Source organism: Xenopus laevis, chromosome 9_10S, assembly GCF_017654675.1.
Source record: "Xenopus laevis strain J_2021 chromosome 9_10S, Xenopus_laevis_v10.1, whole genome shotgun sequence".
Taxonomy (NCBI): domain Eukaryota; kingdom Metazoa; phylum Chordata; class Amphibia; order Anura; family Pipidae; genus Xenopus; species Xenopus laevis.
In genome coordinates this window covers 109,489,157-109,561,245 of record NC_054388.1, presented here as the reverse complement: position 1 = coordinate 109,561,245, position 72,089 = coordinate 109,489,157, and the positions used below count along the sequence as shown (strand labels likewise).

Below are 72,089 nucleotides of genomic sequence, written 5' to 3'. Positions count from 1 at the left end.
AAGATTGTATGGGACAAATTGACCAGTCTCAGGCAGTAGCAGATGGAGAGACCAGCAGTGAGCCAAAACGATAGAGTAACAGAGAAACAGAGCACAGTTCCAAAGGCAATAGAGACTTTTGGGGCAAATGGTAAGTACAGTCCAAATGGCAGAAATGCCAATCCAAATGTTATGACACTCTGCAAGAATAGGTTGTTGCACCCCATACTGAGACTGATCCAATCACACTCCCCAAGTTTCACTCCCTTCTTCCAGTCGCTGAGATAGACAGCTATAATGGATGCGTTCAGGATGGTCCCACATGGCCATGTTACAATAAGCATCATTATCCTAATAACATGGAATGCTGACAGCATTTTCTTTTCTCTGAAGAACAACGCTAGTCACAGCTGAGCTTTGCAGAAGGAGGAAGCGAAATGATTAAACGTAGATCCCACGAAACTGATATACATGGAGATAAAAATACACCTGAAGATGCAAATTACTTATCTATTTGTCCTGACAAAGGTACTGCTTTAAAGGGTAACGGATAGGGTTGGTGGAAAAGAACTCAACATTTCATTTTCATTTTGAACATAAGGGTTTTTTTATTTGTTTTAAAGAAAATGTTTATTTTATAATATATTGTGTTTTTATAGGTGGTTAAAACCATATTGGTCCACTGGTTGTTATATGGTTGTAACCATATTGGTCATTCATCTCTGAAACCTCTATCTGGGTGTACACAAGCTTAAGTTAGTATAAATGAATTTTGTTAAAACAGTGTCACCTGCTGGTCATTTTCAGACCAGTCTGACCTGATCAAGTAAATTGCAAGAGAAAGAAAGAGGCTGCTCTGATGTTCTTGTCACGATCAGCACCCTAAATTCAGAACCGATCTTTAACAGTCGCCTTTCACCTCGGGAGGAGCCCTCAGCTAATCAGATGCCACCAGTGTAGGACTGGGATGCCAGGGGCCCACCAGAAAACATTAGGCTGAGTGCCCATATTCTAAACTATTGGAACCTCACTCAACCTCTTTATTCTCCTAGTCTCTTTTCTCTGCATACTATACTCTATTCTTCCATTATTAAACTTCTCTGTTCCCATAAAGAAATGAAAGAATGACCATGAAGTAGGCCAAATGGTTAGAAACAAGAGGCCCACTGACACCTGGGCCCACCGGGAATTTTCCTGGTATCCCTGTGGGCCAGTCGACACTGGTAGTGAGAAGTGGTTATTGGCTTTAGCTGTTAAAAAGTCATTAATTAGTCAGGTTAGGGCAGTTTCAACGAAGTGTTGTTGCCAAAAGCCTGGAAGGTTGAACACTGACATACAAATGTTTCTTAATGGTGCATGTTTAGCAGGGAGTATTACGCCAGAGATAGAGGCCCTTTTACTTAAGGAAAATCCAAGGGTACCGATCTTTTATCTTTTCCCCAAAGTACATAATACCCTTACTAACCCCCGGATTCTTTGTTACAACTTCTGGCTATATATGTTGATACTTATCTACAAGAAATAATACCGCAACTGGACACATGCCTCAAAGACACCATGCAGTTTCTTAATTCCCTGAATGAGGTACAAATATTGTCATCATCCCCTATTGTCTGAGCTATTGATGTTAAGGACCTGTAAGGACTCCATAATACATGACGAAGGCATAGAGGGCTGTAGGGAATATTTACTGAGAGAGAAATTACTGCTACATGAAGTGAATTTTTTATTTGACTGCTTGGATTTCATATTAAAGCGGAACTACTTCCGCTTTGATTGTAATTTTTACTTGCAGGTACAGGGCACCAGTATGGGTGCTAATATGGCCCCTGCATATGTGAATATTTATAAGCATCATTTCGAGCACACATATATATTGAATCAGCCAGTTTACACACAACACAACTGTGTGGAGACGATACGTGGACGATATGTCCTCCCGACACATTGTCAGAATTTCATACAAATCATAACACCATACACAACACTATAAAATTTACCATGAGTAAGGGCCCATTGACAGTAAATTATTTTGATGTACAAGTTACAATGGCCAATGGATGTTCCACACTGATCTATATAAGAAGCATATGGACAGAAATAATCTTTTACGCAGGGATAGTTTCCATCCAGCAGGGGTCACAAGAGGACTACCAAAAAGTAAATTAATAAGGACCCTCACCTCATCTGATGACTTGTATGAACATCAAGCAGAGGACTTGGTAAATAAATTCCACGAAAGGGGATATAATAAGCGTGAACTACAAGAGATTAAGGAGGATGTACTGAATATCAGGAAGGGAGATCTTTTAAAAACAAAGGATATAACCCCAAAAAAACAGAATGTGGTGTGTGTAACTGCATATGGTCCACATTCGGCTTTTCTCAAAAAGGTTATAACACAGCATTGGCCGATCTTACAAAAAGATAAAATGTATGGAAAATTATTTACAGAAAAACCCCTATTTAGTTATAGAAGAGAGAGAACGATATCAGATGGCATAGTAAGAACAGATTATAAGGGGAAACCAACTAGAAGAGTAACATACAATAAGGTGGGCACCTATCCATGCCATAATTGTGGACATTGTAACGGCATCATTAAAGGGGATATATGTTAACACCCAAGCCAATGACATGACATTAAAGGGATACTGTCATGGGAAGAAATTTTTTTTTCAAAATGAATCACTTAATAGTGCTGATCCAGCAGAATTCTGCACTGAAATCCATTTCTCAAAAGAGCAAACAGATTTTTTTATATTCATTTTTGAAATCTGACATGGGGCTAGACATATTGCCAATTTCCCAGCTGCCCCAAGTCATGTGAATTGAATATAAAAAAAATCTGTTTGCTCTTTTGAGAAATGGATTTCAGTGCAGAATTCTGCTGGAGTAGCACTATTAACTGATGCGTTTTGAAAAAAAACATGTTTTCCGATGACAGGATCCCTTTAAACTTAAACATTTTGCAACCTGTGATTCTGAGGGTGATATATACTTGTTGAAGTGTCCATGTGGACTTGGTTATGTAGGTCAGACATCCAGGACTGTCAAGATACGATTAAATGAACATAAGAGTTTAATAAGCAACTATAAGCCCAAGACGAGTGTAGTAAGTACTGGCACTGACAGAAATAAAGAAAAAGGAAAGGAGAAATATAAAAAAGAAACTTTACTGGCGAAATACTTCTTTGAAACTAAACACAGTGGGGCTCATTTATCAACTCTGGACAAATTTGCCCATGGGCAGTTACCTATAGCAACCAATCAGTGATTAGCTTTTTAAAGCCAGCTGCAAGTAGAACAATGAATGCAGCCATCTGATTGGTTGCCATGGGTTACTGCCCATGGGCAAATTTGCCCAGTTTTGATAAATGACCCCCAATATCTCACAACTGAGATATTGCACTTATCGATGTGTGTAACACTTGAGAGTTTATCCTGATGAAGACATGTTGAAACCCCCGAAACGTTGCTCTTTGTGGTAAAACATTAATAAAAAGAGGGGCCACGTCCCCGACTGCAGATGTATAGAGTGTGTGCGGACCCGTGAATTTACTGCTGTTACTGAGGGACCTTGCCGGGGTCAACAGAGGACCAGCACCACCATTGCAGGAAAGTGAACATTATTGTGTTGTTGCCTAAAACCAGATTGTAGGGGTCCAGCAGGTTATTTTCGGAGAGGAAAAGAGTTAGTACAGACCATATTAGTCACTGCTCATATATAAATAGTACCTTGTTAGTCAGGCCTCACAGATTATTTCATTTACACTTATTAATGATTGGTCAGTTTGCACAGATGACTGGCACCATATTGGTCAATCCTGTCACAGCAAGCATCTATTATATCATTATTACTGATTTCATGAGCATTTTGAATTTAAATGCTCAAAAAAAAAGTTACTGGAAGCGTATGAAGTAAGCACGTTTGCATTTTATTTTTAAGCTGCTGTTCATTTCAAGGAATGGCTGATGCCGGCTGAAAATTCATTTTATCTGAAAAGGAAAGTCTTGTGATGTTACTCTGCTTAGAACTGATCAGAGGAATGACATCATTTGTGTCTGCTCACCATCTTCATTTTCTATTTGTCTGACACACACATGTAGTATATATGGGACCATTTACACATCTTATGTCACTGTCAATGTTTTACCCTACTATCATCATGGTGCTCTGCTATGACTTCTCCATTCTTCCAGCAGCTCTGACCATCCTTAAAAAACCTTTAGCTCTATTTTAATATTAAATAGAGCCTGTGTTGCATATAGTTACATAGTTACACAGCAGAGATGTCCACCTCTCCACTGGCCTTTACTTTAACCCCAGAAATTACCTAAATCAAAGGACAACATTTTTCTTTGTGCAAACCTCTTTTAGTAACCCTACTAAAGTATTATTCATGTGCAGAACAAGACGGAGCACCAAACATGTTGAGTCATCATTGGCAGGGGCAGGAAGATGTACCATCATGGATAGACTTCCCATCTTTTATGCTAGTGAGTATTGACGGATGATCAGACCATATTATTCAGTCCTCCCCGCTGGATAGAATCTCATTGGCCCTGTCTCACAGATTGTTGGCACCATATAACAGCATTATGTTTTAATCCAGACACTAAGGGGCACATTTACTTAGCTCGAGTGAAGGATTAGAATAAAAAAAAATACGAATTTCGAATGTTTTTTTTGGCTACTTCAACCATCGAATTAGCTACTTCGACTACGACTTCGAATCGAACAATTCGAACTAAAAATCGTTCGACTATTCGACCATTCGATAGTCGAAGTACTGTCTCTTTAAAAAAAAACTTTGACCCCCTACTTCGCCACCTAAAACCTACCGAACATCAATGTTAGCCTATGGGGAAGGTCCCCATAGGCTTTCTAAGCTTTTTTTGGTCGTAGATAAATCGTTCGATTTCAAGGATTTATTCGTTCGATTGAACGATTTTTCATTAGATCGTTCGATCGAACTAATTGCGGTAAATCCTTCGACTTCGATATTCGAAGTCGAAGGATTTAACCTCGACGTTAGAATATCGAGGGTTAATTAACCCTCGATATTCGACCCTATGTAAATCTGCCCCTTAGGTTTAGATGAATCCCAAATAAACTTTGGATAGAGCACATTTTTAAAATGCAAACAATATTCTATATTTGTAAACTATAGTTTCTTAATTGTTTGCAAAGTATTATTAGGGGTATTATTAGGAGTACTGGGAGTTCCCAATACCAAAAACATGGGAAATTTGTCAGCTTCAATATAAAGTGCTTAAAAATGAAATAAGTAAGCAGTGAGAGCCAGCTGTTATTTCTCTGGTCAGAGCAACATAACAAGTTGTTTTATTTTTTGTTATTTTTGCTGACTTTAGCCATTTAGCTGGACTGAACAGTAGTTATTTAGAAACTTATAATATGTGGAAAACTGGAAAAACATGACCATAAAAGGCAAAAGTGCTCAAAAGAGCAATGAGTATATGTTCATTTGTTTTCAGAGTTTCTCTTTCCTTTATGCTGATGATGCAAAAATCAGCTCTTTTGCCATGTCACTCTGCCAATCCCTGCACTGGCTTCCGTTACCTTTCAGAATAAAATTTAAATGAATGACCCTGACATTCAAAGCACTTCATAACTCTGCTCCACCCTACATCTCTGAACTCATCTCTATATAATCACCCAACCGCTTACTACGCTCCTCTACTGACCTGCTACTCAACTCTTCTCTCATTCCCTCCTTACACGCTTGCATTCAAGACTTTGCAAGGGCTGCACCCCTCCTTGGAATTCTCTCCCACCGTCTGTCCGACTTTCTGTGGTAGGACGGAAGATAGGGATTTTTGCCCTACACACTTCCCTGTAACTCAGACGCCAATAGTTCTAAAAACACAAGTTACTAATCATATGGTGGAACTTCACAGCAGGCTCTTATGAGATAGGACACATTCACTTATACATTCATTTCCCTGGGGACGTGGGCAGTGGAAGGATAGTGGTTACATCTAGTAGTAATGTAAGGTTCTGCTGGTGACATATAAATGAAAAGAGAACTGGTGACATATATAGGTTAGACCACCAATGACTTCTCTACATAAAGTTCTTTAACACAATAATTTCCCTTGCAAGGTAGTGCTTTAAAGGTAAATTGATACCTGTGTTCAACAGGAGCCCATGGATAGAACTTACATCTTGGATACAAAGTGCATCACTCCACAACTCCTGACAGTACCTCCTCTAACAGGGGGGTCACTGGACGATTATGACGAGGCTTCTGAGGAAATCATTTGTAGAATTCCCAAACCAACCGTGGAGCATAGGCATTGAAGTGCTTTACCCAGGAACATTCCTCAGGACTAAAGCCTTTCCACTTGATGAGATACTGTAATGGGTCCCTGGAGAAGCTCAGGTCCAGGATCTTTTCAACTTCATATTCCTGTTGGCATTCAACAATAACAGGAGTAGGAGGAGATTGTCAGAAAGAGAAACAATTAGAAGTAGCAGGTTTAACAAGAGATAAATGGAACTCATTGGGAACGCGAATCTCAGAAGGAAGGTGAACAGCCACAGGACTGACAAATTCAAGAATAGGGTAAGGACCCAATTTAGGCCTCAACTTGGGAAAAGGAATCTTGAGGAGAATATTCTTAGTGGAGAACCAAACCTTGTCCCCTTGTATAGAGGAGGGGGTTTAATCTTCCGGTCCGCATAGACCTTATGTGCCAAGGAACTCTTCTCTAATTGTGCTTTGGTGCAACTCCAAATTGCACACATGTGGGCCGCCTGGTCATTAGCTACTGGAGCATTTGACAGAAGAAAGTCTTGGGAAACAGCTTGAGGATGTTGACCATAGACTGTCAAGAAGGGTGACCACCCAGTAGAGATATGGGAAGCATTATTATGCACAAATTCTGAATATAAAAATAAGCAAGCAGAGAAGAACCATCTGATGTTTCTCTGGTTAGAACAGAACAACATCAGAAGTTGTTTCTTTTCTGTTATTTTCCATTGACTGAAGCCAGTTGACTGGCCTGAGCAGTAGTAATTTAGAAACCACTAATATGTTTAAAACTAGAAAAGCATTAATATAAATTGCAAACATGTCAAAAGAGCAATGATATATGTTAATTTGTTTTGACACTTCCTCTTTCCTTTATGCTGATGATGCATTGAAAATCTGCTCTTTTGACAAGGTAACCAAAAAGCAGATCTTTGCCCAAATTGACTAACCACATCTGGAGTCAACATAGTTTGATCCCCTAGTGCCAACTATCAGATCATACTGTAGGCCAACAGGGACCTGTGGTGAGGACCTCTGGTTTATTTATTTGGTAACTTCTCTTCTTCAGGTTTTCTTGGGGCCTTTATGTCCCAGTCCAACAGTACAAGACTATTCATGGGTTTCACTCTCTGTCTATTGTGACTAAAATCAAATCTATCAACAAATCTAATAAACAGTGTAAATAATAGGTATATAGTAAACAACTCCAACAAACATAAAACGTGTCTACATGGAGGTGTGTCCTGATGTGGATAATAATGTGCAATATTGCAATGTGCCACTAGACATTTGCATTTATCCACACATTGCTGTTAATTCTGAATTTTTTACCCACAACTCCCTCCCTGGATCTGTGGTAGGACAGAAGATAGGGATTTTTACCCTTACACATGTAGGGAACCGTAGTGTTAATCCTACGGTCTAAGACCTCATGGTCTGGGAATTCTCCTGTTTGTCTGAGATACAGGGTTTCCTAAGGGGCAGAGCCCTTGTGATTGGTACAGCATGGCTGATTCCAAAGGCAGCCACAAGGTGTCGCTGTGCAACAGTATAAAATGAGATGCCATGTGCTCAGTCAGCCATTACAGTTACAGCTTTACAGATTACAGATTGCTGCTGAATCTTATTCACTGTGTAGATAGGGAATCCTATCCGGCAAAATGTAGCCAAAAGGGAGTTCGATAGGCCTGCCAAGGCTGGGCAGGATCCTCCAGTGCCTGAAAGCTCAACCAAGGAGGGTTTGGAGTTTGGATTGCCGGATTTTCATGTTCACACTATGGAGAGTGTTGAGAGCTGCAGTTCAGCAATTGGTGTCGGGAGAGCTCACGCTATAGACAGTGTTAGGAGCAAATACCTGAAGGATTCAAGTTTATGTGCTTGACTGGGAAAGTCTGGAGCCTATAAAGAGATCATGGCTGTGGATGCCTGTCAGCTCTGTGTGACTCCTTTGGGGTGAGTGTTACCTGAGGGAAGGGGTAGGAAAGGATGAGGATCCAGTGAGATCCTGTTTGGAGAAACAGGCTGTTTGTGTGCCTGCCACGTGGGAGCAAATACTCTCCATCGGGAGAGGTATTTGGGCAGGTAGCGCTACCTAGGACTGGTACTCTTTTGGGGACAAGGGATTGGGACTCTTGGGCTGCCAAAATGGAGTTGTGGGAGTTTTCCTGGCAGGGAATTACCAGGACTGGACTGCTACGGGTTCCTAGGGTAGTGGGTCATGCTTTGAAAGCATTTATGTGTATAATGTTATAGTTCACTTCCTCTTTAAAATTGCACTTCTTTGTATAAAGTTTATATTTTCATATAAAAAAGTGTGTGATATGTTTCCTAATGGGACTATCCTAAGGTGTATACCGGGACCCCATTAGGTGGAGCCACTGCCAGAGTGCAGTTTCCCTAGTACCTTTCACTTAGGAAAAGGAATGCAGGATCTGCATCGGTAAGAATTATGTGATGTACCACCTTGGCACTAGGGGGGTGGGCAAAAATGGGTTACAAACACTTCCCAATAACTCAGATGCCAATAGTTCTAAAAATACAAGTTACTATTCATATGGTGGAACTTCACATCAGGCTCTTATGTGATAGGAGACATTCACTTATACATTCATTTCCCTGGTGATGTGGACAGTGGAAGGATAGTGGTTACATCTAGTAGTAATGTAAGGTTCTGCTAGTGACATATAAATGAAAAGAGAACTGATGACATATATAGGTTAGACCACAAATGACTTTATTACTTCTCTACATAAAGTTCTTTAACACAATAAATGTAGGGTAAGATTATTTTACTTCTAGTACCTTTCCTTGTGGAATATAAATAACATAAAAATAACATAGATTTAGTCTCTTTAATGATGCTGTGACTGAGGAAACACGGTCTTTGTCCAAGCACTGAGTAACTTGGAATTTCCAAAGATCAGAACAATGGCTTGACATGATGGATTTGACAGTTCCCCTAACAAGAAAATCATGTTCCATATAGTTTCCATGCTATTTTGTGTTATTGCTGAACCGGAAATTATCAGGAAGAAAAGAAAATTCAGAGCCATGAGTAGGAACATTGTCCTGCAAGCTTTTATAAGGTTCTTCAGCTGAGGACTCCCGAACTGTGTATTCTGCTTCATTCTCCAGATGTGCCTCAGGAGCGATATCAGAGAAAGTAAAATACAAATAGAGGTAATGAGGGAGGGCAGACAGTTACCAACTGTAACAGCAATGATCCTGCAAGATAAATCAGCAATAGACATATTATTATGATAAATGTCAGTTATATTTTCATGACCTTTGCTGTATGATATCCAATTAGCTGATGAAAGTGTAATGATGAATGAAATTGCCAGTGATCCCAGAAGGAATGGGGTAACAGTATGAGAGAGTCTGCTTTTTAACTGGATGAAGAATTTAAGGGAGATATTGACCAGTCTCAGGCAGTAACAGATGGAGAGACCGGCAGTCAGCCAAAATGAAAGAGAAATAGAAAAAATGAGAGCAGCACTGACAACAAAACAAAGTTTTTCTTCAATCGAAAGGCAATGTCCATATAAATAGAAAGCCTCTAGAATTGTTATGAAGCACTGAAAAAGCAGGTTGTTGCACCCCATAAGGAGACTGAGCTGATCACTCTCCCCAAGTTTCACTCCCTTCTTCCAGTCACTGACATAGACAGCTATAATGGATAAGTTCAGGATGGTCCCACATGGCCATGTTACAATGACCATCACTATCGAAATCACTGTGACTGCTGACAGCATTTTCTGGAAGTTTCTTTGCTTGAAAGTACAATACTGCTCGCAGCCGAGATTTGCAGGATGAGGCAGTTGAATGCTTCAGCACAGATCACCAAAAGTGATATACATGGAGAGAAAAAACATCCTGAAGATGCAAATTTCTTAGTATCTGATTTCCCTTGCAAGGTAGTGCTTTAAAGGTAAATTGATACCAGTGTTCAACAGGAGCCCATGGATAGAACTTACATCTTGGATACAAAGCGGAGCACTCCACAACTCCTGACAATAGGAAATTGTTTGTAGAATTCCCAAACCAACCGTGGAGCATAGGCATTGAAGTGCTTTACCCAGGAACATTCCTCAGGACTAAAGCCTTTCCACTTGATGAGATACTGTTATGAGTCTCTGGAGAAGCTCAGGTCCAGTATCTTTTCACCTTCATATTCCTGTTGGCCTCCAACAATAATAGGAGTAGGAGGAGATTGTCTGTAAGAGAAACAGTTAGAAGTAGCAGGTTTAACAAGAGATAAATGGAACACATTGGGAACACGAATCTCAGAAGGAAGGTGAACAGCCACAGGACTGACAAATTCAAGAATAGGTTAAGGACCCAATTTAGACCTCAACTTGAGAGAATGAATCTTGAGGTGAATATTCTTAGTGGAGAACCAAACCTTGACCTCTTGTATAGAGGAGGGGGTTTACTCTTCCAGTCCGCATAGACCTTATGTGCCAAGGAACTCTTCTCTAATTGTGCTTTGGTGCAACTCCAGGGCCACCTGGTCATTGGCTGCTGGAGCATTTGACAGAAGAAAGTCTTGGGAAACAGCTTGAGGATGTTGACCATAGACTGTCAAGAAGGGTGACCATCCAGTAGAGATATGGGAAGAATTATTATGCACAAATTCTGAATATAAAAATAAGCAAGCAAAGAAGAACCAGATTATTTTCCACTGACTGAAGCCAGTTGACTGGCCTGAGCAGTAGTAATTTAGAAACTACTAATATGTTGAAAACTAGAATAGCATGAATATAAATTGCAAACATGTTCAAAAGAGCAATGAGTATATGTTAATTTGTGTGACAGTTCCTCTTTCCTTTATGCAGATGATGCATTGAAAATCTGCTCTTTTGGCAAGGTTACCAAAAAGTAGATCTTTGCCCAAATTGACTAACCACATCTGGTTAGTTTGATCCCCTAGGGCCAACTATCAGATCATACTGTAGGGCAACAGGGACCTGTGGTGAGGACCTCTGGTTTATTTATTTGTTAACTTCTCTCCTTCAGGTTTTCTGGGGGCCTTTATGTCCCAGTCCTACAGTACAAGACTGTTCATGGGTGATAGTTTCACTCTCTGTCTATTGTGAATACAATCAAATCTATCAACAACTCTAATAAACAGTGTAAATAATAGGTAGATAGTAAACAACTCCAACAAAGGTCCATAAGGCGTGTCTACATTGAGGTGTGTCCTGTCGTGGATAATAATGTGCAATATTGCAATGTGCCACTAGACATTTGCATTTATCAACACATTGCTGTTAATGAGAGCGGCACTGACAACTAAACAAACATTTTCTTCAATCGAAAGGCAAAGTCATATGAATAGATTTCCTCAGTGGCGTAACTACCGGGGGAGCAGGCGGTGCAATTGCACCAGGGTCTGCTCCCCTCAGGGCCCGCCGGGCACCGGAGGCTTCTGTCTTGTTTGTGTATGGAGATAAAGCTGGTAAGCACGAACTAGCAATTATGCAAATAGTCAGCGCTAACGAGAGGACGGCTCAGTAAAAAAGGCTGTCCTCTCACTCCTCTGTCACTGCTTAGGGGCGGGGCTACGCTGCACATTTTCCCTATCTTTGCTTGAAGAACCCAATAGGCAAGCAGGCAGAAGTGTAGAGTTTGCAGGAGCCTTAATATGGAAGAAAGGGCCCGGGGGAGGTCTGGGAGAAGTACAGATCCTGGCTTCCTGGCTCCTGCAGACAGGCACGCCTGGGTCCCAGCGGTGATGTTACAAGCAGTGAATCTGCCTGGTTTCCCTACTCTGCAAACAAGTCGGCCCGTGATAGCGATCTTCTATTACTATTGGATGGGATGCTCCTGCAACTGCATGCATTCCAGTAATAAAACACTTTTACTGCTGCTGGTTGGATAGCACACTTTGCTGAATGCAATACCACACAACTCGACTCTGCATTTAAAAACATGTCTAGCAGGCAGGACAGCATGAGAGAATGCAGCTACAGTAGCACCTAATTGAAACTATCTTCAAAGTAATTCTCATTTATGTGGCAGGAGCAGGCTTATTTATTTAACAGGCTGACTTATGGCCCACAGCTGTTCTGAGCACCAACGCTTCACTAGCTGTACCACAGCTGCTATGTCTGTTTTTAGGGAGCAGGGGTGAAAAAAGCCAACAGAACTCCAGTTAACAGAACGGGCTAGTAAAGGGGTATAGGGAAATGTGAATAAAAGAAAAGAAAAGTGAGGGAATACTGGAATACTAAACTAAAATTTAAAACTGGGGAGTGCTGGCTGTCAATCAATAATCTCCTGTGGGAGAATGAAGAGATCCCCAGTCCTCATTTCAGTCAAGACTGAGGCGTGAGAGGATCTCTCTGCAGCTCTAATTTAATGATGTTTTTTGAAAGTAAAATGCTTTTTTGTACATTGTAATGAAGGGGAAGTATAATACTAAGATATAAGTCTGACACAATATGTCTCCTTGAAGCACACATCCAGGGGCATATCTATTCCCCTCCTCCCCCCTCACTGTCCATGAACAGCCCCCTAAGTTTGCTTATAGCGTATACAGAGAGATATCATAAAACTATGGCAACATAGATATTCCCCTGTACTAAGCACAATGGTCACAGAGCCCCTCAGTGACTTCTAATATCCTTATCATTTACAGTAGGGGGTACATTATCCCTTATAATACATGAGTGATACTCAGAGTTCCCTGTATAACTCAGCCTGCAGCCTTGTGCCTTTATATGATCACAGAACAACCCCTCAGTGACTTCTAATATCCTTATCATTTACAGTAGGGGGTACATTATCCCTTATAATACATGAGTGATACTCAGAGTTCCCTGTATAACTCAGCCTGCAGCCTTGTGCCTTTATATGGTCACAGAACAACCCCTCAGTGACTTCTAATATCCTTATCATTTACAGTAGGGGGTACATTATCCCTTATAATACATGAGTGATACTCAGAGTTCCCTGTATAACTCAGCCTGTAGCCTTGTGCCTTTATATGGTCACAGAACAACCCCTCAGTGACTTCTAATATCCTTATCATTTACAGTAGGGGGTACATTATCCCTTATAATACATGAGTGATATTCAGAGTTCCCTGTATAACTCAGCCTGCAGCCTTGTGCCTTTATATGGTCACAGAACAACCCCTCAGTGACTTCTAATATCCTTATCATTTACAGTAGGGGATACATTATCCCTTATAATACATGAGTGATACTCAGAGTTCCCTGTATAACTCAGCCTGCAGTCTTGTGCCTTTATATGGTCACAGAACCCCTCAGTGACTTCTAATATCCTTATCATTTACAGTAGGGGGTACATTATCCCTTATAATACATGAGTGATACTCAGAGTTCCCTGTATAACTCAGCCTGCAGCCTTGTGCCTTTATATGGTCACAGAACAACCCCTCAGTGACTTCTAATAACCTTATCATTTACAGTAGGGGGTACATTATCCTGTATATCATTATAATACAGTGAAACCTCAATTTTGCATGTCCTTTTTATGTGTAACTTTTACATCAGTGCATGGTTGCTAGGGGAATTTGAACCCTAACAACCAGACTGCTGAAATTGCAAACTGGAGAGCTGCTGAATAAAAAGCTAAATAAATCAAAAACCACAAATAAAATAAAATGAAAACCAATTGCAAATGGTCTCAGAATATCACTCTCTATATCATACTAAAAGTTAACTCCTAGGTGAACAATCCCTTTGGGGGGGGCCCAGTTGTAAATTTCTGTACCGGGGCCCTTAGGGGTCTAGTTACGCCACTGCTGCCTAGTATGTTTTTCCTTGCAACACTTGCTCACAAACCATCCATTCCCATATGTGTCAGAATGTTGTACTAGGGACCCATCAGAAAAATCCAAAAGTTTTTCTCAATTCACATAGTTTTTTTGCCCTCATTTCATCATTATATAATTCTGTTTACGTATTCTCTTCTGTTATTTTTGCCTTCATCATTTATTCTTGGTCCTTTCATCCCTTTTCCCCTATTTTTGTTTTTATGCTCCATTTTATTGCTCTTACTTCAATTTTCTTTTCTCACATTCTTTAGCTTTGCTTTACCTTAATGTCTTCCCTTTTTCATCTTGAGCAGAGAAAAAGTAGAAAAATGATATAGGGTATAGGCTTCGAAATCTAAAAAATGTCCCACTAACTGATGCTGAGGCCCAATAAGATTTTATTTTATGTTATGTTTCCATTATCCAACTTCAGTGAACGTGTTCCTGACAAACTTTTGATGGCGTTCACATAAACATTCAAATCATTCGAATTTGGGGGAAAAACAGTCAAAATCAGACTCTGTAACGAAATTCAAATCCTAATTTGCATAGTCCAACATGAGAAAAAGTTCAAGCAGTTACATCATGTTTGACCAAAAACAAATTTATCACATATAGTTGTCCAGAGCTGTAACGTCAAAAAAATATATGGATTTTCATTTGGTTTAGCCGATTACAAAGAGAAAGATTCACTAATTTTTTTAATCCAAGTTTTTTCCAACATTCGATCTAGCGAAAAAGTTTTAATATCATATATAACATTTTGAGAAATAGTTTTAATAAACTCAAATGATAAAATAGCTTAATTGTTAAAAACAGAACTCCGATGAACAACAGAAGCTAAAAAATTGGAGTTTTGAAACTCAAACTTCAAAATATTCAAATTCATATTTTTTCAGAATATTCTTGAATCACAGCAAGAATTAAAAATCGAATTTTAATATCTCTGCCCTCTTTAATTCAACCAACAAATGCTTCAAAATGGGACAGCATAATTAGGTGAGCAATTTCTTTTAGCGCTCAGATCTGACCAAATTATTTATTTCCTATGGGCATTAGGAAAAATAATTTTTGGCAAAATGATGATAATTTTCAGTTCAATAAAGCTATAAATAAATGCAACTCAGTAATATTTTCCCATTTTGGATAACATTTCTATTAAATTATAGCTAACTTGTTCACTTTCCTGCAAAATATTTTATTGCATTTAATCAGGCAATTCTGTTTTTCCAAAAACAGAGGAAAGTTGTTTTTTTTTACTGCAAGAGCAGGTTATTAAATTTCAAGCAAAAAGTAATTGATTGCTGCCTTTATAATTACACCATATCCATAATTAGTGGGTTTTCAGTTACTGTAAATATACATGGCAGTTTTGACACTAAATGCTAGACAGGTTAAATGAAGGTCACTTTATTTGTGTGTGTGTTTGTGTATATAATTACATAGGAAAAAACAGCCCTGATTAAATTAATGTAAAATCTGTTATGTAAAAAATTTAATTTTAAACCTCTCAGTGGCTAATTGCTTGCAGGAAGGCTGGTATTTTCATCATGTATTGTGCTGTTTTCTTGGCTGTTCTGGAAATGCTCCTGCTTCGGAATGTATTTTATTTGAACACAGTTTTAGGTGTAATAAAGGGTTTCAATAGAATTTGTTTGGGAATAATATTTTCTATTTGAGGTCATCTTTTTATTTTTTATTTGGTTCAGCTTTGGTACAATACCAGAGTTGCATATATTGTAGTCTCTCACAGCGGCGTAAATAAAGCTCATTGTATCCTACTTTACCATTTGCCTCTCCTGGAATTTAGAAAACTGTAGTTGTACAACAGCAGGAGATCCATAGGTTGGACATGTCTGTCCTATAACTATTTTATGTAAGTGAACTGATTGCTTAATTCCTCTTACAGGCTCCTTTTGTCAAGGGGAATTTTCTGCCCAGATAGACATGGAAGGTGTACGGGGCTCCATTTCAATTAATATTTCCTTACAGACGATAACAGCCAATCTCTCGGGAGTCTGTAAGGATGTAAATGATTCCATACATGAATTTCCAGTCTTCTATGGAGCATCTCAGGATTAGGGATGGGCGAATTTTTTCATCTTGTTTCGCCAAAAAAATGTTGCCCATAGATTTGTATGGCAGTGTGCGTCCAAAAAAAAAAAAAGACGCGCATCAAAAAATTTTGCCGCGCGACAAAATTATTTTGACGCCCATAGACTTTAATGGCCGTCTGAGACATTTCGCCAGCGGCAAATTTTTGGTGAAACAAAACAGGTCAAATTCGCCCATCCCTACTCAGGATCTCTGCCACATCCTTAACATTGGTCCTTCTCAATACCAGCTCAGTCTTCTTAAGAATCTTTCAAAATCAAGCAATGGCCCCTTGGACAGTCAGTGGTAGTGGAGGCATGCGGTCATCTTTCATGCACTAATCTTCATGATACCAGTGGCCCACTTCAGCTCTTGCATGCCACATTCTATTCCTTTGTTGTAGGCCATATATACTTCCTTAAAGTAATGGAAAAAGATCCAATTATTGTTCTGACTGATTTGGCACTGTCACAGGGAATCCCTGAATCTCATGTCTCATTATTCTTTGCAAATAGCTGTGAAACGCGTGTCAACCAATCCTTGGGCAACTTCACAGTGGGCAACCGGACAGGGTCTTGGAGGAAACGCAAAGAACTGATGCCTACCACTGTAATGCCTTTTGTACTTCTTGAATTTCAGAGCAAAATAATTTGTGCCAAACTAAAATCTCTGAGATCAAGGAAAGCATTTGCACATTTCAATATGCATGGTGTCAGTGGGCACTTCATCTTCATGCAGAACTCTCCTTTCCACCCTACTGAGCTAGAACTAAAGCTAGGAAATCTAAAAAGTATTTTTGGGCATTACACCATTCACTCTCTTCCTGTTCTCCCTCGCCGAGAGCCTGGAGAAAATCTCTGTAATCACAACGGGACTGGAGAAATCTGGAATCCCTTAAAAGTTGACAGAAACACTTCTTCTTACCCAAAACAACCAGGCAGTGGACAATAGGAGACCTCAGTGGTTGTCATGGCTCCTTTCAGGGATATGAAAAAATTAGCAATAAATGAATAGACTGGAATCTACCACTGTATGACAATAACAGTGTTGTTGGTCGTTCTGTGGTTCTGTCTAAAACAGATGGCATGGAATGGGTTTGTAGTACCATAAGACAAGAGGGATGTATTGTTGTGGCAACTGCATCATTTCGTAAAGGAGTGGTTGGCAGAGTAGTGTTCCGACAACCTCTCGAAGATTCAGACCATGACCTTTACATTTTGATGGAGCTCTCATCTGTGTCTGGACAAATTAGCAATGGCCATAACTGGCATGTTCATGAATTTTCATTACAACTGGAGTCAGATAGTTATGCCAGTGTAGGAGCACATTTCAACCCTCACAATATGTCAACAGGGGGAAACTACAAATATGAATGCAAATATTTGAATCCCCTGCTCTGGGAACTTGGAGATTATGCTGCTAGACACACATCAATCACCCTAACATGCCCTTACGCAACCAGATATTTGTTCACTGACTCCTACTCATCTCTAACAAGTCCAACTTCCATTTTAGGGAAGGCATTAGTTATTCATGGTCCTGATGGAGCTGCATCGCGTTTAGCCTGTGCAAACATAATACTCCAACAGCCCATAGAAGGCAAAACAGGAACTTGGTTTGGGTCTGGTGATGCCCAGGGAATTCTAACTGCTTCACAGATCTCTGACCTGGATCCCACAGCTATAAACATTACTTTTCATGAACTAAAAAACAGAACTGGTGGCTATCATATACATCAGCTGCCAGTTATAAGTTGTTCTATGGGCCCCTGTTCAAATTCCCTCATTAAAGGTCACTTCAATTCCATTGGGGTAAATGTGTCAACATCCCCACCAGCAGGAAATGGGACTGATGATGAGTATGAGATGGGTGATATAAGTGGCCGACATGGGCTATTGGTGGGTAAAGACCATCTGGTCACACAATTCACAGACATGAATTTCCCTCTTTCAGGGACTCATTAGATCCTGGGACGATCACTAGTCATTCACTACACCAATGGCTCCCGGTAAGTCCAAAATTCAGCCCTTAGTAATATGATTACTTTGACTAAGAAAGTCGGTTAAAATCTGAAATACTCCATAACATTATCTAAAGAAGACTATACCACAAGTAGTAGAAAACTGTACTGTCCTTTCCCATCATCTCAGCCTGATGGAATGTTATGTTACATAATGTACAAATTCACAAAGAAGTACACACACTTTCAGCATCTCAATAAGCAAAAATTCACTCTACTTAACAGTAACTTCACTGGCATTTCATGTTCTTAAACTTGATATATTGTATAATACAAAGAGTAGGTGTGGGTATTTTGGTCAAGAACACCTAGTCTGAGCACAAATCAGAACTGAGGCCACGGTTTTGGTCTTGGTCAAGGTGAAGTGGCAGGTTGAAACCAATTTAGAGCCAAAAGTCAACTTTGAGACAGAAACTGTGCTATACAATGGTAGAGCTATAATTAATAAGTACAAATTAATGGTCTTGATTGAGAAATATAGATGCACATATAGCACAAGAATATCAAAGGCAACCAGTTTGGAATTCTGATTAAATATTTTGTGCAAAATACAGATTTAAAGACACATCAATTTTAGAGATGCACTAAATTATTTTAGGATTCGACTGAATCCTTTGTAAAAAATATTACTGAATACCTAATTTGCAATTGTACATTTGGAAAACAAGAGGGAAAGAGAACCACTAGCATAGCATGTTGTTAGAAAAAATTTGACTTCCTTGTTTGTTTGACAAAAGGTCAAGTGATTTTTTTGGATTCTGATTTCGACCAGGCACTTGGATTCCGCCGAATCCAAATCCTGCTGAAAAAAGCTGGATCTTGGACAAATCCCTAACTGAATCCTTGAGTTGGTGCAACCCTAATTTGTTTTAGGGAGGAACCCACACCACAGACTGAACCTTTACCTGTAAATGGGTTAAACCATCTCACATTATAGAGAGAATTTTATTACGGTAACCCTGAGGCATATTTTTGAAACCACTCCTTAATGTATACCAGCTAATTCGGGAAATTAGTCTTCATACCAGTGGGGTTAGGATAGAACTTTCCTACTCTTCAGGAGGTTAGGATAGAATTTTAAGTTATGTTTCCTGTAGGGGTTTCCAGCCTTTGCTATGGATGTTTAGGTGCTGAGTAATACGTTGGTTTTCTAAACTTGATGGGCAGGTCTCCTATTCCAATTCCCTTTACCTATGTTATCATGTAAAATACAGAATAAAGGGGGATTTAATCAGACTAGAGTGCAGAAGACAACACCAAGCTGGTAGGGAAATATATGGGATCGTATTTCTTATGTAATGTAAAGAACTTGATGTCATAGATACATTTCAGGTGTATTTTGACACCGCTAAGTAGAAAATGGTCCCTTAATCAAAGAACAATGTAGAGCAAGAGGTAATATACGAAGGCGGATTGTGCAAAACTCAAAAGAATAATTTAAAAAGATAATTTTCAACTTTCGATCAGAAACCAGACATTAGACAGTGTAAGAACTTTTCCATAGACCTGTATAAACTTTAGGTCTAATTTTTTATAATAATGTTTATATCTGTTGGAATAAAAAGGTGGGACATGGTGAGAAATCTGAGCCAAGTCTAGATGTACACTAATTTGCTCCATCTCTATAAATACATAAATGGCTACTACATCTTTTCCTTGGCCCCTTAACATTAAAATTTCCTCTGTTTACAACTGATCGATGTGGGTTACAATTTTCTGCAGTTGATGATCAAGTTTAAGACAGAGCTAGAAAGTTAAATAAGCGTGAGATACCTATTAGTTGGTGATCGAATCTGTCCCATTTTGCTTCACAAAAAAGTTAGTGAAACGGTGAAAAATTTCGCGTTGAAGTCAATGGGCGACAAAATAATTTTGATGCGTGACAATTTTTTATTTGTGGCGTATTTTTGCCACAGTTTTGCAAATTTATTTGCGGGCTGCAAATATGGAAATATGCCTGGCGAATTTATTTGCCCATCACTACTATTAGCCACATAGTTAGGGGCACATTTACAAAGGGTCAATTTTTGAGGGTTAATTAACCCGTCGAAGTAAAATCCTTCGACTTTGAATATCAAGGGTCGAAGGATTTACTGCATTTCCTACGATCGATCGATCGAAGGAAAAATTGTTCGATTCGAAGGATTTAATCGTTCGATCGAACGTTTTTTTCTTCGATCGAACGATCGTAGGAAATGCAGTAAATCCTTCGACTTCGATATTCAAAGTCGAAGGATTTTACTTCGACGGTTAAATCCATCGATCGAACGATTTTCCTTCGATCAGAAAATTGTGAGGAAGTACTTGGTTGAAGTTTTTTTTAAAGAGACAGTACTTAGACTATCGAATAGTCGAACGATTTTTAGTTCGAATCGTTCGATTCAAAGTCATAGTCGAAGGTCGAAGTAGCCAATTCGATGGTCGAAGTAGCCAAAAATATCATTTGAAATTCAAAGTTTTTTTTCTTCTATTTCTTCACTCGAGCTAAATAAATGTGCCCCTTAGAGTTACTAGCAACCCATCCCATATTTGTTTTTAAACAACAGACCAGAAAGTGGAACCTTGTGATTGGCTGCTATGGGTTATAAGACTTGCAATATTAACAATATCAGTTTCTCAGTAGATATTGCACCATCTGTGGTAATCACAGAATGACAGGGTACTTACTGGTGAATTTGTTTCCTTTAAACTCTGTACAATGTTTTTTTTTAATCTAGAAATTGCCATAGGGCTGTCTACATTTAAATGGAATCTTGTATATGTGCAGGGTGTGGTAAAATGTCATATTTCGTATTTAATATAAAGGACATATAAAAAGTAGAATTTAGAATTATGCACTGGTTATAGTAAATAATACACCACATTAAAGTAGGCTGTGAAACTCCCTACTGACTGCATAAGAGCAGGAGGTACTTGTGGAACATTGATGGTAAAAAAAGAGTCTATGATACAAAACAAGTCATTCTTGTCTGTCGGCAAATTACGATTACTGAGGTTAACCCAGCTCTTACCTGTAAACAAAGACTAGTGAAAATTCTTCTTTTACAAAGTTATTCTTGATTTGGTTTAACCATCATCAACTGCGTCTATGTTTTATCAGTGGAATGACACCAAAGACCATTCTGACAATTCTGACCACCAAGTAGTCACGGAAGAAGCATCTTCTGGTTAAGAAAAAAATTAGAAACCTTTTTCTTCCCTAAGCAGAAGAACATCAGAGCAGCCTCTTTCTTTCTCCTGACAACTTCCTTGACTACTTGGTGGTCAGACTGGTGGGAAACTGACCAGCAGGTGGCGCTGTTGGAACAAAATTCATTCATATTAACAGTACATGTATCCCTTAATATCTTGGAATTAAAACAAAATAAATAATGAATGTGCATTGCAATAGTGCTTAGAATAGTCCCTTCATCAATTTTACATTCACTTATTTTAACAGTTTATCCTTTAAGAACAAGTGCAACAAAACTTTTTCTGTCCGAGTATGACAAGTCATGGAGGGGTTCTGTCCCATATAAAGGCACAAGGCTGCAGGCTGAGTTATACAGGGAACTCTGAGTATCACTCATGTATTATAAGGATAATGTACCCCCTACTGTAAATGATAAGGATATTAGAAGTCACTGAGGGGTTGTTCTGTGACCATATAAAGGCACAAGGCACAAGGCTGAGTTATACAGGGAACTCTGAGTATCACTCATGTATTATAAGGGATAATGTACCCCCTACTGTAAATGATAAGGATATTAGAAGTCACTGAGGGGTTGTTCTGTGACCATATAAAGACACAAGGCTGCAGGCTGAGTTATACAGGGAACTCTGAGCATCACTCATGTATTATAAGGGATAATGTACCCCCTACTGTAAATGATAAGGATATTAGAAGTTACTGAGGGGTTGTTCTGTGACCATATAAAGGCACAAGGCACAAGGCTGAGTTATACAGGGAACTCTGAGTATCACTCATGTATTATAAGGGATAATGTACCCCCTACTGTAAATGATAAGGATATTAGAAGTCACTGAGGGGTTGTTCTGTGACCATATAAAGGCACAAGGCACAAGGCTGAGTTATACAGGGAACTCTGAGTATCACTCATGTATTATAAGGGATAATGTACCCCCTACTGTAAATGATAAGGATATTAGAAGTCACTGAGGGGTTGTTCTGTGACCATATAAAGACACAAGGCTGCAGGCTGAGTTATACAGGGAACTCTGAGCATCACTCATGTATTATAAGGGATAATGTACCCCCTACTGTAAATGATAAGGATATTAGAAGTTACTGAGGGGTTGTTCTGTGACCATATAAAGACACAAGGCACAAGGCTGAGTTATACAGGGAACTCTGAGTATCACTCATGTATTATAAGGGATAATGTACCCCCTACTGTAAATGATAAGGATATTAGAAGTCACTGAGGGGTTGTTCTGTGACCATATAAAGGCACAAGGCACAAGGCTGAGTTATACAGGGAACTCTGAGTATCACTCATGTATTATAAGGAATAGGGATGTAGCGAACTGCCGATTTGGTGTTCGCGAACGCCGTTCGCGAACACCGGCAAAAAATGCGAACGTTCGCGAACAGTTTGCGAACTTCGAACACCCGCTAAAATCGTTCGAATCGAACGATTGAAGGATTTTAATCGTTCGATCAAACGATTTTCATTCGAATCAAACGATCGAAGCATTCGATCGAATGCTTTTCATTCATTCGAATGCTTACAATCGTTCGAACGAATGGAAATCGTTCGATTTTTAGCGGTCGAAGGAATTCGAATGGTCGAATGGTCGAACGATTTGTATTCGAATCGAACGCGAACTCAAAATGCGAACGTCGCTCGACGTTCGCGAACACTCGGCGGACGTGAACGGTCGAAGTTCGCGCGAACAAGTTCGCCGGCGAACAGTTCGCTACATCCCTACTAAGGAATATAACATATGATTGGTGGTCTCATCGATGCATTGCAAATGTACAGATAAGATCTTTCCCAATGGTTTATACCAAGTTTCCTTTAAGGGTTTCTCATAAGGGCAACTGCTGTGAGTTTCAAAGTATAGTAGTTGTATGTAGTGATAGGCCAATCTGACCCGTTTTGTGAAACACTGAAAAATTAGCCAAATGCTTTGAAATGTATGCCAATTTTTTGAGGTACTTTTCTTTCTTTTCTTACATTGAATTTTTTGACATGCAACCAGTTTTTTTCACCCGTTGTAGTCTATGGGTGTCTTTTTCATGCTGAAACCTGGCAAAAAATGTCATGCATCACTAGGTATGGGTGTGTGACACTTATTCAGCTGGATCTACTTAATCTGATGGGGCCCCTTAGAACAGGGGTGCCCAAAAGGTAGATGGGGATCTATCAGTAGACCTTTAGATGGTGATTGGTAAATCTCAAGACACTGTCAAAAAACAGTTTCACTAAATTATCCTCCTGTTTAATGCTTTTCATTCAGATACTTATTACCATATATACTCGAGTATAAGCCGTCCCGAGTATAAGCCGAGGTACCTAATTTTACCTCCAAAAACTGGGAAAGCTTATGGAATCGAGTATAAGCCTAGGGTGAGAAATGCAGCAGCTTCTGGTAAGTTTCAATCAAAAAATTTAGGGTTTCTGCTCCCATTGGAGGTGCCGGCGTCTCGTTTTTGGATGCCGGCGACCATTCTTGGACGCCGGTGAATATTCTTGGAGACTATTCTTGGAATCCAGCGACTATTCTTAGGCGCCGGCGACTATTCTTAGATGCCGGCAAACATTTTTGCGATTGACCCAAGTATAAGCCGAGGTAGAGTTTTTCAGCATATTTTGGTGGCTGAAAAACTCGGCTTATACTCGAGTATATACGGTATGTTAAGGTTATATAAGAAATCGTTGTTTGTTAAATATAGCAATATACATGTTCTCATAAATAAATATAATATTTACTGTAAGTAATATTTTTCCTGGAACAGAATGTTAATGCTTTTATAGATGTAGATCCTAATGGGACAACATCACTAAAAGTAGACCTCGCATTAGTAAAGTATGGGCACTACTGCCTTAGAAGAAGAACTTATTGGGCCCTATGATGGAGCTTAGGGAGACTGTAATATACAGCTCTGTTCACAACAATCTGGAAAAAACAACACAGAAATGAGAATATTTGCTATGCTTTCTGCCAAGACTCCTTGAGATGTGGAACATCTAAAAATCTTAGTATTAGGACAAACCCTAAAAGTAAAGTAAAATGAAAGCTAATAACTAAATTGGGTAAGTTTATGTCATAATAGTAACAAACAAGATGAGCAAAGCCAACAAAATGATAGTACAAGGTTTAATAGATGGTTATAAAGATTTCAGTGACCTTATCTGACATATGAAAGTGCAAAACATAATGAACTGTATAACATTCTCCTGCACAGTGTTGTGTTGTTTTAGATATAGGTCTGTGTCTCAAGTACAAGTATGTTGTTTAGATGGCTAAACCAGGGGAGAACATGAATTATAATGTGTTTTGAATCATATGAAATAATCATTTAAAGTAGAACTAAATTCTAAAAATTAATAGGGCAAGAAATGCCAACAATGATTAAGGCCTTCAAAATTGTCAAAAAAAAATTCCATCTTGAGATTTTGTTAGAAGTGTCTGTGACACTCACATGCTCAGTGAGCTCTGATTGGCTGTTGAGAAGCTAAGTTTAAGGCTCGTCACTAATTATCCAGCAGAAAATGAGCTTCCCTGGCTGTAATATAAGCTGATGCTACAGGTTTGCTGATTATTAAATTCTGATGCTAATTGCACTGGTTTCTGTGCTGCCATGTAGTAATTATGTGTATTAATTACTAATCAGCCTTATATTGTGACATTTCTATTCTATGTGTACTGTATATTGTGAGTGGGTCCCTAAGCTCTGTAAGTGACAGCAGCACAGAGCATGTGCAGTGAATCAGCAGAAAAGAAGATGGGGAGCTACTGGGGCATCTTTGGAGACACAGATCTTTACTGCTAAAGGACTGTGGTTGCCTTTGACTGGTACAGAAGCACAAAACACAATGTACAACATTTCTAGCTACTTCTTTGGTTAAGCTTTCGTTTTCCTTTAAGATATAAATCATCTTCATAACTGTGGGGTAGTACAATTCTTTGATTGTATTACACCATCAGGGGAGGTGGGTAGTTTTTTTGTTTGAGGAGGCTACCAATAGGTAGTTTTTTACTGTATATGTAAATATATATGTGTGTGTGTGTATAGCATGTTTTTAACTCTACATTATTTTCCACCTATGAGCACTGTTATAAATAGCATCTTCAGCCTATCAGAGCCATTCATCAACACCAGCTTGCAGGTTAAATGCACAGCCATGTCATGTTATTCTGAACAGGCAACACAAGCCTAAGCTATTTTTCAGGAGGAGGATGGTAACCATGCCTAATATGTAAAATGAAGGGATCTCTTGCATTCGCACCAGGCAGTGTTGGAATTAGCTGGCAGGCAAAAACCTGATGGCCCTGCCAGACCCAACTGGAAACTGCTGGTGCTGCCCCCAATCCCTCACCATAAAAAAGGTACATGCAGGGGTACTTTTCAGGTATCACATCTAGAGATGCTTATGACTTGGGTGGTGGCCCCTAAGGGTGTGTTTGGGCCCTTGAGGTAGCAGTCCTGACCAATGCTGCCCCCCCAGGAAAAAGAGGTGCATATAGATCCAAGGCTGTAAGGCTCTGGAGGATCCCTCATAATATTAAATTAGCAAATGTAAAGCCTAGACAAGGAGCCCTATTATAAAATAATCTGAACTAGGCTCCATCTTGCTGTATAAAGGGTCCAGGCTGCAATCTTTGCCCTACTTGAATAAACTAAAAGTGACATCTGTAAGCCAAAAAGCTAAAAGGAAAACTACAGATAGTTTATATCAAATTAAGTGGCATATTAAAGAATCTTATCAAGCTGAAATGTATATTTAAGCAAATATTGCCCTTTTACATGCCTTGAACCACCATTTCGTGATGGTCCAGAAATACTGCAGCTCAACAGAACTCAACAGGCAGAACTCTGTCTGTTAATTGGCTCATGTGACCTTACATGTGGTTTGTATGTGTGCACCGTGAATGGTATGATCTGAGGGGACGACCTTTATTTTTTAAAATGGCAATTTTCTATTTATGATTACCCAATGGCACATACTACTAGAAAAGTATATTATTATGAAAATGGTTTATTTACATGAAGCAGGGTTTTATATATGAGCTGTATTATGCAATATCTTTTTATAGAGACCTACATTGTTTGAGGGGTATAGTTTTCCTTTAACACTGGATCCATACAAGTTGTGTAGTCATTAGGTTTTAGAATGAAGACCTATATGAAGGACACTACTTTTGGAATGAAAGGTGCACATACTATAGTTCTCTTCAACCCTCGTAGCATGAGCTGCCCGTCTGTACAATAAATAAATGAAGTAGACTCATAAGGGATAAATACAGCTTGAGACAAGTTGCTGCTGAGAATTATTGGCAAGAAACCAATGAAGAAAAACCGGTTAGAAATTTGCTGAGTAAGGAACGAGCTCATTAGAATTTATTTTATGGGCATGACAATGTACACTGTCTTCAGGTGGAGTGAGAGGCTTCTATTAATAGTACGGCACATTACAAAGAATACATAGGATCTCCATAAGAATGAGGTATACACATGTGAAATTTTGTAGGATTTGGTACGCAAGTTTTTTTTATGGACGTTTATACAGTGGCTTAAAGTGCATTTAAGGAAAGTTAAAGTTCAACAAAAAATAAAAGCTGCTACATATCTATTGAACCTCTGTAACAGCCCAAGGCAACCACAGCCCTGTTGCTCCAAAGATGCCCCAGTAGCTCCCAATCTTCTTTTCTGTTGATTTCCAGTATACGGGCAGCAGTCAGTCATCTGAGCTTAGAGAGCCAATCACAATATACAACATTTTATATACGATATAAGGGCTGACTAGTCAATTAATTTAGAGTCACATCAGGAGAATGTTTCATGTCACCCCTACTAAAGTTTATTAGCAATACATTGCACCCTCAGTCCCAACACTGATCTGCGTCCTCTCCATTTCAGCTCTTTACCATGTCATGTACATATTTCACATTATGTCATCTTTATTCTCTGTCACATCTATTGTTCCCAATAGTGATGGGCGAATTTATTCGCCAGGCGAAACGGCGCAAATTCACCCATCACTTGGGTGAATTTGGGACCTATAGGATATCCTATCCCTATAGAGTTAATCCCCAACCTTTTGTATGTAGTTCTCTTTTCCCTTGTTATTGGGCCAAGCCCTTGTAACTGGTAAAGTGTAACACCCACACCTATTGGGCAAAGAGTGTAATGACACTCCCCTGCCACACTGCTATATAGTGCTGTGCAGGGAGTGTCCTCTTCCTCTTTGGCTCCTGGTGCTGCTGCTAGGTGAATCTCCACTGAGCCTGGGATCACCATAGGCCCCAGTAAGCATTTACCCCAGAGGGACCTGACACCTTTGGTGCTAAGTCGGGGACCAGGTAACCCCGTGAACGAGGACCAGCTAAAATAGTAAGATATTGTTATAGTTCTCTCTAGGAGAGAAAGACAGAGAGGAGTAGCAGAAAGAGCAGCTGTCGCTCCAACGAGGATTGTAGTAGGGAGTAGCTTCCCACAAGGCCTGTTTGCCTTTAGAGCAGGGAACTCAGTTGATAGGCATCTAGGTGAGCAAAGGACTACCTGTACCCTACCTGATAGATCCCGATCCCCTCACTGGCAACGTCGGTTGAACTGGGAATTGATGTACACCTATCTGCAATATCTTTTGGGAGTCGCACCTGTTTGACTGTGAACCTTGTACTGTCCAAAGTGATTCCACCTGCTGTGTCCTCAGTATATTTGTAAGTAAACCTGTGGTCATTTGCCTCTGGCATAATAAATCTGTTGCTCCTGTTGTACCTTTTTAAAGAACCTCCTGACGTCCATTATTCTATTTGCACTTAAATGCCTGTGAGTTGTAGTTCAACTACAGTTTAAAGGGGAAGCTTCCATTTGGCGAAGGCTCTGCCCTGGGTGAAGATTCACATTGTAACCCATGCTCACTACCTAGCTGGTCACCCTTAACTTCTAATTGGCAGATTAGGCCAAGAAAGCGTTACATTTTGGCGCCCAACGTGGGGCTCGACCCTAAATCCAGGCTATTTTTGTATTTTTGTGATTTAGTGTTTTTGTGCACTGTCGCTTTAAATTTTCGTGACAGGCGGCGGACCTGATTGGCAAAAGGCTGCCTGCACGTCTTTTTCTACTAAATTTGCTAGGTTTTTCCCCTAGTATCTCAGGGCCGTGGGTTCGGGCTTGGAGGTTCTATTCCCGATACACGAGCCTGCGCCATAGCTCAAGTCTCGCGAGCGCGAGATTTCGCTGGCGCCAATCTTTTTCCCGCGCAGTAACTGTTGGCGCGCTTTGGGATTAAGGCGGTCCCTGACGTCACGTCCCGCCGCCATTTTGTGAAGAGACTTTGCAGAGAGAGGACGTGTGCATCACTACTCTACCTGTGTGTGCCTGTGGACTTCCGGCGGCTGCTTAGAAAGTGTCACTGCACTACTTACTCTTCACCCCAAGCGGTATCTGCTTGCTACCATTTTCTTTTTCAGCAAAACCGGAGGATTTCTACATCGCTCCTGTTCAAGGTGCTGCACCATCACGGACCACGGCTGTGGCCCATCCTCGTGCGGGCCTTCCGGACTTCACTACTGATTACCCTGCGGCTGCGGGTATAGTGGAGGACTTACTACCTACATTCTTCATACGGTAAAACCTTTTCCCCATTATTATGGCTGACCATTCTTGGGAAGGTTGGGCGGATGCGGAAGAAAACCTAACTGGGGCTCCGCTGTTCTCGGATGAGGACATAGAAGATGTAGACTTTGGCCTTAGATATATTTGGGCCGGGACATATGGAGAAAAACTAAATGTCCACTATAACCGGATAGTTGTTCCCTATTGCGGGCACTGTACCCGTGAACTATCCACAGAGACCTGCAACTTTCACTCAGCGTGTCCCTATTGGTTTCACGAGTGCTGGTTAGGTCCCTATGTACTTTATGCTGATCCTAAAAAGGGCATAAAGACAAAATCCATCGCTACAGACACGGATGGACTGTCTTCAGTGTCAGGAGACTCTGCTCCTGCACCTGTTCCCGCATATCCTCATCACCTCTCCTCAGTGCGGCCACCCACCAGCCAAAGTCTGCCCACTCCTATAAAAGCTTTGTGTATTTCACAGTCACAGGGAGTAGGTGCTAGTGGGGATGCAGCCACAAAGAGTGAGGATCCACGTGTTCCACCCAGAGGGAGGGGGAGTACTATGCGCAGGAACCCTGATGTTGTACCTAGGCCTATCACTCCTAGGCCGGCCACACCCAAGCCTGCCACGCCTAGGCCTGCTACTCCAAAGCCAACCACTGCACCTAAAGATGAGGCTTCATCCACAGTGGTTCCATCAGAGCTTCCAAAATCTCAGCAGCCTGTTGCCTGCTTGTCAAAACCCTTGCTTTCTCCAGAGGCACAAGGTTTCTGGGTCTCTCAGGGAAGGGCCGACCCTAAGAAGGCACGCACAGTGTCTAGGGTGCAACGCATCATCAATGCCCGTGTTCGTGACCGTTGGGGTTATCCAATGCCCTATGCACCTGAGTGGGTTTATGACGAAGTAGAGAAGAATTTGGAAGAATGGCTTTATGGAGAACTTTTAAAGAAAACAGATGTGGGACCCAAGGGATTGTTTCAAAGCGATCCACAGAAGCGGCAGCGTGACATGGTCTTCCTCTGTGACACCCTCAGCGAATGGTGGTATGGGCGTACCATCTTAAAGCACCATGTTAAAAGTTGTGGGAAGTTTCAAGAGGACCGCTTCTTCAGCTTGTCAACCACTCTGCCTAATGGAGGGAAGGTAGAAAAACCTCACCCTTCCTACTATCTATCATACGAACACACCCTGGAGAAGTATGGGGTGAATGTTTGAGCTGTCCACAGTGGTTCCGGCTGGACCCTGTGTGTTGTAAATTTTCAGTATGCCTCTAAGAGTGAGAATTCCTCTTAGAGATGATTTGTTTACACTTGAGGACGTCGTTTGATTGCCCCAAGTTTTGGGCCTTCTTCATTGTTCTTCAAGATTGATGCCCCAAGTTTTGGGCCTTCTTCATTGTTTTGTTCACTCATTGTTCCATTTCTGGACTTCTGAACATTGTCTGGAACTTGTAAATAGTTGGGTTCATGAGACAAAGACTGCTGAGCCCCCACCAAAAACTCTTCTACCTCTAACTACTCGCTGAGTAGCACCTTTATTCTTTCCCTTACTACTCCCCAAGTGGCTCTCAGTGACTTTGTACACTTGGGTAGGGGGGGGTGTGATATGCAATAAAGTTTTGGTTATGGTGGGGTCATGTAACTCAACTACACTGAAAATGAGTGTTCATGTGTGAAAAGAAATCTATGCTATTTTTTCTTTTCAGCCAAGCCTGTGCCTGGACCTCCTGATACACTATGGATGGTTCAAGTGTCGTAAGTTAAGTGCCTGAGTGTTCCTATAAGGACCTCATGAATGTAATAAAGTTATGCAACTGATGTTATTTGCACTGAAACTTATCCAATACAGTATTGGACTTTTGCTCTTTACTGTTCTTTTCTCCACAGTACCCATTGTTACCAGGTATTCCTCAGGAGAGGATACCAGAAGAGTGATGTTCAATGGTATTGTTGGTTTGCACTTATATATTCACTTTGTTACTATTGTGTCTATATCATTTCACCATTGTCGGGACGAAATGGATTTTTCCCCCGGGTGTATGTAGGGACCTATAGGATATCCTATCCCTATAGAGTTAATCCCCTACCTTTTGTATGTAGTTCTCTTTTCCCTTGTTATTGGGCCAAGCCCTTGTAACTGGTAAAGTGTAACACCCACACCTATTGGGCAAAGAGTGTAATGACACTCCCCTGCCACACTGCTATATAGTGCTGTGCAGGGAGTGTCCTCTTCCTCTTTGGCTCCTGGTGCTGCTGCTAGGTGAATCTCCACTGAGCCTGGGATCACCATAGGCCCCAGTAAGCATTTACCCCAGAGGGACCTGACACCTTTGGTGCTAAGTCGGGGACCAGGTAACCCCGTGAACGAGGACCAGCTAAAATAGTAAGATATTGTTATAGTTCTCTCTAGGAGAGAAAGACAGAGAGGAGTAGCAGAAAGAGCAGCTGTCGCTCCAACGAGGATTGTAGTAGGGAGTAGCTTCCCACAAGGCCTGTTTGCCTTTAGAGCAGGGAACTCAGTTGATAGGCATCTAGGTGAGCAAAGGACTACCTGTACCCTACCTGATAGATCCCGATCCCCTCACTGGCAACGTCGGTTGAACTGGGAATTGATGTACACCTATCTGCAATATCTTTTGGGAGTCACACCTGTTTGACTGTGAACCTTGTACTGTCTAAAGTGATTCCACCTGCTGTATCCTCAGTATATTTGTAAGTAAACCTGTGGTCATTTGCCTCTGGCATAATAAATCTGTTGCTCCTGTTGTACCTTTTTAAAGAACCTCCTGGCGTCCATTATTCTATTTGCACTTAAATGCATGTGAGTTGTAGTTCAGCTACAGTTTAAAGGGGAAGCTTCCATTTGGCGAAGGCTCTGCCCTGGGTGAAGATTCGCATTGTAACCCATGCTCACTACCTAGCTGGTCACCCTTAACTTCTAATTGGCAGATTAGGCCAAGAAAGCGTTACACTAGTTTCCAATGGTGTCTGGGAAACTGGGAACATCTGCATCTGTCATCCCAGGCTTCTGTCTTACTGTATAACTGCTCCTTAATTTACAATGTCCTTATTTTTATCATCCATCCATCCATCTATCTGTCTGTCTGCATGTCTGTATATCATCTATCCATCCATCCATCCATCTTTCTATCTATCATCTATCTATCTTTCTGTCAATCTATTTTTTTAGCTTTTTCAGCTTGCTGGGTAATGTTGCAAATGTAGCTTTCTGTACTCCTTGAGCTCAACATTACATGAAATGATGAGGATAAAAAACACTACAGCATATGTATAAATACTACTACATATTTCTTTTGTGAAATTTGTATTATTGTTTTTCCCCCAGAATGCAGTGTGCAAATTTTCTTCCAGACTTAAAATTAGGTGGAGATTACGTTCGTGCTCATGCCAATTTTAATGGCACCATAAGTGGAAGCATCTCCTTGGTAAGTAAACAAACTATTGCATTATCCATGGATCTACTCTTCTACTGATTTTAGTATGAAATCCCTTCATGTGCTACTTCTGAGGTCTAATTCACACTCCAGCAGATTCCCAGACTGTATGGTAGATTTAATCTTGTGTCCAAGATCCAAGATTTTCATATTTTTTGCTTTAGAAAGTCCTTGACCATTAAAGGGTTGACTAAAGTTGACATTTGTTGACTGCTGTCTGCCACTAAACCTGCTATTTATTCTGCTTCTGTCTACTAATATATTCCTATATTCTTCTTAATAGAATATTCTGTACCAGTAATATATTCACACGTTACATCTGCTGCATTTCCCTAGTTCAGATTGTTAGTCCTTTGTTGGAGACTAATGATATTACAAGTATCAAGGAAACAAATATAGATATCTCTGCTTTCAATAAACCAACTAGATATCCAGTGGGCAGATTTGTACTGTGTAAGGAAAAGGAGAATGGCTTGCCATGTCTCACATAGAGTAGATAAATATGTATTTGCTAAATGTACAGCAGCAAAAAAAAAGATATTAAGGAGGTTTATCAGCCTTCTACCCCCTCAACGAGTACGCTGGCAAAGTTTGTTCAGAAATGGTGATGAGAACTATGACAGACAAGGAACTTTAAAGCCATGGTGCACTTAAGTAAACCAAGTTGGCAAAGCAGTGAATGCCCAGGTATAGTTGCTTTAATTGTAGACAGTTATATCAAGAAATGATATACATACAAAGAAACAGCCAATACATGATCACTTCTGAACTGAGCTAAGGTGACCTCCAGTGTCTTTTTGCCAGCACTTCTTTCCATAACAGTGAACTCTAAAATCTTGAGGGTTTTAATCTCTCTCTAACCCTATTGCAGACACAGGTGATTTATCAGATGGAGGGTCCAGCGATACCATCATTTTTGTGGATCTCCTTTCTACTCTAGAAAATGCCTACAAGGTACAGTAAGGTAGTAGGGATGCTCTTCTCTGACAATACAAGGGTGTCTTCTTCAGTTTAAAACAAAGATGCCTTAAGAGGAAAAACAAAGCAGAGATTCTGTTGGGGAAGCATTTGGAGGAGATAAGTCATCCACAGAAGAGGAGATTTATCCCAGGAGACAAATCTTCTCATGTGTTATTGCCCCTATTCTGCAATGTCTAAACCATGACACTATAAGGGGGCAAATACTAATAGATGTAAAGTTGTCCCAAGTTTTATAAGCCCTAAGAACCAATTAGCATTTGCTAGTTAATTAGTCATAAGTTCCTGCACACAACATCCTTAAACTCATAAAAGCAACACTAACTAGAAGTTGGAAGTGAGATGAGACTGCTGGTTGCTATAATTTTACCCAAACCTTAATGATTAAGCATTGGCCCCAAAAATGAAAGTGGTGTTGTCTTCTTCATAGAGCACCAACCTTCAGTGGTACCTTCCGAGAGAGGCCGCAGGAATGGAGTTCTACAACCCATATGAAATTCCAGAACAGGTGAATTATACACAGGTAAGTAATACAATGTATAAAACGGTTACATATATATATATATATATATATATATATATATATATATATATATTTGTCTGTCCCCACTATTTACAGTTTGTCATTCTAGTGACAAAAGTGCAACTGAATGCAAACACAGAACTGTTAGTTGGTCCTGGGCACCAAAACTCTACCTTGAAAAACAGCGAATTGATATCTACATTACACACACTGATAGACTTTGGCATGGAAAGGGCTAAATGCTTAAAATACTAGGGATGATTACTATTTTGTCCAGTACATATTTAACAAAGAGGTTTCTGGTTCTGATAACAAATGAAAGCAAGGATAGATGGTATCAATTCATGAAGGGCAAGGTATATAGGTATCAATAATCATGAGTCTCTTACTGATTTACTATATCTATAAATCATAGGCATTTAAGCTTGTATGCAGCTGATGTATATGTAGTTTCTTGCAGAAGTATTGGGAGAAGGGTCTGCAGGCTCACATTTGGCACCCGTGGTTTTAGCCAACTAGAGTAGATTTGTAAAATAAATAATAGAACTTAAGGTCCTTCCTTTGTACATCAAATATTACTGATTAATACACCACATGTGTCTGCCCACAGTGTACCAAGATCTCTCATGGTGCTCTAAGGGATTAAACTTAGTCTACCCCAAGTACTACACAAAGTTCAGTACCTACAATCTGTAGAGTGTCACCTGGAGAAATACCACACACTAAATCTCCTTGGTGGACCTTAAAGCAACTCTAACTAGATCACTTTCTAACTACCATTACTAGAATGTTCTATAACAGGAGCTACCTGCCAATATCTTCATTTCATTCATGGGGCCCTTGACTTTATCTCCTTCCCACCTCCGGCAGCATTCACTCCCTCTATAGTGTGGTGTCCAAAGAGGACCGTGTGCTCACGTCACTTTTATAGACGGGAGCACAGTGTACCAAGATCTCTCAGGGTACTCTAAGGGATTAAACTTAGTCTACCCCAAGTACTACACAAAGTTCAGTACCTACAATCTGTAGAGTGTCTCCTGGAGAAATACCACACACTAAATCTTCTTGGTGGACCTTAAAGCAACTCTAAATAGATCACTTTCTAAATGTCATTACTAGAATGTTCTATAACTGGAGCTGAAGATAGAGAAGCAGGGCTGACCGGCACTCAAACGGATCCACAAGACCAAAGATGCTCAGTTAAAAGATACATTTATTGGTAGAAAAATTAAAAATAAAGCTTCATCTCCATCCACCCTAGCTACCTGCCACTATCTTCATCTCATTCATGGGGCCCTTGACTTTATCTCCTTCCCACCTCCAGCAGCATTCACTCCCTCTATAGTGTGGTGTCCAAAGAGGACCGTGTGCTCCCGTCACTTTTATAGACTCAAGATGGGCCATCTTAGCAGGGATGGTTTACTCTTACATCCATTATATACCCACTTGCTGATAGCTTAATATCAATTATATAGGGCAGAACACTGAGGAGGCTTGTGTTACACCTACAAAACACTGTAATGAATAATTGCTTAGAATTACACTTTTGTACTATGCAAAAACATCTTTTGATTGAATTATCCCATAAAATTCCATCTTGTGTTTTTAATCACTTTGTTTTACAGGGTGAAAAGATGTGCAGCTCACTGAACCCCCTTCACTGTAAGGTTGGAGACCTAACTAGCAAACATGGATTCATTAGTGCTGGGAACAGAAATCTGCTCACTGACATCAACCTTCCGCTAACCGGCAACTTCACAGGTAATAGCACACATAGACTGAACAATGACCAGTGGTCACTGACCACTGGACCACTGAAACACAGGTCAACATAATTGTGCTTTTGGATATGATATGTTTCCCAGAGGGAATGAGTTCCTTCATTAAACCACTGACAGAAATGCATTGTAAAGTAAATTGTTACACTGAGTAGGATGGAACACTATTAGTAGTACTGAACCTTGAGCAGTGTAGAAGCTCACAGTCTACTGCAGACGATGAAGATTAAGATGGGGGAAGGACCAGTCCATGTTAGGGCTATGGTTCAAAGGATAAGATGCTTCAATTAAACAGCTGTAACTAGTTAAGTAGCCTTAACTACAATGAGGATGGACTTCGGACTTTGTCATTTGACTTAAAACCCTACCACGAATAATAATGTTTAAATCAACAGCAGATTTCTCAATTTTGTGACTCAGCATTGCGCACTTCTGTTCCATAAAAGGAAAAGAGTAAATTGCACCAACATTCCAACACATCAAGCCTTCAACATACTTCAGTGCCTAGGGTTAAGGAGTTTGGTGTGAAACAGTCTGCTAAAGCAAGTAAACAGTTATTTGTCGGCAGATATAGTTTTGAACATACAGTAGTCACACTGAGCAGAAAATAGTGTTATTGTTGCATCACTTCCCTATGCCCACCTTTTTGCGTTTTTTGTTTAGCCAGGTCCACTGTGTTATTGACTTCACTGATAATCCCACTGAACCAAAGATTACTGGACCAGGTGAACTGGATTAAATGTGATTGCACTGATTGGACCAGTACAAAACTTGGAAAAGCTGGGTAATCTGTAGGTTTACATGGCCACACAGACCAATTGGATTGTGGGAGGCATCAATTATCAGTCTCGGTCCAATTGGAATGCTGACCCTGTAAGATGTTCTCTATTTGTGTTTCAGTTATTGGAAAATCCCTAATGCTAAAGACAGACGCCCTGGAACCTGTATCTGCACAAATTCTTCCTGATGTTCCTGTTTTTCCACTTTACTTTCCAACTGTAACTCCATTTAACAGGTGAGCTATTAATGCTAATGTAAAATGTCCCCTTGTACCCCGAGGATGGTGTGCACAGTGTACTGGTAATGTTTTAGAAGCAGTGATGGTTAGATTAAAGACATGAGGGCTAATTTCATAGAGCAAGAGCTGATGTACTTGCAAGAGCCAGTGAAAAAGCTTTAAATTGGAGCTAAAATGGTAACATTTATGCTATGCGCAAAGGTTCCTATTTCAAAAAGCAGTTATTTGCAACTTGGTGCACCAAGAAAAAAACTTAACACAGCTTGGGCACAATGAGCAAAAAGTGGAGTTCATATTGATGAATCATGAAAATTATGGTGGACACTACTTATTACTGTGGTTACCAGAATTCTATAATAAAAGAAAGCACCGGCTTTCTTTTATTATAGAATTCTGGTAACCACAGTAATACAGTGCCTAAACAGAGGGATGAGATTACAAGAATAACTAATAAAAACTGGCTTTTTTGATTTTAATTTTACAACATGTAGTTGTCTCTTTTTACAGAACAGCTTTCTGCAAGGCAGTGTCCACTGCTTTAAAAGTTCCCAGCTTGAAAGTAATTCCAATATCGAGAGGCCAAGGCAAAAATGAGACATGCTATCAGATCACCTTCTTCATCATTGGTAATGTCACAATTGGTAGCAACGAGTTGCTTGGCCAAGCACATCACTGACTAGATGGATGGTTGTACTTTGGCTTTCTTTAGATGATGAGGCAACTATGAAATTTAGAGAAATGTGTCCTACTTTCTACTGCATTTTACCCTCTCTTCCTTCTGATGACTCTTCATCTTCTCCTTTTCACATTACCCTAGGATTTAATAACAAAGAATCTACAGGCTTGTTTTCTACTTCATCATCATGTCAGCCAGGTAATTACCTTATACATAGACAGTGAAAGGACTCCATAGACTTCATATTACTGAAGTGATGGTTAAGCATTATTATAAGTTTGTGGAGTCTATGAGCTTTGAACCCCCTACAGAAAATGTAAGTGAAGCATCTGACACACACAGCCATACCCTGACATGAAAGTGAAACTATCTTCGAATAGATCTAAAAACATATCTAAAAAACAAACTTTATAAAATAAATAAATGTTGGAAAGAAATTCATATAGAGCAGTGGTTGAACCTTTACAATTGAAGAACTCTTAATTTGGTCAAGGTACTCCCTAGCTCGAAACAAGGTTACAGATATTGGAAAACATTGGGATACCAGACATTCAGCTAAAGTTCTCAAAATACCAGTAAATAGTACAGTGTTCATCCCAAATCACATGCAAACTAATCCTTAAGCTTGACTTTCAGGTGTACTTTGGAGAGCACATGGGCATTTTCCTCAAATCTCAATCAAATAGACCTTCAGGACAGTGTTGGACTGGCCCAAAGGGATACCAGGAAAACTCTCAGTGGGCCCGGGTGTCAGTGAACCCTCTTGCTTCTAATCATTTGACCTATTTCATAGTCATTCCCTATTTCTTTATGGGAAAAATGCTTAATAGTGGAAGAATATAGTTAGTAGATATAAAAGACTAGGAAATAAAAAGGTTGAGTGAGGAAAGAAGGAAAAATAGTTTGGAAAGTGGGCCCACGGTCTAAGATTTTCTCGTAGGCCCCTGGCATCCCAGTCCAATACTGCTTCAGGATGCCCTCCTCCCTAACCACTTCTCCTTGTGGGAATCTAGAATCACTGATCTAGAAACAGATTTTTTAATAACTTTATTATTTTTCTCAGTTATTAAAAAATCTATTTCTAGATCAGTGGTTCCAAAACTGTAAGGCCCCATTCCCACAAGGAGAAGTGAGAGTGGGAGTAGGGCATCCTGAGGCAGTGTTGGACTGGGATGCCAGGGGCCAACGAGAAAATCTTAAACCGTGGGCCCACTTTCTAAACTATTTTTCCTCCTTATAAATTGGTTCATTCTTATCTTTATTATTTTTCTGTAAGGATTTCATGATATTCTAAAGCCTTAACAATTATTATTGAATTCCATTCAATAATAGTCAGCATAATTTGCCAAGAATCGATCCAATTTTAGGAAAAGAGGTATAAAAATTGAACATAACTGGAACAGGTGGAGAACCAGTCAACTGGTTGGTCAACTGACACCAATCACATATTGCAATGTATGAAACCTGTAAAACATTCATCTGGGAACAATGTATAAGTATGGGACGTGTTATCCAGAATGCTCAGGAACTCAGTTTTCCAGTTCATGAATCTTTCCATAATTCATACCTTAATACTACTAGAAAATTATATAAACATTAAATAAAGCCAATAGGCTGGTTTTGCTTCCAATAAGGATTAATTATATCTTAGTTGGGATCAAGTGCAAGGTATTGTTTTTTCATTAAAGAGAAAGAAGTTCATTTAAATAAAATGGAGTCTATGAGAGATGGCCATGCCTTAATTTGGAGCTTTCTGGGTAAAGGGTTTCCAGATAATGTATCCCATACCTGTACTACAAAAGAAAAGTCATCAATATGTCTTTACTGCTCCAGATTGTGGACTTCCATAGATACAATACAATTCTTCCCTGCACAATCTAATTATCTTATCTAGCATATGGGCTTTGAGATCTAATTTTTGACCATCACTGATTTTTTTTTTTGCAGTGTCACAGCTATCTGGAGCCTACAGAATCTCAGGCTTTCCTAGAATTGGCTACTTCGTTGTTGTTTTAGTCCTTCTCAGAATTCCACATTTTTAACAAATACACACTAATGCATAGTCCGGTAACTAACATGCACCCCATTTAGCTTCTCTTCTTCCGTACATGCAAGCAAAGAATATTATTTATGAAAGTTATGAATAAAATAAAATGTTGCACCTTCTTGTATTTTACCTTTGACAATGTTTTATAACACCTTGTATAACCTTTTATAATGCTGTACGACTTGTTATGCAACAGAAATGTTTACAATGGATATTTGGTGAGGGTGTTAGTCTTTCAACTAATGTCGCAGGAGAAATGTGTCCTTGACTTTTTATGTGACAACTGTCATCCAGTGAAGTCAGTGGAAAGCATGCCGTGCTGTATTGATGGTTAGAATCTCCAATATTGAAACCTGCATTTTGAGCATTCTTGCCAAAAATGTATTTGCGAGACTTAAACCGTTATAGATATGGAAATCCCTACCTAGGGGAAGTATAGGATTTCGGACCTAGGCAAGATCTTCTACATTACCCTCAGCTACTTGAGTGTCACCAGGTCTTAACTGCCTGAGCAGCTCCAAGTGACAGAAGAAAACATGGCTGTATCGATGAATGAACATGAACACATACACACCTGTTATAACTTCCCCTCTTATATGACTTTCATCCATTTTAAAAGCAAAATGTGAACCCATGTAGGTCATTTGGCAGGTGTCTGGTCACATCTCTTACTAACAAAAACCATGAATGGAGGTGGGGTTGAGATGTTCATGCAGGATCACTGGGAGATACAGGACAATTGGCAAATGTTCTAGCTCAGAAGGAGTCAAGTATCATACAAAAACCCAGAAAAGAAATCACATAGACCAGGCATTAAATATTAAGCTCTGAAAAAGAGCAGTTCTATCAATTTTGTCCCTTAATCATGGTAGTTATCTGGTATCGTGCTCAGAATATATTGAAGTGATGAAGTTTTACAAAGAAGACCAACGAACCCAAAGCCAGGATTTGAGGTGCACATTCATCGAACAAACCTCCATCTGGAAAGCTATGATCTAGAAAATTGGCCCATTTTTCCTTTTTTCTCCTAAACTGCAGTGTTGACTCCAAGGCAATACATCTCTCTGCACTGGTAGAATAAGTTGTTGGAAATAATAAGCCTGTGTTTACACTCCTGCAGAGCAAAAGCTTCATCCCTTTTGTGTTATGTGTTATTAAAAGTTGTGTGTGATAAATATGTTTGCCAATGTTTTCCCTAGTTCAGCACGTGAATTTGCACCATCGGTGATGGTTAAGCATTGTCTCAACACATGACCATATTAATAGTATCTGTATATGTCTCAGAGAGAACAGAAGAATCTGTAGACAAAATATATACTGTATATACAATACACAAACACCATGAATTTCCTGTAAATGATATCCTTATAAACGGCTCTTAGTGATGTCATCAGTTATAAACGGAGCTTAGTGCTGTTGGAAAATATAAGGACATTAGAAGTAACCTCGGAGTTCCATGACCTGTATAAAACCAAACAATTATGAAAATGCTGTGCTTCAAAAGGAACAGGGAGAAGATGCCATTTTCTCTGTATCTAAAGCTTTTTTTGGAGCAGCTAAACATGTAAAGAGCAGTCCAACTCCTCCAGGGTTCTGCATGTACCGTGATATAATAGGAGTCATTTACCTAGACCCCCCCCCAGAACAAAGAGCATTGAGGGGCACAAAACTCCTGAGTGTTTCTCCAAATAATTTTTCTGTGTTCTGGCTGTATTCTGCACAAATAAAAGGTGCAGCACTGGAGGGTGCAAGGCAGCTCTGTCCTTTCTGCCTGCCCTGCACCTACCAGTGTTCCTTACCTTGTAGGAAACTGGCAGGAGAAGAAACCTCTAGGTGCCACCCCTCCACCGAATGGAGAAAAATGCAGGTCTCTGCTCTCTGCTTTGGATTAATGTTAATAATGGTATCATGCTACCCTTTTTTGTGCCTAAAATGCACTTACCCATTAAAAGACAAAAGAACACAATGTTAGATGCTCCTTGATAAAAAGAAATTCAACATAATCAGCGGCTTCCTACTCAATCCAACGTGTGTAATAGTGGTCCATCTACCCCCTGTAGTAGCTACAACAGTAGTAGTTATACCACTGTTTGGGATGGAGATCACTAGGAACCCTGTCTGTGATTCACTAAGGGTGGGGAATACAGACAGAGTTTACAATGGCTGGAGAGTAATAAAGGAATAAATCTTGGGATTTTGGAAACCTATAAACACCTGACTAACCTGCTTGCTATAATTACTATATATAAAGCAGTCTGCCATCTATATATATTTGCCTCTCTCTAGTAGTGTTTGTGTGGAACCTCTTCATACCGGAGTCTGTCACCCAAGGCTCCTAATTTTATCCTGAAGCTTTCAAGTCCTTTATTGCGTTCATCAGATTCCCTTGGAGTTCAGTGAAACACCTGGTGCAAGAGGGATAATGGGGCCACTAATAATTGCCCTTCTACTCATGGCAACAGGTAAGTGCCCTGAAATAATAGCAGCCCTTTAAAGAGCAGTGTAATTCCATGATTAATATTAAAATGCAATTACTGCAATATGTCTGTGCCCGTTTTTATTTATGTCTAATTAAAAACTGTAAAGGAGAAAAAAAAAAGTGGGGCAAGAAAAAGGACAAAGCATATTTAATTATTGTATCCCCATAGTCTCTTCCCATTTGTTAAATATTATCCAGTCTTGTTTTTACAGTTTTCTCTTTCATTTCTGCTTCCATGTATCCATCATTAGTATTTCTCTCCTTCAATTCTATTCTCCAGAATTGCCTGATGATCTCCTCCCTTATCAAAGCCCTTATCAACCAGTCTGCATTTCTGATCTCCTAATGATGGGAGAAAGGACATTTGATGAGATAGGAATCATAAAACACTTTCACCTTTTCTTTTTTTTTAATTCTTCTCCAGAACTTTATTCTCCATTTGTCCATCCCTGTCTACATATTTGACCCAGGGGTACAGTCACCATAAAGAGATTACAGGGTGTTCTACTGTAAAACAATGTACCAGGATTATGGCAGCCTTATAAATTCTTATTATTTTCATGATACTTTATAGGTTACTATTGCTGTGCTTGTAAAGAAAATGAAAATGCTAAATCTCACACCATCTAGCAGCCGCTCTTCATTTTTATTAATCCCACAAACATTGCATGTAACAAGATGAGAAAGCCAGTCCACCCAGAGAAATATCAGCATTGATACATTCATACTGCAATGAAGTCTGTTATGGTGTTATTAATTTAGAGATTGAATAGTATAGATCCGTTGAAAGTCATGAAGGAAATTATTGTATATTCTGTTCACACTAATGAAATGATTAATAGGGGTTGGATGGTGTTTAGCAAGTGAGGGAATACAGGGTTATGGGAAATAGCTCATAGTACACGTTGATCCAGGGACTGGTCTGATTTCCAACTTCTATTAAAGGTTTGCATCACCTTGTAGGAAACATATGGAGCTAGATTCAGTTCCAGAATTCTCCAAGTACTTTGGTGAAGTGTTCATGAGATAAATAAAACACTTCCTTTAAACTAAAGACAACTATACACAGGCTGACCAGGTACCCTTTCTGTTTGATCATCCCACGAGCTGAAGGTTCTGCACACAAATTTAAAGAACAACAGTAGAAAAAGAGAAGCTGTGGCTCCTCTTCTTTTTCTTATCTAGAGGTGCACCAGTGACTGGCTGACATGGTGGGTTGATAGATTAAATAATCTAAACTGCCAGATTCAGGAACCTACCGATATCCACAATGCATGAGTATTGGTCAAGCGTGGCGGAGCACCATACATGTAGACTAAATTGTGTGTGTATGGTCAGCTTTATATCTAGCCTAAACAATATACAACCTCCTTATAATTTAACAATGACTGATATAGTAAAGTATTTCTGTACAAATACAGCAGGGATATTAACAGCCTTTTATTCATCCTCTTCAGGTCCCTCATATATCGGAGCATATTCAGGTAAGTGCCACTTTGTTCAATTTATCATAGTATCTCACCGATTGTGAAAATTAAAATCGGTGTGCAAACACAAAAATGTATTATCATTCTTGTCCCACCACCTCAAAGATCACCATGCATAAAGAAAAATATACAGTTGATAAGTATTTCATTGATTTGAAGGTAACCCCATCTTTATGTACAGTAGATCCTCTAGAGTCCACTGGCTCTCGACTGATTGATATGGACCATGGTGCATTTTTTGAAGGTTTGGATTGTTATAGTTATAGTGCTGGTGTAGTAAGTTCTAGTCATATTGTTTTTTAGGATTTACTGTAGTTCTCTTTGAACTTTTAAACTTCATGTAAGGTTCAGCTTTTCTTTATCTTAAATTAATTTATGAGTTGAGTTCCAAGATAAAGCCTTTTGTAAAAAAAAAAAAAAAAAATACCAAAAACTGTTTCTCCTGTTAGTGATGAAGTGTTCTAATGAGTGAAATGATTTGTCTGCTTAGGATGTGGCAAGCCCACAACAAACCGTATTGTGGGTGGCCAGAACACTGTGCCGGGAGAGTTTCCTTGGCAGTTGAGTTTGAGGAAGCAAGGGATGCATATCTGTGGGAGTTCTCTGATCGATAGCCAGTGGGCCATCAGTGCTGCTCATTGTTTTGCAAGGTAAGTTGTTTTTCTGATGCCTATAACAACGCCCAGTCAGTTCTTATTGCTAATGCCTCTGAATGATCAATAAGGTGTTGGTGCCATTAAGTCAATTTACACAGTTAACATTTAGGGTCAGGGCACACGCTCAGATTTGGGGAGCTTAGTCGCCCGGCAATAAATCTCCTCTTATTCGGAGCGACTAATCTCCCAGAACTGCCTCCTGCCGGCTAGAATGTAAATCGACGACAAGATGGCACTCAAAATGCTTCGTTTTCTGAAGTCACCCGAAGTTTCCTCGTGAGGCAACTTTGGGCGACTTCGGAAAACGAATCGCTCCAAGTAACCATCCCACCAGCAATTTACATTCTAGTCGGTGGGAGGCAGGAGATTAGTCGCCCCAAAGTAGAGGAGATTTGTCGCCGGGTGACTAATCTCCCAGAATCTGAACGTGTGCCCTGACCCTTACTGTATGCACCCCAATGTGATCATCTGATGATTTTGCCATTGAAAACTGCTATATTCTGAGCAGATATCGCACCTGTGTCTGATATGTGTTTCAAATTTCAGTCCCACCTCCTCTATGTACTAAGAATTAAGGGGTATACCATAACACAGCAGTTGGCAGATATAAACAAAAATTTTGAATCCCATCCCTTCCACTATAGGGTTTCGCAGAGTAAATGAAAAAGGGGGTCTATAGTTTTTGGATAACATCACTACCACTAAGGTAGAATTATGGAGTGAAGTGGAGCTCTAGGAATTGTAAACTTTAAAAACTGCATTTTTGTGGGTTATATTTTAAACAATATTTGGAATTCAATTGACTACTGAAATTCACAATATACTTTATCTCCTTCTCTTTCACGTCTCAGGCCCATCTTCCTCTCAGATTACAAAGTGAATCTTGGTGCATACCAACTCTCAGTGCCTTCTGGGATTTTTGTGGATGTGGCTGCTGTTTACATTCACCCCACATTTAGGGGTCCCAGTTCAAGTGGAGATATCGCTTTAATCAAGCTAGCAAATCCTGTGCCATTTACGGACTATATCATTCCTGTTTGTATTCCAACCCCAAATGTTTTCTTTCCCAATGGAATGAATTGCGTTGTAACTGGATGGGGCACCATCAGCCAACAAGGTATGGAAATGAATAAATCTCTGCAGTTCATCAAACCCCAGAAAATCTAAAAGGCTAGCTAATTCATACAAATTTAATAAAGTAGGGATTTATATGGTGCATGTGGTGAAACGCAAACAGAAAACATAAAAAAACTCTTATGCAAGGGTCCTAAGATACATACCCAAAGATATTCCCTTGTATAGCAGATATGCAGTGTGTTTAATGGCACTTTAACAATTTTGGTAAATTTTTTAGAATCCTGAATCAAAGGCAATGGAGGGAGGGGCTGGTCTGAAGTCCAAATAAGAGGAGAATTTAATTTAATTTAAACATGTATTTAATGTACTGAAAGCTATTACATTGTGAAGAGCTAAGGGGTGACCTCTGCAAATGTTGGTCTACAAAACAGTGGTCTACAAAAAACAAAGGAATATAAGTGACTTAAAAGTACTAGATTAAATTCACCTGATAAACAAAGATCTCAAATCTTTTAACAGACATGACAAGCCTCTGTTCTCTTAAGGAAACAATATTTCTATCTATTTATTCTATGCAACAGTGAGAAGAGGCACCTTACACATGCACCATTTTGTCTTCACAGTGAGTCTTCCATATCCACGGACTTTACAAAAGGTCCAGGTTCCTATTATAGGTCGTGCTCCCTGTGATCAAATGTACCACATTGACAATCCTTCCCTGTCAGCCTCTCAGAGCATAATACTGTGGGATATGATCTGTGCAGGATACAAGACTGGCAAGAAGGATTCATGTCAGGTAACCAATCATGTAACTCTGTTGTGTAGAGAACAATGTTCATGGAGTCCCAGGTCTACACAGCATAGGGACACTGTTTCTTCACTGATATACTCACTTGTGAGGCCTACAAATGGGCCTGCAAATAATTTAGCACTCAAGTATCAGAATATGGTATTTTCTAGTACATTGGGCAGCAACAATGCCTTGCTTAAATGTTCTCCATAGTCTGTAGTCCCTTTAACGTCTCTGATTCTAGATACAAACCTCTTTTCCCAGTATCTGCAACGTGACTGGTTGGGATCTCCATCACCTGCACTAAAAAAAAATATGATCAGATCACCAAATGCCTTTGCTTAATCTCTTAATTCACTTTCTGGCTATTTTAGGACATTTCTCTTTGTGCAACAGAAATTATATATTTTTTTTGCTTGCAGGGTGATTCTGGAGGTCCCCTTGTTTGCCATTGGAATGGGTCATGGCTTCTCGCTGGAATAGTGAGCTGGGGCTTTGGCTGTGCTCTCCCAAACAGGCCAGGTGTCTACACCAGCGTCACCACATATTCCACGTGGATTAAGGCATACATTCCCAGTCTCCAGCTAACACAAGCACAAATCCCAGTGCCTTACAACAGGGGGTAATTGCCTTTGTCCTTGGGAATCCTCATCTACTCACTGCTACTGTACCAACTTCTGTAATGTCATCTGAGCTAATGTCTTCATTACTGGGACTTTGCTTCTTCTGTTTATCTTTTGGAATTCTTAATGCAATTTGAATTTGAATGTGAATGTGCAACCCCCCACAAAATTTCACATTTAATTGTTGCTTACTGGCAAAACTGGTCAACTTTAATTTTGCCCATAGCATCCAATCAGCAATTACATTTAATTGGTCTACTATGAATTAGAAAATTAAAGCATAGATCTTATTGGTTGATATGAGCAACCAAACTGGTGTCATTGAGCACCTATCTATATATAAAGTGAATATAAAATATTCCTGACACCATAAAATGAGGCAGTGAATTTCTATTGCCACTAATGCTTTAACTTGTTCCTCTGACTAATTAGGGGTCATACGATTTATATGATAAATCACATACTAGCATTACTATGCCATTCTATTGTTATTCATTAGGAATAAAGCCATGGGCGTTTTCTTAGCTCCTATAATCGTGCAGACTAGTGTCTACTAGTGTTGAGCATACACAAGTAAAAGGATGAGATATGTGTGGGTCTGATCTACAATCCTAATATCTGCCCAAATCTGCCACCCATACCTAGTACCCACAACAACAACACATGTTTACCCATACAGTTGAAGACATCAGGATTTCACACCATGTAATTTTTAAGTACTAAATCCTGCCTCTAGATGGTGTTAGAGTGCAATGGCCTTAGTCCAACTGAAGCAATGTACTGAAAAAATGCACACTAACACCACCTAGAGGCAGACATTAACACTAAAAAATGGTGGATAGAGATGATGTGACAAAATGTGAAATATCAATGGCTTCATCTGTACCTGTAACCTAACCTGAGGAAGTAATGTCCGTCAAACTGGCAAGAGAAAAGATGGATGGAAGGGGATAAACTGCTTTTATAAAGGGAAAGAAAAATTTACTAACTGGTGGATGACTCCATCCTCAAGGAATTAAACCTGCAACTCTAAGTCAAGAGGATGGACATACTGGAACATGAATCAACGAGGTGTATTTTGGTAATGCCTTGTGAAACTTGCTATTCCAGCCCACATCCCACTGCAAAAAAGGGAAAAGTGTATCCACATGCACTAATGGTCTTTGTCCTTATGGCTTACTTTATGGATGTTTTGCAAAGGCTGAAACTTGATAGACAGGTGTATTTTTCAAACTCAATTTAGGTTATTATGTGAAATATGGGACAAAAGGGATCTGTGGGATCATATTAATTATAAAATATAAAGAACTGGATACCAGAGATGTACTATAGATGTATATTACAATACTAGGTAGATGGGATTAAATGACTTCTCACTACATTGAAAGTTTTTTTGGCACGATTGTACAAGACTCAAAAGAATAATGTGAATGGACAACTGGGATACTTGGAAAGAGGTTAATACATGAACTGTTCTGTAAATAAGATATAGTTTAGATCCTCTAATAGCCATCGGTTAGCAGTTGTTGCCATTACCACTCACCTATTAGATGTTAGCGTTCAAACACAAACCTAGGATACAGAACCTTGTGACACGATTCAGTATATTAATCCAAAAGTGGTCCATCTGTAACCACCCATAAAAGGACACACCAGGTTTTTTTCTGGCGAGTTTCTTGCTGCCTTTAAACCCCCAACAACATTTTTCAGTGTTGTCCTAGCTTTAGGCCATCTGCATTTAACCGAAAACCTATGTGTAAAGGGTGCATTGTAATGTCAGTTATATGTCAGTTCTTATTTAAAATAAACATCATATATAGAATTATATCACCAGCTTTAATGTTGAAACTATAAAGTAGGGTGAGCAACTTTATAATGAATGCAAAAGAACGGGAATATTGTTGATAAGAGTCTTTTATGGTAAACTAGTAATTCTTGTCTGTAGGCAAAAGAATGATGTTGGATTATAAAGATTAGTATCCATTACCTTGTTCTTCTTTCTTCACATTAATAAATACATGTATAACCATAATGAGCATGTCATTATTTATAAAGCAACAATATATGTTTTATAATTGAGATGTGCAATCAAAAGCAAAGTCACAAGGCTCATAGAGAGATGATCAAGAATGGGCTTCCCTGAAGCTATACTGTGCCAAAGCATAGTGGCGTTCTATCAAAAGAGAATATGTTCTGCCCCCCACCTTTGAAAATGATGTACATGTATACGTTAGCCGCACAAAGCAGGGGTTACCCTAAATTATGGTTCGCCTTAACAAGGAAATACATGCTAATGAAGGTCCCCTTTCTTCTACATAAAAAGACCATAGCTTACTTAACACATTAGGCATTCAGTCTCTGCATTATTTCCACTAAATTGGAGTACTGGTGTCACAAATCGGCACCCAGAATCCAGAACCAATGCTAGGCTCCCTGGTCTTGGCTCTTGCTTCCGACTTTAACAGCCGACTTTCACCTCGGGAGGAGCCATGGACTAATTGGATTCTGCCAGGACTTATTAGGAGAGAAGCCAAGCCAGGGTTCTTTATGAGCAGAGGGGCACGATCGTTAGCAAAGTCTTTTGGGCAGAAGGTCACAATTTAAGGAGTAGTAGAAAGCGTAGTCAAACAGGTCAGGTCGGTACAGGCAGAAATCAAGTGGAGTCAGACAGGCAAAGGTCAAACCAGGAGAACAACCAAGAGTGGTCAAGCAGACACGGGTCAGATTACGGAGTGTGGAATAGTCAGATAATCAGACAAGGGTCAGGATCACAGAAATCAGAGTAGTCAGGCAGGCAGGGGTCAAAACAGGAATCAGAATACAGAATAAATGCACCCAGGAACTCACAAATGGAACCAAACAACGGGCAATGGACTGTAGACTGATTTCCCTTTAAATAGGTTTGAATTTCACGCCATTGCGTGCTGATGTCATCATGCCAGTGCAAATGCGCCTATAAAAATCAGAAGTGCACACCGCTAGCGCCCTAAGAAACCGTCACAAGGAAGAGAGAGGAGCAGCGTGGCGTGCGTCCCCGCCGGCCCACTAGACAACCAAGGTAAGTCCTCACAACTGGGCAGCAAACTGGCAAATGATGTTCAATGTGAATAAGTGAAAGGTTATGCAGTTTGGTACAAATAACATAAATGCTTGTTATATATAGTAGTGTATTGAGGGAATCCTTAATTGAGAAGGATTTGGAGATTTTTGTGGACAACAATCTGTGTAACTGTTAGCAGAGTCCTTCAGTGACCACTAAGGAAAATAAACAACTGTCTTGCATAAAAGAAATTAAATCGATGGATGAAAACATGATTTTGCCTTGTTATTGAATGCTGATAAGGCATCTCCTTGAGTATATAGTGCAGGTTTTGGACTCCAGTTTTGCTGGAGAAAGTGCAGATACATGATTACTCTTTACACGTACGTTAGAGTACATTATATACAGATAGTGGAAGATATTTTCCTTCAGAAAATATCAACAAACTAGAGGCCACCCTTTTAGACTTGAGTAATAGAACCAGAGGCCATCCCTTTTAGACTTGAGTAGACGAACCAGAGGCATGGCTTTTAGACTTGAGGCGATGGACTTTCATTTGAAGCAAAGTAGGTGGTTCTTCACAGTGAGGCTGGGGAATGCACTGCTGGGTGATGTTGTGATGCCACAAGACGCCAGTATTTGTGTTTTTCAGCAGAAACGCCAATATGCCAAGGATACACCATATTATTGAACTCTATGAAACTCACAGGTTTTGAAGTACACGCTGAAATACGCCTTGTATTTTCAATATGGCAGCCAAACGCTCACGACATGTAATGCACATATTCGTATTTGAAGCATTGTCTGCTGGTTACATAATTACCCTGCATATTGACGATCAATCCGGCTACAATTTAACTGTTTTCTGCTTGGCTTTTTTTCACAAAAGTTTAATAAAATCCTTCCGAGCAGAATAGTGGTGAATGAGAAAAACAAGAAATGCATGTTGGGAAAAGAAAACTACAGGCTGAAAAACACGCATTATCATGCACATGTGGTTTCATTGGCGTATATGCTCGACCGCATGTTTTTAAAACACCACGTAAAAATGCTCTGTGTGACCTCGCCTTTAAACTAGACCTGCACTTTTGCTTCTGCAACTGAGTCATCTTGCCTTGGTAGGGCTCCCTAGAACTAACTGGGTGTGTAGGACCTGTTATCCAGAATTTTCGGGACCTGGGGGTTTCTGGATAATGGATCTTTCCGTAATTTGCATACCTGTAAATATTAAACAAACCCCATAGACTGGTTTTGCTTCCAATAGGGATAAAGTATGTTTTAGTTAAATCAAGTACAAGGTACAAGTACCTTGTGAATGTTGTCAATGCACGCTTAATTCTCCTAGCCATGACTTGGGCTGCCACTAGGGTTGCCACCTGGCCGGTATTTTACCAGCCTGGCTGGTAAAAATTATGGTTGATCCCAATGTTATTAATAGGGAGAAAAGATATAGGAAGGCCAGTATTTTTTTCCAGAAAAGGTGGCAACCCTAGCTGCCTCTATCATAATGAGTCCCCTCGATGAGCGGGACTTTTAAAACATAGAATTTAAACTGATATTACAACAAACCCTAAAATTAAACTAAAAGGAAAGCTAATAACTCAGTTAGGTCAGTTTAGATCATAAAAGTAACAAACAAGATGAGCAATGCCCACAAAATTGTAGTATGAGATTTAATACATGGTTATAAAGATTTAATGAAAGTTGATGTCCTGATCTGACACGAGAAAACCCAAAATGGAATGTATAACATTAATTTGCTCGGTGTTGTATTATTTTGGATATGGGAGGAACAGGAAAACTTCTCAAGCACAAACTGAACTGCCTATCAGTTAACCTGCTAAGCTAGAGGAGCAGATGAAACCTGATGTATAACACCCCACAACATACATTGTACTCATAGAATACATGGAACATACAGTGCCAATTCTATGTGTTATAACCCATGAGTAATACCCAGATTATACCTTTAGAACAAATGAAAAATTAAATACAGCGCCAATTCCATGTATAATACCCCAAAACACATAGCAGATAAATACAGTGCTAATTCCATGTATAATTAGGGATGTAGCGAACGTCGGAAAAAAAGTTCGCGAACATATTCGCGAACTTGCGCAAAAACGCGAGCGGTTCGCGAACGGTTCGCGAACCCCATAGACTTCAATGGGAAGGCGAACTTTAACATCTAGAAAAGACATTTCTAGCCAGAAAAATGATTTTAAAGTTGTTTAAAGGGTGCAACGACCTGGACAGTGGCATGCCAGAGGGGGATCAAGGGCAAAAATGTATCTGAAAAATCTGCCTGTGTGTGCTTGGAAGAGATAGTGTAGGGGGAGAGCTGTTAGTGATTTCAGGGACAGATGATAGTAAGTTTGCTGGCTAGTAATCTGCTTGATACTGCTCTGTATTGGAGGGACAGAAGTCTGCAGGGATTTGAGGGACATTTTAGCTTAGGTAGCTTTGCTGGCTAGTAATCTACTGTTCTCTTTAAACAACTGCCATACGTTGACCTTGTAGGCATTGTTTGCCCAGTTTTTTTGGACGCAGCCACTGAAGCACAGTTGCCAGAAAAAATATACCATATAAATGCTGAAAATAGTCATTTTTCGCCATACGTTGACCTTGTAGACATTGTTTGCCCAGTTTTTTTGGACGCAGCCACTGAAGCACAGTTGCCAGAAAAATTATGCCATATAAATGCTGAAAATATAAATTTTTTTGGTTGCAGCCACTGAAGCACAGAGGCCAGAAAAATTATGCCATATAAATGCAGAAAATATGCATTTTTTTGGTCGCAGCCACTGAAGCACAGTTGACAGAAAAATTATGCCATATAAATGCTGAAAATATAAACTTTTTTGGTTGCAGCCACTGAAGCACAGAGGCCAGAAAAATTATGCCATATAAATGCAGAAAACATGCATTTTTTTGGTCGCAGCCACTGAAGCACAGTTGACAGAAAAATTATGCCATATAAATGCTGAAAATATACATTTTTTTGGTTGCAGCCACTGAAGCACAGAGGCCAGAAAAATTATGCCATATAAATGCAGAAAATATGCATTTTTTTGGTCGCAGCCACTGAAGCACAGTTGCCAGAAAAAATATGCCATATAAATGCTGAAAATAGTCATTTTTTGCCATATACGTTGAGTCAACGTATGGCAAAAAATGACTATTTTCAGCATTTATATGGCATATTTTTTCTGGCCTCTGTGCTTCAGTGGCTGCGGCCAAAAAAACTGGGCAAACAATGCCTACAAGGTCAACGTCGTTGACCTTGTAGGCATTGTTTGCCCAGTTTTTTTGGCCGCAGCCACTGAAGCACAGAGGCCAGAAAAAATATGCCATATAAATGCTGAAAATAGTCATTTTTTTGGTCGCAGCCACTGAAGCACAGTTGCCAGAAAAATTATGCCATATAAATGCTGAAAATATAAATTTTTTTGGTTGCAGCCACTGAAGCACAGAGGCCAGAAAAATTATGCCATATAAATGCAGAAAATATGCATTTTTTTGGTTGCAGCCACTGAAGCACAGAGGCCAGAAAAATTATGCCATATAAATGCAGAAAATATGCATTTTTTTGGATGCAGCCACTGAAGCACAGTTGCCAGAAAAAATATGCCATATAAATGCTGAAAATAGTCATTTTTTGCCATACGTTGACCTTGTAGACATTGTTTGCCCAGTTTTTTTGGTTGCAGCCACTGAAGCACAGAGGCCAGAAAAAATTAAACCAGTAGGGTTTGCACCCTAGTTTGTAACGGTGGCGGAGGGAGGAGGAGGACGCTAAAGGACAGCTGTGTGTGGAGTCATGAGGCTTGAAGAGAAGGACAGCTGCATAGAAGTCAGAACAAGTCTTCCGGCGTGCAGTAACCCTCCGAGATCCACCCCTCATTCATTTTAATAAAGGTCAGGTAATCGACACTTTTGTGACCTAGGCGAGTTCTCTTCTCAGTTACAATCCCTCCTGCTGCACTGAAGGTCCTTTCTGAGAGCACACTTGAGGCTGGGCAAGACAAGAGGTTCATGGCAAATTGTGACAGCTCTGGCCACAGATCAAGCCTGCGCACCCAGTAGTCCAGGGGTTCATCGCTCCTCAGAGTGTCGATATCTGCAGTTAATGCCAGGTAGTCCGCTACCTGCCGGTCGAGGCGTTCTTTGAGGGTGGATCCAGAAGGGTTGTGGCGCTGCCTTGGACAGAAAAACATTTGCATGTCTGACGTTACAGACTGGCCAAAGGGCTTTGTCCTTGCAGGTGTGCTCGTGGCAGGATTACTGGCACCTCTGCCCCTGGAATGTTGATGAGTTCCTGAAGTGACATCACCCTTAAAAGCATTGTACAACATGTTTTGCAGGCTGGTTTGTAAATGCCGCATCTTTTCGGACTTGTGGTATGTTGGTAACATTTCTGACACTTTATGCTTGTACCGAGGGTCTAGTAGCGTTGCGACCCAGTACAGGTCCTTCTCCTTAAGCCTCTTGATACGGGGGTCCTTCAACAGGCATGACAGCATGAAAGACCCCATTCTCACAAGGTTGGATGCAGAGCTATCCATCTCCGCTTCCTCATTATCAAGGACTGCATCATCCACGGTCTCCTCCCCCCAGCCACGTACAACACCAGGGGTCCCCAAAAGGTCACCACTAGCCCCCTGGGAAGCCTGCTCCTGTTGGTCCTCCTCCTCCTCCTCCACAAAGCCACCTTCCTCCTCTGACTCCACTTCTGGCACCTCTCCCTGCGTTGCAGCAGGTGCCTGGGTTCGTTCTGGTGATTCCGACCAGAAATCGTGCGCTTCCAGCTCCTCGTCACGCTGGTCTACAGCCTCATCTGTCACTCGTCGCACGGCACGCTCCAGGAAGAAAGCGAAGGGTATTAGGTCGCTGATGGTGCCTTCGGTGCGACTGACCATATTTGTCACCTCTTCAAAAGGTCGCATGAGCCTGCAGGCATCGCGCATAAGCACCCAGTAACGGGGGAAAAAAATCCCCAGCTGTGCAGATCCAGTCCTACCACCCAGTTCAAAAAGGTACTCGTTGACGGCCCTTTGTTGTTGCAGCAGACGTTCCAACATAAGGAGCGTTGAATTCCAGCGAGTCTGGCTGTCAGAAATCAAACGCCTGACTGGCATGTTGTAGCGCTGCTGAATGTCAGCAAGGCGTGCCATGGCTGTGTAGGAACGTCTGAAATGGGCCGACACCTTTCTGGACTGGGTGAGAACGTCCTGGAATCCTGGGTACTTGGAGACAAAACGTTGGACTATTAAATTTAACACATGTGCCATGCAGGGCACATGTGTTAAATTGCCTAGTCTCAACGCTGCCAACAGATTGCTTCCATTGTCACACACCACTTTTCCGATCTGCAGTTGGTGTGGGGTCAGCCACCGATCGGCCTGTGACTGCAGAGATGACAGGAGTACAGATCCGGTATGGTTTTTGCTTTCCAGGCACGTCATCCCCAAGACAGCGTGACAACGGCGTACCTGGCACGTCGAATAGCCTAGGGGGAGCTGGGGGTGCACAGGTGTGGAGGAGGAGAAGGAGGACCCAGCAGCAGAGTAAGAAGAAGAAGAAGACGAGGTAGAGAGCGATGGAGGAGTAGAGGTGGTGGCAGAACCGCGTGCAATCCGTGGCGGTGACACCAACTCCACTGTTGTTGTTGAGCTACCCATTCCCTGCTTCCCAGCCATTACCAAGTTCACCCAGTGGGCAGTGTAGGTGACATACCTGCCCTGACCATGCTTGGAGGACCATGCGTCAGTAGTCATATGGACCTTTGGCCCAACACTAAGTGACAGAGATGCGGTAACTTGGCTCTGCACATGTTGGTACAGGTGTGGTATTCCCTTTTTAGAAAAAAAATTGCGGCTGGGTACCTTCCACTGCGGTGTCCCAATTGCTACAAATTTGCGGAAGGCCTCAGAGTCCACCAGCTGGTATGGTAAAAGCTGGCGGGCTAAGAGTGCAGACAAGCCAGCTGTCAGACGCCGGGCAAGGGGGTGACAGTCAGACATTGGCTTCTTACGCTCAAACATGGCCTTCACAGAAACTTGGCTGGTGGCAGATGACTGGGAATGGGAACAGGTGGTCAAGGTGGAAGGCGGAGTGGAGGGTGGTTCAGACGGGTCAAGGAGAGCAGAGGTAGAGCAGTAAGATGCTGGACCAGAAGGAGTGTGGCTTTTAGTTTGCCTGTTGCCTTTGAGGTGTTGCTCCCAAAGTGCTTTGTGCTTGCCACTCATGTGCCTTCGCATAGAAGTTGTACCTATGTGGCTGTTGGGCTTACCAAGGCTCAGTTTCTGACTGCACTCATTGCAAATTACAATGCTTTTGTCAGAGGCACACACATTAAAAAAATCCCACACTGCTGACTTTTTGGAAGTGTGCGATCTGGCGGTAACAGTAGAAGTTGGCGGCATTGGCGGCAATGGCGGGTGCGTTGGCCGGCTGAACACAGGTGCCGATACATGTTGTTGCCCTGCTGATCCCTGCGGGCTGTCCTCCCTGCTTCTTCTAAGTCTTATTCTCCTACTGCCTCTCTGACTCTCCGTCTCTCCATCTGAACTACCCTCCTCTTGCTCTCTTCTACTAGGCACCCACAAAACATCAATCTCCTCATCATCATTCTCCTCAGATGCATCAATTTCTTCTGACACATCACAGAAGGAAGCAGCAGCGGGGACCTCCTCCTCATCACTCATTATGTCCATCTCTATCGTGTTCTCTGCCAGAATTAAATCTGGTGTAAGGTCCTCATCTCCTTCATCTTCTTCTGGCAATAATGGTTGCGCATTACTCAGTTCAAGAAACTCATTGGAAAATAACTCCTCTGACCCCAGTGAAGAAGGGGCACCGGTGGTGGAGGAAGTGTTACGTGGGGTGGCCATAGCAGTGGAGGATGAGGAGGATGTTGTGGTAAAGTTAGAAACGGTAGAGGATGGGGTGTGCTGTGTAAGCCAGTCAACTACCTCTTCAGCATTTTGGGAGTTCAGGGTCATTGGCTTTTTAAAACTGGGCAATTTGCTAGGGCCACAGGATTGCATAGCAGCACGGCCCCTAGCACGGCCTCTGCGTGGCGGCCTGCCTTTGCCTGGCATTATTTTTAAAAAAACAACAACAACAACAAAAACTCAGTTGGTTTTTCTGGAAACGATAATACACACAGCTAGATGGCGGGTTGAAGAAAACAGTGTGCAAATAATGCCTACAAGGCCAACGTATACACTACTACAGCGGTGGATACGGATTACGTAAAATATATGAATGCTGCTTGAAAAAAGTGACTCCGGTGTTTTTTCTGGAGACGGTAATATTATGGATATTTAGACAGAATGTGAACAAGGTCACACAGCTCGATGGCGGGTTGAAGAAAACAGTGTGCAAATAATGCCTACAAGGCCAACGTATACACTACTACAGCGGTGGATACGGATTACGTAAAATATATGAATGCTGCTTGAAAAAAGTGACTCCGGTGTTTTTTCTGGAGACGGTAATATTATGGATATTTAGACAGAATGTGAACAAGGTCACACAGCTCGATGGCGGGTTGAAGAAAACAGTGTGCAAATAATGCCTACAAGGCCAACGTATACACTACTACAGCGGTGGATACGGATTACGTAAAATATATGAATGCTGCTTGAAAAAAGTGACTCCGGTGTTTTTTCTGGAGACGGTAATATTATGGATATTTAGACAGAATGTGAACAAGGTCACACAGCTCGATGGCGGGTTGAAGAAAACAGTGTGCAAATAATGCCTACAAGGCCAACGTATACACTACTACAGCGGTGGATACGGATTACGTAAAATATATTATGGCTGCTTGAAAAAAGTGACTCCGGTGTTTTTTCTGGAGACGGTAATATTATGGATATTTAGACAGAATGTGAACAAGGTCACACAGCTCGATGGCGGGTTGAAGAAAACAGTGTGCAAATAATGCCTACAAGGCCAACGTATACACTACTACAGCGGTGGATACGGATTACGTAAAATATATTATGGCTGCTTGAAAAAAGTGACTCCGGTGTTTTTTCTGGAGACGGTAATATTATGGATATTTAGACAGAATGTGAACAAGGTCACACAGCTCGATGGCGGGTTGAAGAAAACAGTGTGCAAATAATGCCTACAAGGCCAACGTATACACTACTACAGCGGTGGATACGGATTACGTAAAATATATTATGGCTGCTTGAAAAAAGTGACTCCGGTGTTTTTTCTGGAGACGGTAATATTATGGATATTTAGACAGAATGTGAACAAGGTCACACAGCTCGATGGCGGGTTGAAGAAAACAGTGTGCAAATAATGCCTACAAGGCCAACGTATACACTACTACAGCGGTGGATACGGATTACGTAAAATATATGAATGCTGCTTGAAAAAAGTGACTCCGGTGTTTTTTCTGGAGACGGTAATATTATGGATATTTAGACAGAATGTGAACAAGGTCACACAGCTCGATGGCGGGTTGAAGAAAACAGTGTGCAAATAATGCCTACAAGGCCAACGTATACACTACTACAGCGGTGGATACGGATTACGTAAAATATATGAATGCTGCTTGAAAAAAGTGACTCCGGTGTTTTTTCTGGAGACGGTAATATTATGGATATTTAGACAGAATGTGAACAAGGTCACACAGCTCGATGGCGGGTTGAAGAAAACAGTGTGCAAATAATGCCTACAAGGCCAACGTATACACTACTACAGCGGTGGATACGGATTACGTAAAATATATTATGGCTGCTTGAAAAAAGTGACTCCGGTGTTTTTTCTGGAGACGGTAATATTATGGATATTTAGACAGAATGTGAACAAGGTCACACAGCTCGATGGCGGGTTGAAGAAAACAGTGTGCAAATAATGCCTACAAGGCCAACGTATACACTACTACAGCGGTGGATACGGATTACGTAAAATATATTATGGCTGCTTGAAAAAAGTGACTCCGGTGTTTTTTCTGGAGACGGTAATATTATGGATATTTAGACAGAATGTGAACAAGGTCACACAGCTCGATGGCGGGTTGAAGAAAACAGTGTGCAAATAATGCCTACAAGGCCAACGTATACACTACTACAGCGGTGGATACGGATTACGTAAAATATATGAATGCTGCTTGAAAAAAGTGACTCCGGTGTTTTTTCTGGAGACGGTAATATTATGGATATTTAGACAGAATGTGAACAAGGTCACACAGCTCGATGGCGGGTTGAAGAAAACAGTGTGCAAATAATGCCTACAAGGCCAACGTATACACTACTACAGCGGTGGATACGGATTACGTAAAATATATGAATGCTGCTTGAAAAAAGTGACTCCGGTGTTTTTTCTGGAGACGGTAATATTATGGATATTTAGACAGAATGTGAACAAGGTCACACAGCTCGATGGCGGGTTGAAGAAAACAGTGTGCAAATAATGCCTACAAGGCCAACGTATACACTACTACAGCGGTGGATACGGATTACGTAAAATATATTATGGCTGCTTGAAAAAAGTGACTCCGGTGTTTTTTCTGGAGACGGTAATATTATGGATATTTAGACAGAATGTGAACAAGGTCACACAGCTCGATGGCGGGTTGAAGAAAACAGTGTGCAAATAATGCCTACAAGGCCAACGTATACACTACTACAGCGGTGGATACGGATTACGTAAAATATATTATGGCTGCTTGAAAAAAGTGACTCCGGTGTTTTTTCTGGAGACGGTAATATTATGGATATTTAGACAGAATGTGAACAAGGTCACACAGCTCGATGGCGGGTTGAAGAAAACAGTGTGCAAATAATGCCTACAAGGCCAACGTATACACTACTACAGCGGTGGATACGGATTACGTAAAATATATTATGGCTGCTTGAAAAAAGTGACTCCGGTGTTTTTTCTGGAGACGGTAATATTATGGATATTTAGACAGAATGTGAACAAGGTCACACAGCTCAATGGCGGGTTGAAGAAAACAGTGTGCAAATAATGCCTACAGGGCAAATAATGCCTAAAAGGTCAACTTATACACTACTACAGCGGTAGTAAAATAAAAAAAAGTAAAATAAAAAAAAAATGAATATTAAAAAAAAAAAATTAAAGTTGGTGCTGCTGAACTACTAGGAGCAGCAGATTAGCACACCAGTCCCACTCCCCAACACTGCTAGACTAATAGCACTGGGCTCTTATAGTAGTAGTAGTAGTAGTAGTAGTAAAACAACAAAAAAATAAATAAAAGCAGTCCTTACAAGGACTACTGTTATTGCAGCAGTCAGCAGATGAGATCAGAAGCAGGACAGCTGCCCACTGCAGCTACATACAGAGCACTGCAGTAGAAGGTAGATTACTAGCCAGCAAAGCTACCTAAGCTTAAATGTCCCTCAAACCCCTGCAGACTTCTGTCCCTCCAATAACAGAGCAGTATCAAAACGATTACTAGCCAGCAAACTTTCAACTGTCCCTGAAATCACTAACAGGCAGCAGCTCTCTCCCTACACTATCTCTTCAGCACACACAGGCAGAGTGAAAAAACGCTGCAGGGCTTCGGTTTTTATAGGGAAGGGGAGTGGTCCAGGGGAGAGCTTCCTGTTTGGCTGCCATGTACCTGCTGGTCTGGGGTGAGAGGGCAAAAAAAAGCGCCAACAATGGCGAACCCAAAATGGCGAACGTCGCGCGACGTTCGCGAACTTCCGGCGAGCGCGAACACCCGATGTTCGCGCGAACAAGTTCGCCGGCGAACAGTTCGCGACATCTCTATGTATAATACCCCAAAACACATGGCAGATAAATACAGTGCCAAGTCCATGTATAATACCCCAGAACACATGTCAGATAAATACAGTGCCAATTCCATGTATAATACCCCAGAACACATGACAGATAAATACAGTACCAATTCCATGTATAATACCCCAGAACACATGGCAGATAAATACAGTACCAATTCCATGTATAATACCCCAGAACACACAGCAGATAAATACAGTACCAATTCCATGTATAATACCCCAGAACACACAGCAGATAAATACAGTACCAATTCCATGTATAATACCCCAGAACACACAGCAGATAAATACAGTACCAATTCCATGTATAATACCCCAGAACACATGGCAGATAAATACAGTACCAATTCCATGTATAATACCCCATAAAACACATGGCAGATAAATACAGTGCCAATTCCATGTATAATACCCCAGAACACATGGCAGATAAATACAGTGCCAATTCCAAGTATAATACCCATAAAACACATGGAGTAAACAAGAGTAAATATAATTTCATATACAGTGTAATACCCAATGTTGGACTGGAGTGTCCAGGGCCCACCAGGGTTACCACCTCAAGGGCTCACCACCCCCATAGCAAACCCCACACCCACATTTGCCCTGCCCCACCGTGTAACTTTAAAACTTGGATCTCAAAGCAATCTGCCCAAACCCAGCATGTAACAATACAATCCAAATAATACTTCAAAAAAACAGGGCAGGATATAGTAAATGTAGTGCCAATACCAGATGTTCTTTCGTGCTCCATCAACTTTTTGTGGCACTGGAACTATTAAACCCTGTTTTAATGGGAATCTCACCCATAATAATGAAGAAATATCAAAATAATACCAGTGAGAACAATAAACCAATCAACAGGAAATGATTGCCTCCCCATCCTCCATTACAATCCTAAGCAATTAACAACCTCTTGCAAATGGTAACAGAAGGACGTTATATCATAACAGGACTGTAGGCATCCATACAAAATTCATTATTGCCCTAGTGAGCAAAAGTGGATGTAGAAACTGGCATGCTGACAACCACCAAGCAATGGGCCTCTTTTACCCCCTCAAATGAGATTGAATGATGCATGTAAGGAGTCTTGGGTGTAAGTGCCCAACCCCCAAGAATAACACATTAGCCACTTCCACAATTAGATTAGATACTTCTCATTGCTATTCAGTAACTGCACCTTATTATGAAGGCACAATCTCCAGTATTCTGCTAAAAGCAATATCCATATTAAATATATATGAAATAAAGAGAATAAAAAGCACCTAGCTGAGTAACAAAAGCTGAGTAAAGAATGAGATCACTAATAATTATTTTATAGGCATAACAATGCGCATTGTCTGTAGATGGAGCAGGGTAATTTTTTATAGCAAGGAATAAATAGGACTTACATAAAAATGAGCACTGCCAAATAGACACACCCAGCAAACAACTGAAGGAAATATTCTAATATCTGGTAGAATTTATTATGCTGGTTTTTATGGACATTTGTATATTGATGTTATGCATTAAAGGACAGCTAAATTCAGCAAAAAATTAGGCTAGAAATGCTGCAACTTTTGGCATTCTTGGATTCTGTAATAGCCCTTTAGCAGGAAAGAATTGTACCTCCAGAGATGTCCCCAGTAGCTGTCTATCATGTCTTAAGGACTGGAGTCCAAAACTGCCCCCATACTCCAGATGAGGCCTCACCAGGGACCTATAAAGAGGCAGAATTATGTTTTCATCCCTTGAGTTAATGCCCTTTTTTATACAAGAACTTTATTTGCTTTAGTAGCCACAGAATGACACTGCCCAGAATTAGACAACGTGTTATCTACAAAGACCCCTAGATCCTTCTCATTTAAGGAAACTCCCAACACACTGCCATTTAGTGTATAACTTGCATTTATATTATTTTTGCCAAAATGCATAACCTGCATTTATCAACATTGAACCTCATTTTGAACTTGATGGACTTTGTCTTTTTTCAACCCGATTTAACTTTGCAACTATGTAACCAGATCACAATATGGAGCTGCTGGCTGTCTCCAAATCATTGTATCCCAAATGGATTGGTGAATGGGGATCCAATATCCATTTTGCTTAGTTCCTGCACTGGAAATTTTTGATGATTATATGGCTGAGTTGACCCATTGTTAGTCATAATAATATCTACTAGCTTTGGAAATTCCCTCGCCAAGGTCATCATAAGAAGTCCCTAAGGATTAGTTGAGTAAGAACAGCATTTATGGATTATATTGAAAAAACAAGTACCATGCATGCGCCGATCCCTTCTTCCGTTCATTTAATTCTCTATCCATGTACAAGCCATATTTTTGGGACTTACAGTATATATTCATCTTCTCTGGAGAACAGTATAGAGTGTGCCAGAGTGTGCCAGAAACACCTGAATACATTTCATCTACTTTACTCCCCTGATCCAAATTCCTTCATAGGCCTTTGCCCAAACCTAATGATATTTCAGAATTTGATATGGCCTTTGACAAGTATCATGAAAATAAATATGCACCTCATCCCACCCCCACCCCACCCCCCAACAGACCAACATATCTATAGAGGGGCCTTCCATGACTCACACATGGCAAAAGATAATGTATTTGCTATTAGTACCACTTGCAGCATTGAGAGCAAAAAATTCCCTCTATTGGCTGTAATAAAACATTCGACCCAAAATGTCCTTTCTGCATAAGTGATAGAGGACATTTACCTTAAGTTTTAGTGACCACCTGCCTGTAAAAGTTTTTCTGTGAGGCTTTTCTGAAGTCACAGGATTATATAATGCGAGTAGTTTCCAAACTATAGCTATGGAGAATATTTGTGGAGGTGCCAAGCATTTTTTGTATGGTGATGGGCTGCAGGATCAAGGCAGTGCCGTGCTAAGCATTACATTTTAGCATTATTCATTTAGCAATCAGCAAGAGCTCAGCTCTCCCAACTACTAGCATGATAAGAACTCATTCAATGGCTGAGCAGCAATTTTACTCAAGTACCAAGCTAGCATTCATTCGGGAAGGCAGGAACACCATGCACTAACAGGAATATGTTGCCCTGTTCAGTCCAAGAAATGAATTACCACGATGTGTAACTTCTCCTCTGTGTGCATCACGTATTGGAAAAGTACCCCGGACAAAACTTCATAGTCGAACTTGTATGTAGAAATACGGAGCACCACAGGAATATAGTCAAATGTATTAATAAAAATCCAAAAATTTATTGATCCATTAAAATCGGCACATCATGATAGGAACAGTTAGAGAACCATAGGCTTAACATGTTTCGTGGCTATCCAGCCACTGGTGATTTAGAGCAAAAAAATAGCACTGCCAGTGTGGTGTTTTCCCCAGAGACACATAATAAGATGTCTTTAGGGGTCTAAATTAGGGTGACTAACCTGGACCAGGCACAACGTGATTCCCAACAGATCTTTGTTGTAGATAGCAAGAGTAGGCATAGAGAATGACAAAAAGGAAGATGGTGATTGTAGGGAAAATGATGACAATAAGGAAAGATGGAGACAGTATAAATATAGTGAATATAGGAAAAAATGGTGGCAGTAGAGCAAGATGGTGACTGTAGAGACGAAATGGTAATTGTAATAGAAAATGGTGACAGTAGGGCTAGAATGTGAATTCAGAAAACGATGGTGAAAATAGGGAATATGGTGACTGTATGGGGAAAATAGTAACAGTAGGACAAGATGGTGACTTCAGAGAAAGATGATGAGAATAGGGAAGAAGGTGACTGTAAGGGGAAATGGTGACAGTAGGACAAGATGGTAACTGTTGAGAAAAATGCTGATTGTTATGGAAAAAGGTGACAGTGGGGAAGATGGTGACTTCAGCAAAAGATGGTGACAATAGGGAAGATGGTGACTGTAGAGAAAAAATGGTGACTATAGGGGGGAAATAGTGACAGCAGGACAAGATGTTGACTGTAGAGATAAATGGTGATTGTAGTGGAAATTGGTGACAGTAGGGCTAGATGGTGACTGTAGAGAAAAATGGTGATTGTAGTGGAAAATAGTGACAGTAGGGCTTGATGGTGACTTCGGAGAAAGATGGTGACAACAGGGAAGATGCTGACTGTAGGGGAAAATGGTGGTGACTGTAAAGAACAATGGTGACTGTAGGGGAAAATGTTGACAGTGGGGAAGATGGGGACTTAAAAAGGCAATTGTGACAGTAGGACAAGATAGCAGCAGTAACACTTCATATTACTGCTGCCCTGGAAGATGTACTCCAACACTAGCAAAGGGTCAAAGGTCAGAATCTATTTTGGCCCAAGCTCAATAATTAAGAATGACCTGTTCTTGCACTACTGTGACTAGTCTCCTATGTGTTCAGATCTTATAGAACAAATATTGCCCTAGACAATGCTGGAGCTGAGGATGGGTGTATTATCTAGCTCTGTACCTCGCTGTCTTAGTTTTCCAATCACTGACTATTGTATTGCAATATGTAACTCAGCCTGCCATATTAGTTCATTTATTTTAAAACTGGCTCTATTAATGACACAGAAAAAGTGACTCAATAGTTTAACAATAGCAAGTTTAATGATATAATGAGATCCTATATCACATCCCAGGATATTGCAACTGTCACCTGTCAGCCAACAATGAAGATTCCTAAGCCAACAATCATACTGCACTAAAAGCGTTTTGCAATTGATCTGGTGAACAATAGCAAGGACAGGTCTTCTACCTGGAAGCTTTTCCAGCTACTTAATCATAAATATAAGAGGAAACCAGTTCTTAAACTGGCCAAATATATTCAGATTTTATTCATCAAACTGTGAATGTTCGGATATCCATTGTACAGTATGTTTTAATGCAACAATCTAACAATACATACAGGTATGAGATCCGTTATCTGGAAACCCACTATCCAGAAATCTCTTCCATAGACTCCATTGTATTCAAATAATCCGGATTTTAAAAAATTGTTTCCTTTTCTCTGTAATAATAAAACAGTACATTCTACTTGATCCCAACTAAGATATAATTAATCCTTATTGGAAACAAAACAGTCCTATTGGGTTTATTTAATGTTTAAATTCATTTTAAGTAGACTTAAAGCATGAAGATCCAGATGACAGAAAGATCCGTTATCCTGAAAACCCCAGGTCCAAGAATTCTGGATAACAGGTCTCATACCTGTATTCAGATTCAAATCGTAGGATTAAAGTAGGAGTAATCACAAATCAGACGTTGCCCACACATTATCTAAACATTGTATGAAACTTTCTTTCTTATGATTATATCAGCACGTGTATGGCCATATTAAGGCATCAAGATGTTAATGATCAATTCAGCTACAGGTTTTTAAGTTTAAACCACAGAAACAACATTTTTAACATGTCTAATCAAATGGAGCCCCCTGACCCCCCAACCAAAGCAAAAGTATAATAAATTACAAGTGGTCCTTTTCCTTCAACTAGAGGTTCCCAGATTGTGGGATCGGCCTCTTTGGGAAGTCAAAATAATAGAGACAAGAGATTCTGAAAATTTAAAAGAAGTTTGTAAGCTTTTCTGTGACTGGAATCAAGAATACTGTATGTTCATTTGGCACCACTGGTGGATCACTTTGTAGGAGAGAACTGATTGACAGCAATTGATAGTTAAGTAGATGGACTTCCAGTAAGTGGAACCTTTTACTCATCTAATCAAAAATGAAGTTCAACATATTGAATTTGTACTGGGTGAAAGCAAGATTATACAGTGACCTACAGAACCTAAAGTACAGTCAATATGCTTTCAACTTTAGTCATACATTGGAGCACATGCTAAAGATGATTAACCTGGAGCTACAATATTTCTCTTGGGACAGGTTTATTGTTATATTTTAAAACTGAAAACCCATAAGGTATGGGATCTGTTATCTGGAAAACTGTTATCCAGAAAGCTCCAAATTACAGAATGCTTCTCTCCCATAGACTCAATTTTATATGAATAATCCACATTTTTAAAAATGATTTCCCTTTTCTGTGTAATAATAAAACAGTAGCTTGTACTTGATCCCAACTAAGATATAATTAATCCTTATTGGAAGCAAAACCAGCCTATTGGGTTTATTTAATGTTTACATGATTTTCTAGTAGACTTAAGGTATGAAGATCCAAATTGCAGAAAGATCCATTATCCAGAAAACCCCAGGTCGTGAAAATTCTGGATAACAGGTCCCATACCTGTATATTGTATGTAGGCATACAGCTCTACCTATTAGTGACCCAAATAAGTAAGAGGATCATGGAAGCCACTGCACTAGATATTTCCACAAAGTAGAGAACAATACTTGGGTCTAACCACGTATTCCTGTGAGAGAGAGCACTCCAGAATGCGATATACAGAAGTACTTGCTTAATTTACTCATTTGGAGCAATACAAATGTCCCAATTTGACACCCATCATAATATATATACAGTCGTTTACACATTCCTTGGCCATCAAACCAGTCTATCTTCCCAACGTAGTTGTGAAACCAGTAGGTCGGAAAGCACCTGAGAGCAGACGTTGCTGAGATGATATTTTAGTCTCCTGAATCTGTGAGAAGCTCAGGGTTCTGTCTGCGAGTTTTTTTTATTGTCCCTTTACAACTTCCTGATGCACACAAGTATCTCTACTCCAGACAGTACTTAATGCAGCTGCTATGTTTATAGATATTAGATTTAATATCTAAAATTGTTACTCCACTGTTGAATAGCGTCAGCAAGAATTAAAAGTGTAGTAAACCCATATATAAATGTTTGCATAATAAAAGCTTAATTAATTTCAAGCAACTTTCCAACCTACATTAATTAGACATTTTTCAACATTTGTAAATATTAACTGCTCATAACTTCTGTCCTGTGTTGTTCTCTGCAATGCTTGAATTTAAGTTTGCCTTTATTATGCAAAATATTATATTTGGATTTTGGTTTACTCCCCATTAATTTGTGTCCTTGATGGTTTTCCGAGTCATGGTTCAGTTTTCAGGGTAGCTCTTCACTCATTGTTTGCTCTTGATAACTCACACTTCCATGGCGACATTGGTCATGCTCAGCGCTTTTATTTACACGCTCCTGGGAGATAAAAATATGCCACCAGTAATGGTATCAATACAGTAGTACCAGCACTCTGGAAATGGCTCCCGTCACCCTGTCACCAATGAATGAACCTAGGAAGCTGTTAGATCTAATATTCCTATATGTTATAGCAGATTGTGTGTTCTGGTCCATTTGAGGGAATAACATTTTGTCATTATTACCTTTCTTGACCCATGTTGTCTTTCTGAATCAGGCATTCAGCCACAGTTTCAATAATGTGAGGGCAGTAAATGTTTTTTCATCCCAAATCTCCCCCATCTCTAATATAGTCTGTCCTTCAAGCTGGGCTGTAGAGAGAATGTCACGTGCACACCCGGGCCCTTCAATTTATGTTTCCGCCTGGTGCACAGACCCTGGGAAGACAGCACTTCCAAACTAGATACAAGAAAAGAAAAGTTGTCACCTGATGAAGAGGAAATGCCCCTGAAACGTGCCGGTACCTATTTCTTTTCTTTAAGCTGGGCTTTCAGAAGTATCTCGGAGAGCAAATGGTAATTCTTCCCAAACCCTAAATAACCATCAGGCTTAGCCCAACAAATTAGGAACCACGTGTCATTCAGTCAATCTCAGTCCATATTTACGTAATAGGAATACAATATGTTATCAGAAGCAAAGTTAGATCTTAATATCATAAGGAGGAACTGAATAATACTGAACATTGGGTTGAATGGAGACAAGCACAATCCTTCTTCAGAAGGATCAATCATACCCAGGTCTGGACTGGGATTCAAAGCAGGACCTGTCATTTCAAGTACACAGGGGCCTATCTTACAGCAGTCCTTCTGGCATTTGTTAGAGTCTACAGCCATTTTGGGCCTCATCATACACTATTACCATGAAGTTCTCATATAGATCTGTACATCACATGAGGTGGAGCACCAAAGAACTAGACCCTTTTCTTCTTTTACTTTCTCCTTCCTTAATTGACATATCCATACCAATGTGCCATCTTTCGCTTATTTCCACCTTTGCTCACGAACACAAAAATGTTTACCCAAATAAATATTTCATGCTATGTTCCTTATTTTTCTACACTTCCACTACAATAAGATAACCGTAGGTGGCAATTTTAAAACTGCTGCTTTTTAGTAGCATATTACTAATGAGCAAGCACTAGCATCTAAAACTGTGACATTCCAAATAAAAAAAACTCCTAGAACATTTATGTCTCAAAAAATACCCCATTTGTCCTCTATAATATTTTTCTTGTTTTCTGATAACTGACTGCCTGGTAGATACTGAAAAAACACACTACAAATTGTTTAGTCAGTTTACCTTGACAGTGACACGTGTTCTGTTGGGTGTGGTTCAATAATTTGCCTACTGGTTCCCACATAAAAATTCCAGAGAACAATCACTACCACAGGACTATTATTAGGAATGTCGTGTCTCATGCCACACACCCTAGAACAGGAAAAGATAGTTCTGAAACAAAGTTGGAGGTTGTAATTCTTAAGGATGCACTCTTATATAAATTATTTTCATGTGTGCTATTCTGCCTTAGTTATTTGATAACTGCTTCTTACATTGTCTCCAAAGAGACCATTAAAGCGACATAAGGCTAATAATTTTCACTGACAAATGAGATAAAAATCCAGGCAACAATTGGCAAGTGTGTTTGTACATTGTGATATCGATCAATGAGGGTGAAGCACAGGTGATTATATCAGAACAGCCACCCACTGACATCATTACTATCCTCACCTCTTTACTGACTCAAATCAGCACTATTAATTATTATGATATTCAGCCTAAATATAAATATAAGATATGTGAACACCATGCTCCAAGAGATACAATGAAAGCTGTCTTATTTATATGACTAACTAGGATGATGCTCATAACATTGCATCATAGGAAGTAAAACCTGAATTTACTAAACTAACTGAGAGTTTAGTTTGGTAGTCAGGTGACTATTTTAAATATCCCTTCTTTCGTCTTCTGGACCCTGTGGTACTATGAGGCAGGGGAATGAGAAACTGAAGGTTGAAGATTGGAGACAATGAGGCAAAGAAGAGAGGTGAAAAGGAAGATGAAAAAGTTAGAAAGAACTGAGAATTAGGAGAAAGTAAATGGGATTAGAAATTAGAGAAGAAGCTCAAAAATATAGACCAGAACAGAGGAGGCAAGATATGCTTGAAGAGTGATTTCTTGCCTTGTCATCTAGGAAAACCCATGGAAAGCATACTGTTTTGTATTAGCCTTTAGAATGACAAAGATGGACATCACATTCTACCATAAGTGTATTTGGAAGGTTTAAACAACTTCTGAGGAAGACGCCACAAAACGCGTCAAGTGTGGGGGAGAGGTCATATCCACATATGCACTGATGTACTGATGATTTTACACATTTTTCAATAAAGAAGGTTTGATTTTTCCTAAATCACAGTGTGCTCCATATCACTATTGCTAATTACATATTAAATACGTCTGGATCCGGGGACGTTTTCTATGCTGCAGCACAGGTGTTGTTAAGGACCCGTGGACAGAGGTGGGTGAGTGCACGCTATTCGAGTTTTTACATTAAACAATATGTATACCAAACCAAGGAGGACTACTGGTTTTCTGTTTGTTATAACAGCGCCACCTACTGGTCAGTTTCCAACCATTCTGAGCACCACATAGTCAAGGAAGTTGTCAGGAGAAAGAAAGAGGCTGCTCTGATGTTCTTCTGCTTAGGAAAGATTTGAGAGAGTTATTTTAGTTTTTTTCCTAAGCAGAAGAACATCAGAGCAGCCTCTTTCTCCTGACAACTTCCTTGACTACTTGGTGGTCAGACTGGTGGACAACTGACCAGCAGGTGGCGCTGTTCTAACAAAATTCATCAGTATTAACAGTACATGTATCCCTTAATATCTTGGAATAAAAAATAAATAATGCATTTTACATTTCTTGTTTTAAAGGTTTAATTATCCTTTAATTACAGACACCATAAATTAAGGTAGACTTGAACTGACCTTACAGGAGCATTAGAAAACACTTGCAAAGGCTCAAACCAGAAAAGAAAAACATATAAAATGCACACTGAGCTAGTCAGCAAAATGAGGACTGTGATAGGTAAGAGGAATGTTAGACTTGGGATTCATTTTTAAATGATGTCTGTGGCCTAGGCATATCATAAGGAAAACTGTTAGCTGACCAAGAAAAGAGGAATACTTGGAGCCTAAAAAAATGCCTCTTTAGCCCAATGATTGGTAATTAAGTGACAAGGGTTTGAAACTATAGTTCGATATCCCTAAACTCTCTCTTATCACATAAAGAGCAATTCAGCTCTGAATAATGGCCTGGGACAATGTTGTCCATCCCCATGTCCAGCCAACACTGAAAAAGAAAACAAAGGAGCTTATATATACATTCTTGGAGGGGTGGATTTTTTTTATCCCAGACATTAGGGTGAAGAAAATCATGATGTGCCTCCATATCTTTCCAACTCTGACATAGTGGCGTCTACAGATCCCTTGGCCTCTTGTGGCCAACAAGCTAAATTAAACCATCAATCATTTAGTGGTTCTCTATAATTAATAACTTGAACCCAGGAATGAAGGTGTTGCAGTCCTGCAGCAGAAACATTTGTGAAGGTGTGTTTTTATAAGCAACAAAGGCTTTGATGGATCAGCTAAACATCTAAGAAGCTGCAATCTTCCAGGACTTTGCTTGTACTCTAACATAATGCATCATATTGCCTTTCTTGATGTTGAGAACCAGTGTCACCGTATATCAACATGAATAATGTCAGAGGCCAATATCTATTAATATTCAGTTTACTGTACATTTACAGAAGGTTAGTTACTGCAGCTATTATTAAGCAGTGTGAGAGGCAGCTCGACACAAGGTACCCCTTATTTTAAAATATATACTGAATAATGTACCCCCTCTTGTAAAATATAAGGATATTATAAGTCACAGTCCAATGACCTTCGGCTTTGTGCTACAGATCAGGAACTCCGAGGTGACTTCTAATTTCCTCATATTTTCCAGCAAGGGGTACTTTATTTATTATAATACACAAGTTTTACTGAGTCATGTGACAAAAATGACATCACTACTCAACATTTATAACTGATTACATCACTAGTTACCATTTATAAGGATATAATTTACAAGATATTTGTGTATTATAAGGATATTATAAGTCATCAAGGAGTTCCATAATCGTATAAAGGCTGAGTGTTTTTATACGGATCATGGTCCGAGGTGACATCTAATATCTTATAAGGGGGGTACTTTATTTCTTATCATAGTCAAGTTTAAGTAAAAAATTGCTTCACTAAGCACCGATTATAACTGATAACATCACTTAGCACTATTTATAAAGATATCATTTACAGGCTATGCATGGTTCTTGGGTATTATAAATATGTATTGGCATATTTTGGCCTAAAACAAATAAAGTAATAACCAGGAAGTTCAAGTTTATGTTATTGTTTGGGTGGCACAATATAAATGTAATTGGTCTGTTATTGCTGCTGTCACTTCACAGTATATTTTTCACTGAAAGAACATAGCGTTGTTTCAGGAGAACAATAGAACAAATGAAAAATCCAGAGTGTCATAACATGCCACATTGTGGAAGACAACAGTCATAGTGACAGTATGTTATCAGGTGGCCAACAATGAGAACCTCTCTGATA

At 40.1% G+C, this 72,089-nt stretch overlaps 3 protein-coding genes across 3 annotated transcripts in view; 1 reads left to right on the top strand and 2 right to left on the bottom strand.

Annotated features, from left to right (window-relative positions):
• LOC108702438 (taste receptor type 2 member 40) overlaps positions 1 to 356 on the bottom strand; it is an 885-nt gene extending 529 nt beyond the window's left edge. Inside the window, exon 1 of the mRNA XM_018237887.1 lies at positions 1 to 356. This exon is cut by the window's left edge and continues 529 nt beyond it. Within this exon, the coding sequence (XP_018093376.1) occupies positions 1 to 356 (356 nt within the window).
• Positions 357 to 9,109: 8,753 nt separating this feature from the next.
• On the bottom strand, positions 9,110 to 10,012 carry LOC108702330 (taste receptor type 2 member 40). Its single transcript, XM_018237807.1, has one exon. It carries the CDS (start codon positions 10,010 to 10,012, stop codon positions 9,110 to 9,112), a length of 903 nt encoding a protein of 300 aa, XP_018093296.1.
• A 33,064-nt stretch (positions 10,013 to 43,076) lies between these two features.
• Positions 43,077 to 47,029, top strand: LOC121398853 (serine protease 27-like). The gene is made up of 5 exons (XM_041578296.1): positions 43,077 to 43,390; positions 43,884 to 44,043; positions 44,901 to 45,166; positions 45,750 to 45,922; positions 46,339 to 47,029. The coding sequence occupies exons 1-5, from the start codon at positions 43,177 to 43,179 to the stop codon at positions 46,540 to 46,542; spliced, it is 1,017 nt and encodes a 338-aa protein (XP_041434230.1). The 5' UTR covers positions 43,077 to 43,176; the 3' UTR covers positions 46,543 to 47,029.
• Positions 47,030 to 72,089: the final 25,060 nt, after the last annotated feature.

Excerpts from the sequence above, each read along its gene's own strand:
- LOC108702330 (XM_018237807.1), bottom strand. The coding sequence starts at position 10,012 with ATGCTGTCAGCAGTCACAGTGATTTCGATAGTGATGGTCATTGTAACA.
- LOC121398853 (XM_041578296.1), top strand. The coding sequence starts at position 43,177 with ATGCATGAGTATTGGTCAAGCGTGGCGGAGCACCATACATGTAGACTA. Across the intron at positions 44,044-44,900 it reads GCTGCTCATTGTTTTGCAAG|GCCCATCTTCCTCTCAGATT; the intron begins GTAAGTTGTTTT and ends TTCACGTCTCAG. Across the intron at positions 45,923-46,338 it reads GCAAGAAGGATTCATGTCAG|GGTGATTCTGGAGGTCCCCT; the intron begins GTAACCAATCAT and ends TTTTGCTTGCAG.